Here is a 69,887-nt window from a genome sequence, read left to right as displayed (position 1 = left end):
TTCATGGAAACGGGGACGGGAAAAAAAAACCCCAAAGAGCTGACGGGAGGGAAAACCGCCCTCTCTTTATGCCGCCGGCTGCGCTCGGCCTGCCCTTCCCCCAGCCTAGCTAGGCGCGGCTTAACTCCTGCCTGGCCAGGCCGGGCTGGGCTCGTGCCGCGGGAAGCGCCCCGTGGATGTGGGAATTCCCTCTGAGCCGGGAAAAGGGTTTCTTTTGGGGTCGTGCGGGGTGGGAGGGCGGGAATGGGGTTTTGCACCTGGGGACGGCAGCTGTGGGGTGGGGGGGAAACATCTGGAGGCCCCGCAGGGCAAAATCCCACAAATGGCCTCATTTTTGTTGGGATCAGGGATCAGGATCAGGGGAAGGTTTGTTTTGTAAGGAGCCGGTTTTGTAACCCAATCCCGGCCCTAATTCCGTGGCGTTTGTCCCGGTTCCAGGAAAAGCGGCAGGAGGTGGCTGTAAGGTTTTGGGGATTGCTGCGGGATGTTGTGGGGTCATCCATCCCTCCCGGTCCCCTCTGCTTGGGAAAAATCCCGAATGATTGCCAGGAAGAACAAGCACAGGAAGAGAAAACCCCAAAAATTCCCGTTTATTCCCTGTATGAGGCGAGCCCACATCCCAATCCCGGCCATCCTTGTCCCCATTGCTTTCAGCTGCCCGACACAAATCTCACACCCCAAACCCAAAATCCCAGACTCCAAACCCCAAATCCAAACTCCAAACCCCAATCCCAAGCCCCAAATCCAAATTCCAAACCCCAAATCCAAACTCCCAACCCCACACCCCCAGCTCCTCCCCGCCCCTTCCAGGGTTTTTTGGGGAAAAAACAAGAAGGGATTTCATGGTGGACTTTGGGAAGGGGGCGGCCCCTGCTGCAGGGGGATCGGGATTTGTTCCTGGAGTTTTGATGCCCTTGATCCCAAATCCCGTTCCAGGCTCTGGGGGTTAATTATCCCGGAATTGATGAGGGGACAGGGAAAGGCCCAGGGCTTGGAATGTTAACGAGGGCCTCGTTAGGATCGGCAGGGTTAATTATGGGGTGCTTGGGGCTCATTAATTAATTATGGGGTGTTTGGGGCTCATTAATTATGGGGTGCTTGGGGACCCTTTATCTGTGCCACCTGGATCAATTAATCCCCCGTTAATTGGCTCGGTTCATTAAATAGCTCTCCCACAGTTCAATGGGGTCTCCGTTGTCTCCTTGGGGTCGCCCCGGGAGCCCCAAAACCGCTGGGGGTGCCCCAAGTCCCGTCACAATGGGGTGGGGACACCCATGGGACACAGGCTGGAATGGGAACGTTCCCTCTGGATTTAGGGTCAAGGAATGGTCTGGATTTAGGGTCCGAGGAATGGGAACGCCCTGGATTTAGGGTCCAAGGAAATGGGAATATTCGGGTTTTAGGGTCAAGGAATGGTCTGGATTTAGGGTCCGAGGAATGGGAACCCTCTGGATTTAGGGTCCAAGGAAATGGGAATATTCTGGATTTAGGTCAAGGAATGGTCTGGATTTAGGGTCCAAGGAATGGGAACGCCCTGGATTTAGGGTCAAGGAATGGTCTGGATTTAGGGTTCGAGGAATGGGAACGCCCTGGATTTAGGGCCCAAGGAATGGGAACGCTCTGGATTTAGGGTCAAGGAATGGTCTGGATTTAGGGTCCAAGGAATGGGAACGCCCTGGATTTAGGGTCAAGGAATGGTCTGGATTTAGGGTCCGAGGAATGGGAACCCTCTGGATTTAGGGTCCAAGGAAATGGGAATATTCTGGATTTAGGGCCATTCAAATGGGGATGGTCTGGATTTCAGGTCCAAGGAATGTGGACGCTCCAACTTTAGGGTCTGTAGAATGTTCTGGATTTAGGATCCGAGGAATGGGAATGTTCTGGATTTAGGGTCCAAGGAAATGGAATGTTCTGGATTTAGGGTCCAAGGAAATAGGAACGCTCTGGATTTAGGGTCCCAGGAATGGTAACATTATGGATTTAGGGTCCTAGGAATGCTCTGGATTTAGGGTCAAGGAATGGGAACGCCCTGGATTTAGGGTCCCAGGAATGGGAACCCTCTGGATTTAGGATCCATGGAATGGTAACATTGTGGATTTAGGGTCCAAGGACAGGAAATGCTCAGGTTTAGGGTCCAAGGAAATGGAATGCTCTGGATTTAGGGTCCAAAGAATGGGAATGTTCTGGATTTAGGGTCAAGGAATGGGAACCCTCTGGATTTAGGGTCCAAGGAACGTTTTGGATTTAGGGTCCAAGGAAATAGGAACGCTCTGGATTTAGGGTCCCAGGAATGGTAACATTATGGATTTAGGGTCCTAGGAATGCTCTGGATTTAGGGTCAAGAAATGGGAACGCTCTGGATTTAGGGTCTGAGGAATGGAAACGCTCTGGATTTAGGGTCTGAGGAATGGAAACGCTCTGGATTTAGGATCCAAGGAAATGGGAATGGTCTGGATTTGGGGTCCAAGGAATGGTAACATTGTGGATTTAGGGTCCAATGGAAGGAAATGCTCAGGTTTAGGGTCCAAGGAAATGGAATGCTCTGGATTTAGGGTCCAAAGAATGAGAATGTTCTGGATTTAGGGTCAAGGAATGGGAACGCTCTGGATTTGGGGTCCAAGGAACGTTTTGGATTTAGGGTTCAAGGAATGGGAACTCTGGATTTAGGGTCCCAGGAATGGTAACATTATAGATTTAGGATCCAAGGAATGTTCTGGATTTAGGGTCTAAGGAAATGGGAATGCTCTGGATTTAGGGTTCAAGGAATGGGAACTCTCTGGATTTAGGGTCTGAGGAATGGGAACGCTTTGAATTTAGGATCCAAGGAATGGTAACATTGTGGATTTAGGGTCCAATGGAAGGAAATGCTCAGGTTTAGGGTCCAAGGAATGGGAATATTCTGGATTTAGGGTCTAAAGAATGGGAATATTCTGGATTTAGGGTCAAGGAATGGGAACGCTCCAGATTTTTCCCAGGATTCTCCAGGATGGATTCTCCATCATTATCATTAAGGGCTGATAAGGGATGATAAGTGACAATAAAGGATGATAAGGGATCATAAGGGGTGACACGGGATGATGAGGGGCGGGGAGGCGTGAAAAGGTTTGATAAGGGTTGATAAGGGTTGATAAGGCTTGATAGGGATTGAAAAGGGGAGATAAGAGTTGGAAAAGGATGATAAGGAATGATAGTTGATTAAAAGGGATGATAAGGGATTATAAGAGGTGATAAGGGACAAAACGGGATGATAAGATGTGATAGTTGAGGATAAAGGATGACGGGAGGTGATAAGGGAAGATAAGCGTGATAAGGGATGATAAGGGATGATAAGAGATGATAGTTGATGATAAGGGATGATAAAGGGATGATAAGGGATTATAAAAGGTGATAAGGGACAAAAAGTGTTGATAAGGGATGATAAGGGACAAAAAGGGAGCATAAGATATGACAGTTGAGGATAAAGGATTACAGGAGGTGATAAGGGATGATAAGCGTGATAAGGAATGATAAGGGATGATAAAGGGATGATAAAGGATTATAAAAGGTGATAAGGGACAAAAAGTGTTGATAAGGGGTGACAGTGTATGATAAAGGATGACAAGAGATGATAAGGGATGATAAGAGATGATAGTTGATGATAAGGGATTATAAAGGGATGATAAGGGTTGATAAGGGTGATAAGAGATAAAAGATAAGGATTTATCCCATCCCGAGTTATTATCCCTGCAGGCTGATCCATTTCCCAGGCCCTTATCCCACTTTTCCCAGCGCTCCTGATATTCCTGCCCTGTGCTGCTCCATCCTCATCCCAGCGGGAAGCTGAGGGAGGGGGCACAGCTCGGGGGCATTGGGGAGCCCTGAGTTGTATTTTATATTTTATTTTATTTTTATTTTATTTTTTATTTTATTTTTATTTTATTTTTATTTTATTTTTATTTTATTTTTTTATATTTTATTTTATTTTTATTTTATTTTATTTTTATTTTTTATTTATTTCATTTTATTTATTTCATTTTGTTGTATTCTATTGCATTTTATATTTTATATTACTTCATTTTATTTTTACTTGATCTTTAATGTTTTATATTTTATATTTTATTTCAGTTTACTATGTTTTCAGTTTTCTGTTTTTCGATGTTCTATTTTATATTCTAGATTTCATTCTATTCTATTCTTCCGCAGCTCGGGGACAGAGGGACAGGGGGCAGCCATGGGGACAGGGGGACAGGGCAGCCATGGGGACAGGGCAGGTGGGGACAGGGCAGGTGGGAGCCATGGGGGCAGGGGGAAAAGGGCAGCCATGGGGACAGGGCAGGTGGGGACAGGGGGACATGGCAGCCATGGGGACAAGGGATGGGGCAGGTGGGGACAGGGGGACGGGGCAGGTGGGGACAGGGCAGCCATGGGGACAGGGTGACGGGGCAGCCAGGGGGACAAGGGACAGAGGGACAGGGCAGCCATGGGGACAGGGAACCCCACAGTTGGGGACAGGGCCAGGGCAGCCCCGCCCCCCGGAGCAGCTGCGGTGCCGCGGCCTTGAGGAGCTTTGTGGGCACTGAAAGGAGCGGGGGAGGGCCCGAGCCTCTAATTGCGCTAATTACCTTAATTGGGGCCTCGGTCCCCGCTCCAAGGTCATCGCTGAGTGCTTGGGAGAGGGGGAGGGAGAGGCTCCAAACCCCCTGGAAACGGGAAACAGGGTGACGGGGCAGCCAGGGGGACAAGGGACAGAGGGACAGGGCAGCCATGGGGACAGGGAACCCCACAGTTGGGGACAGGGCCAGGGCAGCCCCGCCCCCCGGAGCAGCTGCGGTGCCGCGGCCTTGAGGAGCTTTGTGGGCACTGAAAGGAGCGGGGGAGGGCCCGAGCCTCTAATTGCGCTAATTACCTTAATTGGGGCCTCGGTCCCCGCTCCAAGGTCATCGCTGAGTGCTTGGGAGAGGGGGAGGGAGAGGCTCCAAACCCCCTGGAAACGGGAATGGGGGATTTGGGAATGGGGGATTTGGGGATGGGGGATTGGCTATGGGGGATTTGGGAACATCCAGGAACCCATGGAAAAAGGAATGGAGGATTTGGGAATGGGGGATTTGGGAAAGTCCAAGAACCCCCAGAAATGGGAATGGGAGACTTGGGAATTTCCTGGAACCCCTGGAAATGGGGGATTTGGGAACATCCAGGAACCCATGGAAATGGGAATGGGGGATTTGGGAATGTCCAGGGACCCCTAGAAATGGGAATGGGGGATATGAGAATGTCCTGGAACCCCTGGGGGCAGGAACGGGGTTAGTTTGGGACATCCAGAGGAGAGGAGCAGGGCCGAGGCGCTTCCAGGACCCTGGAGTATCCCAAAAGGAAGATCCCAATCCATGCCCATCCTCTCAGGGAACTCCCACCGCTGATCCAGGCTCCCTTTCCCTCCCCAAATCCCTGGAATTCCCTGGGATGCCGGGATCGCAGCCTTTTAGGACGGGGATGTTTTAAGGGGGATCTGTGGCTGCCACTTCCATGGAATCCCATTTTTCCTGGTGTTCCTGCCTCCCTCGCTATGGTGATGGACAGGGGCCTCTCCTGTCCTGCATCCTGAAAAACACCCGGCTGCCATGGCAACGTGGTGATGGAGCAGCAGCGATCCCGTGGCTCGGGATATCAGCACGGGAAAGGCTGAGAGACCCGGCAGGGTCGGGGAATGGGGACGGTGCCAGGGCTGGAGAACGGCCCCGGCACGAGGGGGCACTGAGGGCACGGAGTGATGGAGTCTGGGCAAAATCCTGAGCGGCTGGAACTCCTCCAGGAATGCCACAGCCATCCACGGATCCATCCATCATCCATCCATGGATCAATGCATCCATCATCCATCCATCCTCCATCATCCATCCATCCATCAACCCCTCATCCATCCATCATCCATCATCTATCCATCATCCATCCATCCTCCATCATCCATCCATCCATCAACCCCTCATCCATCCATCATCCATCATCTATCCATCATCCATCCATCCTCCATCATCCATCCATCCATCAACCCCTCATCCATCCATCATCCATCATCTATCCATCATCCATCCATCCTCCATCATCCATCCATCCATCAACCCCTCATCCATCCATCATCCATCATCTATCCATCATCCATCCATCCTCCATCATCCATCCATCCATCAACCCCTCATCCATCCATCATCCATCATCTATCCATCATCCATCCATCCTCCATCATCCATCCATCCATCAACCCCTCATCCATCCATCATCCATCATCTATCCATCATCCATCCATCCTCCATCATCCATCCATCCATCAACCCCTCATCCATCCATCATCCATCATCTATCCATCATCCATCCATCCTCCATCATCCATCCATCCATCAACCCCTCATCCATCCATCATCCATCATCTATCCATCATCCATCCATCCTCCATCATCCATCCATCCATCAACCCCTCATCCATCCATCATCCATCATCTATCCATCATCCATCCATCCTCCATCATCCATCCATCCATCAACCCCTCATCCATCCATCATCCATCATCTATCCATCATCCATCCATCCTCCATCATCCATCCATCCATCAACCCCTCATCCATCCATCATCCATCATCTATCCATCATCCATCCATCCTCCATCATCCATCCATCCATCAACCCCTCATCCATCCATCATCCATCATCTATCCATCATCCATCCATCCTCCATCATCCATCCATCCATCAACCCCTCATCCATCCATCATCCATCATCTATCCATCATCCATCCATCCTCCATCATCCATCCATCCATCAACCCCTCATCCATCCATCATCCATCATCTATCCATCATCCATCCATCCTCCATCATCCATCCATCCATCAACCCCTCATCCATCCATCATCCATCATCTATCCATCATCCATCCATCCTCCATCATCCATCCATCCATCCTTCCATCCATCCATCCATCCATGACATTCCCACCTTTTCCCAACCCCGTGTCCCTGTCCCTGGAGCTTTTCCGGAATCTTCCCTGGCAAAGTGGGGGGGAAGCAGCAGAGGGAGCTCCTTTTTCCTGGAAAAAGGAAAATCCTGGCTGGAGACATGACCCGGAAAACACCATCCTGAGGCTAGGCTGACCCTGGAGCTGCTTTCTCAACTTTTCCATGGGAAAGGATCTTCTTCCCCATTTTTCCATGGAAAAGGAGCTGTTTTGCCCCATTTTTCCATGGAAAAGGAGCTGCTTTCTTCAGCTTTTCGAGCTGCTTCCCCATTTTTTCATGGAAAAGGATCTTCTTCCCCATTTTTCCATGGAAAAGGAGCTTCTTCACCATTTTTCCATGGAAAAGGAGCTGCCTCCCCATTTTTCCATGGAAAAGGAGCTGCTTTCTCCAACTTCTCAGTGGAACAGGATCTGGATTTCCACTTTTCTATGGGAAAGGATCTGGATTTCCCATTTTTCTATGGAAAAGGATGCCCTGACCTCACTTTTCCAGGGAAAAGGAGCCCCCAAGAGCTGCTTCCTCCCGCTTTTTCCATGGAAAAGGAGCTGCTTTCCCCACTTTTCCATGGAAAAGGAGCTGCTTTCCCATTTTTTCCATGGCGAAGGAGCTGTTTTGCAGTGGTTTTCCATGGAAAGGGAGCAGCTCTTCTCATTTTTCCATGGAAAAGGAGTTGCTTTCTTCAGCTTTTCCATGGAGCAGGAGCTGCTTTCCCATTTTTTCATGGAACAGGAGCTGCTTTTCCCATTTTTTCATGGAGAAGACGGCTCTGACCTTGCTTTTCCATGGAGCAGGAGCTGCTTTCCCATTTTTCCATGGAAAAGGAGCTGCTCTTCCTGTTTTTCCATGGAAAAGGAGTTGGATTTCCCACTTTTCCATGGAACAGGAGCTGCTTTTCCCATTTTTTCATGGAGAAGACGGCTCTGACCTTGCTTTTCCATGGAGCAGGAGCTGCTTTCCCATTTTTCAATACAAAAGGAGCTGTTTTGCCCTGCTTTTCCATGGAAAGGGAGCAGCTTTTCCCATTTTTCCATGGAAAGGGAGCAGCTTTTCCCATTTTTCCATGGAAAGGGAGCAGCTTTTCCCATTTTTCCATGGAAAGGGAGCAGCTTTTCCCATTTTTCCATGGAAAGGGAGCAGCTTTTCCCATTTTTCCATGGAAAGGGAGCAGCTTTTCCCATTTTTCCATGGAAAGGGAGCAGCTTTTCCCATTTTTCCATGGAAAGGGAGCAGCTTTTCCCATTTTTCCATGGAAAGGGAGCAGCTTTTCCCATTTTTCCATGGAAAGGGAGCAGCTTTTCCCATTTTTCCATGGAAAGGGAGCAGCTTTTCCCATTTTTCCATGGAAAGGGAGCAGCTTTTCCCATTTTTCCATGGAAAGGGAGCAGCTTTTCCCATTTTTCCATGGAAAGGGAGCAGCTTTTCCCATTTTTCCATGGAAAGGGAGCAGCTTTTCCCATTTTTCCATGGAAAGGGAGCAGCTTTTCCCATTTTTCCATGGAAAGGGAGCAGCTTTTCCCATTTTTCCATGGAAAGGGAGCAGCTTTTCCCATTTTTCCATGGAAAGGGAGCAGCTTTTCCCATAGGAGCTGTTTTCCCCATTTTTCCATGGAACAGGAGCTGTATTTCCATTTTTCCATGGAAAGGAGCTGCTTTCCCCATTTTTCCATGGAAAAGGAGCCGTTTTTCCCCATTTTTCCATGGAACAGGAGCCGTTTTTCCGGCTCTCCATGGAAAGCCGCCCCAGGCCGGTGCTGGGACCCGAGATCGAAGCCCTCACCGTTAATTGCCTCCCCCGGCTCCTGCATAATGCACGAGCTGCTCCGCTGCACCCTGCCCACTCAGCAGCCCTCTTTCATTTGTTTTATTTTATTTTATTTTATTTTATTTTATTTTATTTTATTTTATTTTAATTTATTTTATTTTATTTTATTTTTATTTTATTTCCCATCCCCTCCCATTCTTTATATATTTTATTTTATTCTTTATATATTTTATTTTATTTTATTTTATTTTATTTTTTATATTTTATTTCACATTTTATTTTATTTCCCATCCCCTCCCACCTCTCGACCCCGCGGATCCTCGGGCGCCATTTTGCGGAATTCCAACGTTGGGAATTCCGGAATTCCTCCCTGTCCCTCGTGTGCCCTGGTCAGCGGTGACAGCCGGCAGGGAGGGGACAGAGTGGGGACAATGTGTCTGGAATGCCCAAGATGTCCCTAAGAGTGTCCCCAAGGGCACGACCAGGCCAGGGACAGTGTCCCCAGCATGTCCCCATGTCCCAAACTTGTCCCCTGGTTAACGGTGACACCCTGGAGGGAGGGGACAGACTGGGGACAATGTGTCTGGGATGCCCAAGATGTCCCTAAGGGTGTCCCCAAGAGCACAACCAAGCCAGGGACAGTGTCCCCAACACGTCCCCATGTCCCAAACTTGTCCCCTGGTTAGCGGTGACACCCTGGAGGGAGGGGACAAAGTGGGGACAATGTCTCCGTGACACCTCCATGGTCCCCAGGAGCGTGGCTTGGGGACCAGGCCAGGGACAGTGTCCCCAACACGTCCCCATGTCCCAAACTTGTCCCCTGGTTAGCGGTGACACCCTGGAGGGAGGGGACAAAGTGGGGACAATGTCTCTGTGACACCCAAGATGTCCCTAAGAGTGTCCCCAAGAGCACGACCAGGCCAGGGACAGTGTCCCCAACACGTCCCATGTCCCAAACTTGTCCCCTGGTTAATGGTGACAGCAGTCAGGGAGGGGACAGAGTGGGGACAATGCATCTGTGACACCTCCATGGCCCCCAGGAGCGTGGCTTGGGGACCAGGCCAGGGACAGTGTCCCCAACATGTCCCCACATCCCAAACTTGTCCCCTGGTTAACGGTGACACCCTGGAGGGAGGGGACAGAGTGGGGACAATGCATCTGTGACACCTCCATGGCCCCCAGGAGCGTGGCTTGGGGACCAGGCCGGGGACAGTGTCCCCAAGGTGTCCTGGTCACCACGGCCTCTCCCTGAGCCCCGTGACCCCGATGGATGTGACATGTCACCGCAGTGCCACCCTCTCTGGGAGGCCGCGACAGCGTCCCCAGCCCAGCCCAGCATGCCACCCTGTGTCCCTCTGAGCTGCCACCGCCCCCGGGCCACCTCCTGTCCTCTTCCCGCCACCTTGGGGACAGGGATTGGGATCAGAGCCCTTCAGGGGGATCTGGTGACTGCCACCGCCCCTGGGCCACCTCTGAGCTGCCACCACTCCTGGGCCACCTCCTGTCCCTTCCCTGCCACCCTTGGGGACAGGGATTGGGATCAGAGCCCACCCAGGGGGATCTGGGGACTGCCATCACCCCTGGGCCACCCCGTGTCCCCTCCTGCCACCCTTGGGGACAGGGATTGGGATCAGAGCCCTTCAGGGGGACCTGGGGACTGCCACCACCCCCGGGTCACCTCATGTCCCCTCCCTGCCATCCTCTCATCCTTGGGGACAAGGGATCAGAGCCCTTCAGGGGGATCTAGTGACTGCCACCACCCCTGGGCCACCTGGGCCACCCCGTGTCCCCTCCCTGCCACCCTTGGGGACAGGGATTGGGATCAGAGCCCTTCAGGGGGACCTGGGGACTGCCACCACCCCCGGGCCACCTCTGAGCTGCCACCACCCCCGGGCCACCTGGTGTCCCCTCCCCGCCATCCGTGGGGAAGGGGCTGGGAGCGGAGCCGCCGGGATTAATTAACGACCTCGTTAATTGCCGGCAGCTGCCGCCCCCCCGCTCCGCTCGCAGCCCGGCGGGTGCGAGACGGCGCGTCTGGCACGGCTCGGCACGGGTTAAAAACGGGACCCGCGCCGGCAAAAGCTGGAATTCCTGGGTAAAAAAACGGGACTGGGGATAAAAAACTGGGATTGGGGATAAAAAACCTGGAATTCCTGGGTAAAAAAACGGGATTGGGGATAAAAAACTGGGATTGGGGATAAAAAACCTGGAATTCCTGGGTAAAAAAACGGGATTGGGGATAAAAAACTGGGATTGGGGATAAAAAACCTGGAATTCCTTGATAAAAAACGGGATTGGGGGATAAAAAACTGGGATTCAGGGATGAAAAGCTGGAATTCCTGGATAAGAAAAAACGGGATTTGGGATAAAAAACTGGAATTGGGAATAAAAAAACAGGAATTCCTGGATAAAAAACTGGGATTCAGGGATGAAAAGCTGGAATTCCTGGATAAGAAAAAAAGGGATTGGGATAAAAAACTGGAATTGTGGATAAAAAACCAGGAATTCCTGGATAAAAAACTGGGATTGAGAAAAAACTGGGATTGGCGAATAAAAAACTGGGATTCAGGGATGAAAAAAACAGGACTGGGGGATAAAAACTGGAATTGGGGATAAAAAAACAGGAATTCCTGGATTAAAAAAAAACAAAACGGGATTGGGGATAAAAAACTGGGATTCAGGGATGAAAAGCTGGAATTCCTGGATAAGAAAAAACGGGATTTGGGATAAAAAACTGGAATTGGGAATAAAAAAACAGGAATTCCTGGATAAAAAACTGGGATTGAGAAAAAACTGGGATTGGAGAATAAAAAACTGGGATTCAGGGATGAAAAGCTGGAATTCCTGGATAAAAAAACGGGATCGGGGGACAAAAAACTGGAATGGGGGGATAAAAAACCCAGGAATTCCTGGATTAAAAAAAAAAAAAAAAAACGGGATTGGGGAGAAAAAACTGGAATTGGGGGATGAAAAGCTGGAATTCCTGGATAAAAAAACGGGATCGGGGGACAAAAAACTGGAATGGGGGGATAAAAAACCCAGGAATTCCTGGATTAAAAAAAAAAAAAAAAAACGGGATTGGGGATAAAAAACTGGAATTGGGGGATGAAAAGCTGGAATTCCTGGATAAAAATCAGGACTGGGGGATAAAAAGCTGGAATTTGGGTATAAAAAGCTGGGATTGGGGGGTAAAAAAACTGGGATTGGGGGGTAAAAGCTGGAATTCAGGGATGAAAAGCTGGAATTCAGGGATAAAAAACTGGAATTTAGGGATGAAAAGCTGGAATTGGGGGATAAAAAGCTGGAATTCAGGGTTAAAAGCTGGAATTCCCAGATAAAAATCTGGGATGGGGGGTTAAAAGCTGGAATTCAGGGATGAAAAACTGAAAACCAGGGATTAAAAACTGGAATTCAGGGACAAAAAACTGGAATTTGGGGGATTAAAAACTGGAATTCAGGGATGTAAACCTGGAACTGGGGGATCAAACCCTGGAATTCCCGGATAAAAGTCTGGAATTGGGGGATAAAAGGCGGGATCGCCGCTCGGTGCGTGCGGCCCCGGCCTGAGCCCGGCTGGCCCTCGCTGTCCCCTGTGCCACTCGCTGTCACCTCCTGGCCCTCGCTGTCACCTGTGCCACTCGCTGTCACCTCCTGGCAGTCCCTGTCACCTGTGCCACTCGCTGTCACCTCCTGGCCCTCGCTGTCACCCGGTGCCACTCCCGGCACCGCAGGGGTGGCTTCGTCCTGAACCCGGCCCCGTGTCACTCCCGTGTCGCTCCTGTGACCCTCCCGTGTCACTCTGGTGTCCCTTCAAGGGTGGCTTTGTCCCGAGCTGGGGCCCGGGCTGCTCCTGTGTCACACTCGTGTCCCTTCCGTGTCCCTCCTGTGTCACTCCCGGGGTGGCTCTGTCCTGAGCCCCAGGTCTGTGTAATTCCCGTGTCACTCTCGTGTCCCTCTTGTGTCACTCCCGTGTCGCTCCTGTGTCACTTTGGTGTCACTCCCAGGGTGGCTCTGTCCTGAGCCCCAGGTCTGTGTAATTCCCGTGTCACTCTCGTGTCCCTCTTGTGTCACTCCCGTGTCGCTCCTGTGTCACTTTGGTGTCACTCCCAGGGTGGCTCTGTCCTGAGCCCCAGGTCTGTGTAATTCCCGTGTCACTCTCGTGTCCCTCTTGTGTCACTCCCGTTCGCTGCCGTGTCCCTCCTGTGTCACTCCCAGGGGTGGCTTTGTCCTGCTCCCCCTCCTGTGTCACTCCCGGGGTGGCTCTGTCCTGAGCCCCAGGTCTGTGTAATTCCCGTGTCACTCTCGTGTCCCTCTTGTGTCACTCCCGGGGTGGCTTTGTCCTGCTCGCCCTCCCGTGTCACTCCCGTGTCACTCCTGTGTCACTCCCGTGTCACTCCCGTGTCACTCTCGTGTCCTTCCCCGCACCGCAGGGGTGGCTCTGTCCTGAACCCGCCCCACGTCACTCCCGTGTCCCTCGGTGTCCCTCAGTGTCACTCCCGTGTCCCTCAGTGTCACTCCCGTGTCCCTCAGTGTCACTCCCGTGTCCCTCGGTGTCCCTCGGTGTCCCTCGGTGTCCCCCGGCCCCGCAGGGTGCTCTGCCCTTGCGTGCCCTGCCAGCCTCTGGAATCGCGAGCTCGGGAGCCCCGGGTAAATCCGGGAATCTGCCCGGCAGCAGCCCGGGAGAGGCGGGACCAGCGCTTTCCCGGGATGCTCTCCCGGGATTTCCTCCCGGGGACAGGCGGTGACACCGAGGGACAGGAGCGCTCCCCGAGCGGGATGGTCCCAGCCCACCCCGAGGGGCTCCGGGCGCAGGGAGCCGGAATTCCGGCCGGGAATGGGGCCAGGGCTGCTCGGCCTGGGTCCCCGCTGTCCCTGCGCGCTCTGATCCCAAAAATCCTGGAATGGTTTCGGTGGGAAGGGAATTCAGAGCTGATCCCATATCCATGGGCACTTCCTGTTACCCCAGACTGCTCCCATCCCATATCCATGGGCGCTTCCCAAACATCCCAGACTGCTCCAATCCCATATCTGTGGGTGCTTCCCAAATATCCCAGTCTGTTCTCATCCCATATCCATGGGCGCTTCCCAAACATCCCAGACTGCTCCTGTCCCATTCCATGGGCACTTCCCAAATATCCCAAACTGCTCTGGTCCCATTCCATGGGCACTTCCCAAATATCCCAAACTGCTCCAATCCCATATCCATGGGCGCTTCCCAAACATCCCAGACTGCTCCCATCCCATATCCACGGGCACTTCCTGTTACCCCAGACTGCTCTGATCCCATTCCATGGGCACTTCCCACTATCCCCTTCATGCTCTTATCCCAAAAATCCTGGAATGATTTCAGTGGGAAGGGAATTCAGAGCTGATCCCACATCCATGGACACTTCCCAAATATCCCAAACTGCTCCTGTTCCATATCCATGAGTGCTTCCCAAATATCCCAAACTGCTCCCATCCCATTCCATGGGCACTTCCCAAATATCCCAAACTGCTCCTGTTCCATATCCATGAGTGCTTCCCAAATATCCCAAACTGCTCCCATCCCATTCCATGGGCACTTCCCAAATATCCCGGACTGCTCCAATCCCATTCCATGGGCACTTCCCAAATATCCCGGACTGCTCCAATCCCATTCCATGGGCACTTCCCAAATATCCCAGACTGCTCCCATCCCATATCCATGGGTGATTCCCAAATACCCCAAACTGCTCTGGTCCCAATGTCCCAAACTGCTCTGATCCCATTCCATGGGCACTTCCCAAATATCCCAGACTGCTCCGGTCCCATTCCATGGGCACTTCCCAAATATCCCAGACTGCTCCCATCCCATATCCATGGGTGATTCCCAAATACCCCAAACTGCTCTGGTCCCGTTCCATGGGCACTTCCCAAATATCCCAGACTGCTCCAATCCCAAAAATCCCAGCATGATTTCAGTGGGATGGGAATCTAGAGCTGATCCCATATCCATGGACACTTCCTGTTACCCCAAACTGTTCCCATCCCATTCCATGGGCACTTCCCAAATATCCCGGACTGCTCCAATCCCATTCCATGGGCACTTCCCAAATATCCCAAACTGCTCCTGTTCCATATCCATGAGTGCTTCCCAAATATCCCAGACTGCTCTGATCCCATTCCATGGGCAAAAAATCCCAAACTGCTCCAATTCCATTCCATGGGCGCTTCCCAAAAATCCCAAACTGCTCCCATCCCATATCCATGGGCACTTCCCAAATATCCCAGACTGCTCCGGGCCCAGCCAAGCTCAGCTCGGCTGAGCCAGGCTTAGCCAAAGGCTCCCTGCAAGCCGAGCTGGATGAATTCCAGCTGGGAATTCCAGCCCTGCTCTCATTGTTCCCACAGCTCGGAACATTCCCAGCTCCAGACCCAACGTTGGGACATTTGGTCGTGGATTTTTCCCGATTTTTCTTTCACATTCCTGGTTTTCCAACTCTCACCCTCATCCCTGCCGTGGTTGTTTCCATCTTCCCAAAAACCCGAGCTGGTTTTCCCGACAGCTGCTCTCCTCGGGAAAACAAAGCATCCCAAAAACCTCCAACGATCCCTAAAAAAACCCCAAATCCAACAGGAGTCCCGGAATTCCCTCCTGGGATTTGTTTCCCCACTTTTTTTCCAGGGAGGAACACTCCCAAACCGGGAATTTGCAGCTCGCTCCTGGGGGGGGTGGAGGGAAAAGCCATTCCCGGTGTCCCCAAAATCCGGGACGTTGGGAGCATCCCTGGATCCCGCCGAGCATTCCCAGAGCCTTCATTCCCGGCCGCCCTGAGCACCTCATTAACGAGGGCCATTAATTATTCACGGCGCGGGTTGATTAGCGGCGCCTGCAGCCGGAATAATTTGTTTTTCCATCAACACTTCCCGGTCCCCAGCGGAGCTGCGGGGAGGAATCGCTGCCGGCCGGGAGCGGCCGCGGCTGGAGCGGGAATGGAGCCGGGAATTGCTGGGATGTCCGGGAATGGCTCTGGGATATCCGGGAATGGCAGCTCCACATCCCTGGGATATCCGGGAATGGCAGCCGGAATTGCTGGGATGTCCGGGAATGGCAGCCAGGAATTCCTGGGAATGGCAGCTTGGAAATCCTGGGATATCCGGGAATGGCAGCTCCACATCCCTGGGATATCCAGGAATGGCAGCCTGGAATTCCTGGGATTGCTGGGAATGGCAGCCTGGAATTGCTGGGATATCCGGGAATGGCAGCTTGGAAATCCTGGGATATTTGGGAATGGGAGCCCAGAATTGCTGGGATATCTGGGAATGGCTCTGGGATATCCAGGAATGGCAGCCTGGAATTCCTGGGATATCCGGGAATGGCAGCCTGAAATTACTGGGATATTGGGGAATGGCAGCCCGGAATTCCTGGGATATCCGGGAATGGCAGCCTGGATTTGCTGGGATACCCAGGAATGGCAGCCCGGAATTGCTGGGATAGCTGGGAATGGCATCCTGGAATTGCAGATATATCCGGGAATGGCAGCCTGGAATTGCTGGGATAGCTGGGAATGGCAGCCTGGAATTCCTGGGATATCCGGGAATGGCAGCTGGGAACTGCTGGGATATCCGGGAATGGCTCTGGCATATCTGGGAATGGCAGCCTGGAATTCCTGGGATATCTGGGAATGGCAGCCTGGAATTGCTGGGATATCCAGGAATGGCAGCCTGGAATTCCTGGGATATCCAGGAATGGCAGCCCGGAATTGCTGGGATGTCCGGGAATGGCTGTGGCATATCTGGGAATAGCAGCCGGAATTGCTGGGATAGCTGGGAATGGCTCTGGGATATCCGGGAATGGCAGCCTGGAATTCCTTGGATATCCAGGAATGGCAGCCCCACATCTCTGGGATATCCGGGAATGGCCCTGCGATATCTGGGAATGGCAGCCTGGAATTGCTGAGACATCTGGGAATAGCAGCCTGAAATTCCTGGGATATCTGGGAATGGCAGCTTGGAAATCCTGGGATATTTGGGAATGGCAGCCCGGAATTCCTTGGATATCCAGGAATGGCAGCCCCACATCTCTGGGATATCCGGGAATGGCAGCCTGGAATTGCTGAGACATCTGGGAATAGCAGCCTGAAATTCCTGGGATATCTGGGAATGGCAGCCCCACATCTCTGGGATATCCGGGAATGGCCCTGCGATATCTGGGAATGGCAGCCTGGAATTGCTGGGATATCCGGGAATGGCTTTGGAATATCCAGGAATGGCAGCCCCATTTCCCTGGGATATCCAGGAATGGCAGCCCCATATCCCTGGGATATCCGGGAATGGCTCCCTGCCCGCTCCTGGCCGTGTTTTCCCCACTGCTTTTCGGGTTCTCCTGGAATTTTTGGGATCAGTGTTCCCCCCGTGGCTCCAATTCCAGCTGGGATGCTCCAGGGCGAGCTGCCGGACCCTGAACCACCCCAGGACCCTTCGGAAGGAACCCCCAGACCTGGATAAACCCGGGAGTGATCCGGGATAAATCCAGGATCAATCAGGGATAAATCTGGGAACTGTCAGGGATAAATGTGGGATAAATCCAGGAGTGATCTGGGATAAATCTGGGAGAGATTCCAGATAAATTCAGGAGCAATCCTGGATAAATTCAGGAGTGATTTGGGATAAATCCAGGAACAATTCAGGATAAATCCTGGAGCAATCCAGGATAAATCTGTGAGGATTTCAGATAAATTCAGGAGCAATCCTGGATACATCCTGGAGTGATTTGGGATAAACCCAGGAGCGATCCCAGATAATTACAGGAGCAATTTGGGATAAATTTGGGAGTGATTTGGGATAAATTTGGGAGTGATTTGGGATAAATCCAGGAGCAATCCCGGATAAATCCAGGAGCAGCCGCTGCTCCGCGCCCTCCCTGCTGCCGGTGATTTACGAGCGGCTGTTGGGAACGTGGCAGCTTTATCCCACTCCCGAGACTCCATAAATTCCGGAGGAAGATGGAGAGGCTGGGAATGCTTTTCCTGCCTGATGGCTCCCCAGGCTCCGTTCAGGGCGCTAAACGCCCGGGGCGGAATAACGGGAATAACGGATTTAACCAGGCGGCGTCGGACACCGATGGGAGGGGGGAGGGCCGGAGCGTCCTGGAACATGGCCAGGGCATCCCAAAAAAGGGTCAGGGCATCCCGGGATTTGTCCAAGATACCCTGGAAAACAGCCAGGGCACCCCAAAGGATGGTCAGGATACCCTGGAATAAAGTCAGGGCATCCCAAAGAACAGTCAGGATATCCCAGGATTTGTCCAGGATACCCTGGAAAATGGCCAGGCCATCCCAAAAAAGGGTCAGGGCACCCTGGAATACAGCCAGGGCATCCCAAAAAAGGGTCAGGATATCCCGGGATTTGTCCAGGATACCCTGGAAAACAGCCTGGGCATCCCAAAGAACAGTCAGGATATCCCGGGACTTGTCCAGGATATCCTGAAACATGGCCAGGGAATCCCAGAAAAGGGTCAGGATACCCTGGAATTCAGCCAGGGCATCCCAAAGAGCAGTCAGGATATCCCGGGATTTGTCCAGGATATCCTGGAATCTGGTCAGGGCATCCCAAAAAACGGTCAGGATATCCTGGAATAAAGCCAGGGCACCCCAAAAAATAGTCAGGATATCCGAGGATTTGTCCAGGATACCCTGGAAAACGGCCAGGGCACCCCAAAAAAGGGTCAGGATATCCCAGGATTGGGCCAGGATACCCTGGAATCCAGCCAGGGCATCCCAAAGAGCAGTCAGGATACCCCGGGATTTGTCCAGAATATCCTGGAATCTGGTCAGGACATCCCAAAAAAAGGTCAGGATACCCCGGAATAAAGCCAGGGCATCCCGAAGAATGGTCAGGGTATCCCAGGGCCTGGGATGCCGAATTCCAACGGATCCTTGGGACATCCCAGCAAATCCTGTGACAGCCCCATCTCTGTGGATCTGTTCCCATCCCTATGGATCTGCCCCATCCCATCCCTATGGATCTGTTCTATCCCATCCCTATGGATCTGTTCTATCCCATCCCATCCCATCCCATCCCATCCCATCGGATCCCATCCCATCCCATCCCATCCCATCCCATCCCATCCCATCCCATCCCATCCCATCCCATCCCATCCCTCTGGATCTGCCCCATTCCCGATCCCATCTCCATTCCCCATTGGAATTGGATCAGATCCTGGAATTGTCAGTTTTGCCCCATTAATTCCAGGAATTAATCCCAGCCTAGCACCACAGGTGGAAAACCAGGAAAAACTTCCAGATGGGAAAAACGCTGCTCCTGCTTCCAGGGAAAAGGGAAAATCCAACCGCATCCATCCCTTTTCCATGGATGCTTTTCCCATCGTCTCCGAGGTTTCCCGTCTCAGATTCCTCACAGCTGTCGGGCGTGGGATGGGAGGAGGACGCTGGAATATTCTGGATCTGCTGGAAAATCCCAAAAATCCTTGGAAAACGCCCTCAGCACGGCCAGGACCAGGCCCAAACCACAAACATCCAGGGATGGAAATTCTGGATTTTTCATTCCATCCAGCTGGGATTTTCACTTGGATCAAGGCTGGGTTTTCCCTTGGATCCAGCCAGGATTTTCCTCGGATCCAGCTGAGATTTTTTCTTGGCTCTAGCTTGGATTTTTCCTTGGATTTGTCCTCAGATCCAGTCTGGATTTTTCCTTGGATTGAGGATGGATTTTCCCTTGGATCCAGACAGGATTTTTCCTCAGATCCAGCTGGGATTTTTCCTTGGATCCAGCCAGGATTTTTCCTTGGATCCAGCCAGGATTTTTCCTTGGATCCAAGATGGATTTTCCTTGGATCCAGCCGGGATTTTCCTTGGATCCAGCCAGGATTTTTCCTTGGATCCAAGATGGATTTTCCTTGGATCCAGCCGGGATTTTCCTTGGATCCAGCTGGGATTTTTTCTTGGCTCTAGCTTGGTTTTTTCCTTGGATTTTTCCTCAGATCCAGTCTGGATTTTTCCTTGGATCCAGCCAGGATTTTCCTCAGATCCAGATGGGATTTTTCGTTGGATTTTTTTGTTGGATTTTTCCTTAGATCCAGCCAGGATTTTTCCTTGGATCCAAGATGGATTTTCCTTGGATCCAGCTGGGATTTTTCCTTGGATTTTTCCTTGGATCCAGCCTGGATTTTCCTCAGATCCAGCCAGGATTTTTCCTTGGATCCAGCCAGGATTTATTCTTGGATCCAGGCTGAGCTGAATAAATTCCACTTATTCTCCCCATCCTTATAATTTTTAGGGAATTTCCCCCCGGAGCTGAGCTCATTAACAATCCCAGCATTTTCCCAGCAGCTCCCTCCTCCTTCCATCCCAGCCCAACTCCCAGAATTTCCCCGGAGATCCATCCAGGAATGGCCTCAGGATTCCAAATCTCCAAATTCATTTTCCTTCTCGATTCCGGGGCCGATTCCCAATCCACCTGTTCCATAATGGAATTTGTCACCGTTCCCGCCCAGAATTCCCTTCCCAGACTTCTCCCATTCCCTCCCCCTCCTGTCCCACTTTTCCTTCACTCCCAGGACACTTCCAGAGCCGCAATGCCGGAAAATTGCGGGAATTAAATCCTGGAATTTGCACTTTTCCAGGCGGTCTGATGGAAAACCTGGAGATTTTCCAGCTTTTCCATCCAAGAACTTTTTCCCCTCATTTTTAGGGGAAAAAAAAAGGATTCCTGTTTTGTGCCAACCCATTCCCATCCTGCTCCTGGGGAATTTTTTTCCCTCTTCTTCCCTGGGATTTCTGTCCCAGGAAGGTCCCGTTTTCCAAACCCCCGGAATCTCCAGCAGTCAGAATTTTCCATGGAAAATCCAGAGGGGCAAACCCCGACATCAACAGAGTTGGGAGCGGCTTTGATTCCATTTTCCAACCCCTGAAAACTCCACAAATCCCAAATCCACATATTTTCCCCCCATTTTCCCATATTTTTTCCCTTCTTTCCCCCCTCTTTTTTCCTGTTTTCCCTCTTTTATCCTTCCTTTTCCCAAGTTTTCCCCACTTTTCCCCCACCATTTCCCTCTTTTTCCCATGTTTTTTCTCCTTTCCCCTACTTTTCATTTTTTTTCATTTCCCACATTTTCGTTATTTTTCCCTTTCCCCCCTCCTTTCCCCTCTTTTTTCCCAATTTTCCCCACTTTTCTCACTCATTTTCCCCACTTTTCCCCCTCTTTTCTCCATCTTTTTATTCCCTTTTTTTCCTTTTTTTTTCTCCCACTTTCCCCCACCATTTCCCCTCCATTTTCCGCTCCGTTTTCCCCTTCCCCCTCTCTTTCCCCTCCCTTTTCCCTCTATCTTCCCTTTTTTCCCTTCCTTTTCCCTCCTTTTCCCCCTCCCCTTCCCCCACATTTTCCCCCTTTTTCCCTCTTTATTCCCCCCTCATTCCCCCTCCTTTTCCCCTTTTTATTCCCTCTTTTTCCCCTCCTTCTTTTCCCTCTTTCCCCCCTTTTTTCCCTCTTTTCCCCTCCCTGCTGCTGGGAATGATCCATGGGATAATCCCGGATTTGTGGCAGCAGCTGCTCCATGCCCGGGAATTCGTTATCCAAGGGCTGCAATTCCTGGGAATTCGTTATCCAAGGGCTCCAATTCCTGGGAATTCGTTATCCAAAGGCTCCAATTCCTGGGAATTTGTTATCCAAAGGCTCCAATTCCCGGGAATTCGTTATCCAAAGGCTCCAATTCCCGGGAATTCATCACCCAAAGGCTCCAATTCCCAGGAATTCATCACCCAAAGGCTCCAATTCCCGGGAATTCGTTATCCAAAGGCTCCAATTCCCAGGAATTCATCACCCAAAGGCTCCAATTCCCAGGAATTCGTTATCCAAAGGCTCCAATTCCTGGGAATTCAGCACCCAAAGGCTCCAATTCCTGGGAATTCGTTATCCAACGGCTCTGGACAAATCGTTATCCCAGTGCCGAGGCCTTTCCCATCCATCAGCCGGAGCGGAATTCCCGCCGGGAGCGCGGAACCAACGGATGTGGCACTGGAATGCAGAATTCCCGGGATTTTGGGGCTCTGGGACCTCGGAGACACCAAAATTCCTGAGGCTGCAATTGAGAATTCCCAAATTCTGGATCCCCCAAGCCCTGCCTGGATCTGGGGAGAGATTCCCAAATTCTGGATCATCCAAATCCCGGGAATTTAGGGGAAAACTCTGGAAATTCTGGATTAGCCATGCCTGTGTTTATGGAGAGATTCCCAAATTCTGGATCATCCAAATCCCGGGAATTTAGGGGAAAACTCTGGAAATTCTGGATTAGCCATGCCTGTGTTTATGGAGAGATTCCCAAATTCTGGATCCTCCAAATCCTGGGAATTCAGGGAGAGATTCCCAAATTCTGGATCCAGCAAGTCCTGCTGGAATTCAGGGAGAGATTCCCAAATTCTGGATCCACCAAATCCTGGGAATTCAAGGAGATATTCCCAAATTCTGGATCCAGCAAGTCCTGCTGGAATTCAGGGAGAGATTCCCAAATTCTGGATCAGCCACATTTGGATTCAGGATCCATCCCTGATCCATCCCATCCAATTCCCGGGAATTCCGGAGTTTCTCAGGAATGCTGGAGCCTCCTCCAGGGCCCGTTCCCACATTTTTTTGGGATGAAGTTCCCACATTTTCCGGGATGAAAGGCGAGCCGGGCCCGCAGGTGGCTCCTGTCCCAGACAGCTCCACATTCCATGAAAATCCCACATTCCAGGCCTGAAACAACAGGATTATCCCGGGGGAAAGGGTTGGGATCAAATGGCGCAGGTGGCCCCGGGGAGGGGAAGTTTTGGGATTTTTTTTTTTGGGATTCCCAGACACCTGCAGGGCATGGAGCCAGAATTCCAGCCCCAAAATCCTGACTCAAAAATTCCAGCCCCATAATCCCTCGGCTGGAATTCCCAAAGAAATCCCGCACCTCCCTGGGATGTCCTGGTCCTTCGGGATGAGGTGGGAATTGGGATAAGGTGGAATTTGGGATGAGGATCCCATGGAAATCGGGACAAGGATGAGGTGGAGCTCGGGATGAGGATGGCACGGAAATAGGGATGAGGATTCCATGGAATTGGGATGAGGACGAGGCAAAAACTGGGATGAAGATTCCATGGAAATTGGGGTGAGGTGGGAATTGGGATGAGGAGTCCATGGAATTTGGGATGAGCTGAAAATTAAGATGAGTTGGAAATTGGGATAAAACAGAATTTGGGATGAGGTGGAATTTGGGATGAGGATCCCACAGAAATCGAGATGAGGACTCCATGGAATTTGGGATGACTCCAAAATCCGGATGAGGTGGGAAACAGGATAAGGCGGAATTTGGGATGAGGATTCCACAGAAATGGGGACAAGGATGAGGATGCCACGGAAATAGGAATGAGGATTCCATGGAATTTGGGATGAGGAAGGAATTGGGACAAGGATGAGGCAAAAACTGGGATAAGGATTTCACGGAAATTGGGATGAGGTGGGAATCGGGATGAGGATTCCATGGAATTTGGGATGAGAAGGGAATTGGGATGAGTTGAAAATTGAGACGAGTTGGAAATTGGGGTAAAACAGAATTTGGGACGAGGATCACACAGAAATCTGGATGAGGATTCCCTGGAATTTGGGATGAGGATGAGGCAAAAATGAGGATGAAGATTCCATGGAATCCCACAGAAATGGGATGAGGATTCCATAGAATTCAGGATGAGGATCCCATGGAATTCAGGATGAAGATTCCATGGAATTCAGGATGAGGATCCCATGGAATTCAGGATGAAGATTCCATGGAATTCAGGATGAGGATCCCATGGAATTCAGGATGAAGATTCCATGGAATTCAGGATGAGGATCCCATGGAATTCAGGATGAAGATTCCATGGAATTCAGGATGAGGATCCCATGGAATTCAGGATGAAGATTCCATGGAATTCAGGATGAGGATCCCATGGAATTGGGATGAGGATTCCATGGAATTGGAGCCCCAAGCCCCAAGCCCCAAATCCCAGCCCCTTTCCCAGGAAAAACCCCAAACTCCTGCAATTCCTGGAATTCCAACTTTCCCGGGATATCTGGAGGGGTTTGGTGACCCCGCTGGGAACTGGGATGGATTTCCCCGGGAATATTTTCATTTAGGATTAAGGAAAACCCCCGAGGACTCGGAATTCCGCCCATTTCCCAGGAATCTCTTTCGGGATCCTCCAGCGGCATTTCCCCTTTAAAACAACCCTGGGAAAAGTGGGGAAAGCAAAACAAATCCCAAAGATCCTTCGGGGTCACGAGGCTCGGGCTAAAATCCAACGGGATTTTCCGCCCGGATGGGTTTTGCCGGTATTTGGTGTCACGTGGGGATTTGTCCGCATTCCCGAGGTTTTTCCCCGAGCTCCGGGATTTGTGGGATGGAGGATGGGCTTGGGGCTGCTCCTGCCCTCCCGGCACCCCAAAATCTTTTCCGTCCCTTTCCCGTGTTTTCTGTGGGATCCCTGGGGATGATCCCGAGGTTTGGTGTCCCTGAATTCCCAAGAAATCCCAAGAATATGGTGGGATTTGGGGTTTGGGAAAAGGATCGGGCTTGGCTTTGTGCATCCTGATCCTTGTGGGGTCATCCCAATCCCTGTGGGATCATTCTAATCCTTATGGGATCATCCCGATCCTTGTGGGATCATTCCAATCCTTGTGGGCTCATCCTGATCCCTATGGGATTATCCCAACCCATGTAGGATCATTCCAATCCTTGCGGGATCATCCCAATCCTTATGGGATCATCCCAATCCTTGTAGGATCATCCCAGTCCTTGCGGGATCATCCCAATCCCTATGGGATTATCCCAACCCATGTAGGATCATTCCAATCCTTGCGGGATTTCCATGGAATCCCACAGAAATGGGATGAGGATTCCATAGAATTCAGGATGAGGATCCCATGGAATTGGGATGAGGATTCCATGGAATTGGAGCCCCAAGCCCCAAGCCCCAAATCCCAGCCCCTTTCCCAGGAAAAACCCCAAACTCCTGCAATTCCTGGAATTCCAACTTTCCCGGGATATCTGGAGGGGTTTGGTGACCCCGCTGGGAACTGGGATGGATTTCCCCGGGAATATTTTCATTTAGGATTAAGGAAAACCCCCGAGGACTCGGAATTCCGCCCATTTCCCAGGAATCTCTTTCGGGATCCTCCAGCGGCATTTCCCCTTTAAAACAACCCTGGGAAAAGTGGGGAAAGCAAAACAAATCCCAAAGATCCTTCGGGGTCACGAGGCTCGGGCTAAAATCCAACGGGATTTTCCGCCCGGATGGGTTTTGCCGGTATTTGGTGTCACGTGGGGATTTGTCCGCATTCCCGAGGTTTTTCCCCGAGCTCCGGGATTTGTGGGATGGAGGATGGGCTTGGGGCTGCTCCTGCCCTCCCGGCACCCCAAAATCTTTTCCGTCCCTTTCCCGTGTTTTCTGTGGGATCCCTGGGGATGATCCCGAGGTTTGGTGTCCCTGAATTCCCAAGAAATCCCAAGAATATGGTGGGATTTGGGGTTTGGGAAAAGGATCGGGCTTGGCTTTGTGCATCCTGATCCTTGTGGGGTCATCCCAATCCCTATGGGATCATTCTAATCCTTGTGGGATCATCCCAATCCTTGTAGGAATATCCCAATCCCTATGGGGTCATCCCGATCCTTGTGGGCTCATCCCAATCCCTATGCATGGAATTCAGGATGAAGATTCCATGGAATTCAGGAATGGGATCATCCCAATCCTTGTGGGATCATTGCAATCCCTGCAGGATCATCCCAATCCTTGTAGGATCATCCCGATCCTTGTGGGCTCATCCTGATCCCTATGGGATTATCCTGACCCGTGTGGGATCATCCCAACCCTTGTAGGATCATCCCAATCCCTATGGGATCATCCCAATCCTTGTGGGATCATTGCAATCCCTGCAGGATCATCCCAATCCTTGTAGGATCATCCCAGTCCTTGTGGGATCATCCCAATCTCTGCATTCCCCCTTCCATCCCGGAGATATTTTCCCCCAAATTCCCTTCCCAGATGTGCCAGGACAGGAAAAATCCCAAAAAAAACCTGTAGGGTTTGGGGAATTTGGGGAAAGGATCCCTGAATTCCCAAGAAATCCTAAGAAAACCGTGGGATTTGGGGATCTGAGGACAGGGTTGGGCTCAGCTTTCCCTGGATTTCATCCCACCAACAATGAGGGATGTCCCCATCCCAAACCCTGTGGGATCATCCCAGTCCCTGTGGGATCACCCCAAACCCTGTGGGATCATCCCAGCCTCTGTGGGATCACCCCAAACCCTGTGGGATCATCCCAATCCCTGTGGGATCACCCCAAACCCTGCCCTCCCCCTCCATCCCGAGGAGGTTTGGCCCTAAATTCCCAGAAAACCCCAATAAATTTGTGGGATTTAGGGGAAAGGATCGGGCTCAGCTTTGCCCACCCCAATCCCTGTGGGATCCTCCCAATCCCTGTGGGATCACCCCAATCCTTGTGGGATCACCCCAATGCCTGTGGGATCACCCCAATCCCGGTGGGATCACCCCAATCCCTGTGGGATCACCCCAATCCCTATGGGATCACCCCAATCCATGTGGAATCACCCCAATCCATGTGGGATCACCCCAATCCATGTGGGATCGCCCCAATCCCTGTGGAATCACCCCAGTCCCTGTGGGATCACCCCAATCCATGTGGGATCACCCCGATCCCGGTGGGATCGCCCCAATCCCTGTGGGATCGCCCCAATCCCTGTGGGATCACCCCAATCCCTGTGGGATCACCCCAATCCCTGTGGGATCGCCCCAATCCTTGCGGGATCACCCCAATCCTTGCGGGATCACCCCGATCCCTGTGGGATCACCCCAATCCCTGTGGGATCACCCCAATCCCTGTGGGATCACCCCAATCCCTGCCTTCCCCCTCCATCCCAGGAGGGTTTAGCCCCAAATCCCCCAAAAACCCCAAGAACTTTGCGGGATTCGGGGCAGGGACCGCGCTCCGCTCCCGCCGCTGCTCATCCCGGAGCTCCCATCCCATTCCCGACCCTCGCCGTCCATCCCAGCAAATCCCAAATCCCGGGAAAAGCCGGGAGCCGCCCCCCGCCCGAGCCCGGCCCCGAGCCCCGCTGGGCCGGGTTTAAATCCCCAAAGCCCCGCGCGCGGCCCCCGGCCAAGGCTCCATGGAGGCCATAAAGATCCCAAAGTTTTCCCGAAATCCCAAAGCTCGCGGAGCCTCCCGCGCTGCCCGGCCGGGCCGGGCCGGCCTTTAGACCGAGCTTAGCCAAGCCCGGCTCGCCGCGGGAGCCGCGGGCGCGGCCGGAAGGAGGGCAGGAGGAAAGGAGGAGAAGGTAAACCTGGATTTGGGGTTTTTCCCTCTTTTCCCCCCCCTTTCTGTGGGGTTGGGGTTGTTTCGTCCTCCCGGCTCGGCTGAGGATTCCAGGGTGGGAATTCGGGATCGAATCCTGCCCTGGGGGGTGCGGGAATTCCCAAAAATCCCCCAAAAATCCCCAAAATCCCAAATTCCACCCCCCCCAGCAGGGATTTAACCCCAGAAGACCCAAATGCTGCCCTAGGAGTGTGGGAATTCCCAAAAATCCCAAATTCCACCCCCCCAGCAGGGATTTAACCCCCAGAAGTCCCAAATCCTGCCCGGGGTGTGTGGGAATTCCCAAAAATCCCCCAAAAATCCCAAATTCCACCCCCCAGCAGGGATTTAACCCCCAGAGGACCCAAATCCTGCCCGGGGTGTGTGGGAATTCCCAAAAATCCCTCAAAAATCCCAAATTCCACCCCCAGCATGGGTTTAACCCCCAGGAGGGATTTAACCCCCAGAGTTCCCAAATCCTGCCCGGGGAGTGTTGGAATTCCCAAAAATACCAAAAAAATCCCAAATTCCACCCCTCAGCAGGGGTTTAACCCCCGGGTTCCCTTTCCTTGGGGGCTGCGTCATTCCAGGATCAGAGAAATCCCAAAAAAAAAATCCCAAATTCCGCCCCCAGCAGGGGTTTCATTCCCGGTTTCATTTTTCTTGGGAGATACAGAATCCCAGGATCAGGAAAATCCCAAAACTCCCAAATTCTGCCCCCCAGCAGCGCTTTCATCCCGGTTTTCTCTTCCCTGGAGGTTCTGGCATTCCAGGGTCAGGGAAATCCCCCAAAAAAATCCCAAATTCTGTCCCCCAGCAGGAATTTCACCCCCAGTTTCCCTTTCCCTGGGGGCTGCAGAAATCCCAGGATCAGGATTTGGGATTCTGGGAAGGGGGGAACTGGGGGAATTTTGGGGGAATTTTGGGGTGGGATCAAGGAGAACCAGGAATGGGGTTGGGAATGGGAATAAGGTTGGGAATAGGATTGGGAATGGGATTGGGAAGAGCTGGAGCAGCTTTCTGGGATTCCCGGGGTTCTGGGAATGGGGGAACTGCAGGGATTTTGGGGGGAGTTTTTGGGGTGGGATCAAGGAGAACGAAAATGGGGTTGGGATTGGGAATGGGGTCGGGAATGGGGGTGGGAATGGGGTCGGGAATGGGGTTAGGAAGAGCTGGAGCAGCTTTCTGGGATTTTGGGAATGGGGGAATTTCAGGGATTTTGGGGGAATTTTGGGGTGGGATCAAGGAGAACCAGGAATGGGGTTGGGAATGGGAATAAGGTGAAATCCCAGGATCAGGATTTGGGATTCTGGGAATGGGGGAACTGGGGGAATTTTGGGGGAATTTTGGGATGGGAACAAGGAGAACCAGGAATGGGATTGGGAATGGAATTGGGATCGGGAATGGGGTTGGGAATAGGATCGGGAATGGGGTTGGGAATGGAGTTGGGAATAGGAATGGGAAGAGCTGGAGCAGCTCCCGGGATTCTGGGAAGAGCTGGAGCAGCTTTCTGGGATTTTGGGAATGGGGGAATTTCAGGGATTTTGGGGGAATTTTGGGGTGGGATCAAGGAGAACGAGAATGGGGTTGGGAATGGGGGTGGGAATAAGGACGGAAATGGGGTCGGGAATGGGATTGGGAAAAGCTGGAGCAGCTCCCGGGGTTCTGGGAATGGGGGAACTGCAGGGATTTTGGGGTGGGATCAAGGAGAACCAGGAATGGGGTTGGGAATAGGGTTGGGAATAGGATTGGGAAGAGCTGGAGCAGCTTTCTGGGATTCCCGGAGTTCTGGGAATGGGGGAACGGGGCAATTTTGGGGTGGGATCAAGGAGAACCAGGAATAGGATTGGGAATGGATTCAGAATGGGACTGGGAAGAGCTGGAGGAGATCCCAGGGTTCTGGGAATGGGGGAACTGCAGGGATTTTGGGGGGAGTTTTTGGGGTGGGATCAAGGAGAACGAAAATGGGGTTGGGATTGGGAATGGGGTCGGGAATGGGGGTGGGAATGGGGTCGGGAATGGGGTTAGGAAGAGCTGGAGCAGCTTTCTGGGATTTTGGGAATGGGGGAATTTCAGGGATTTTGGGGGAATTTTGGGGTGGGATCAAGGAGAACGAGAATGGGGTTGGGAATGGGGGTGGGAATAAGGACGGAAATGGGGTCGGGAATGGGATTGGGAAAAGCTGGAGCAGCTCCCGGGGTTCTGGGAATGGGGGCACTGCAGGGATTTTGGGGTGGGATCAAGGAGAACCAGGAATGGGGTTGGGAATAGGGTTGGGAATAGGATTGGGAAGAGCTGGAGCAGATTTCTGGGATTCCCGGAGTTCTGGGAATGGGGGAACGGGGCAATTTTGGGGTGGGATCAAGGAGAACCAGGCACAGGATTGGGAATGGGGTCCGGAATGGGATTGGGAAGAGCTGGAGGAGATCCCAACTCTCCCGGGATTTTGGGAATGGGGGAACCGTGGGGATTTTGGGGTGGGCTCAGGAATGGGGTTGGGAAAAAGCTCCTCAATCCCTTGGGATTGTCCCGGAATCCCTTGGGAATCTCTGGGATGTTTGCGGGGTTTGGAGAGCTCCGGGGCTGCTTTTCCAGAGGCTTTTCCCAAAAAAATCCTGGGAGAGGCTTTGGGCGTTCAGGAGCTTCGTCCCTTCGTTCCCACAGCTTTTTTGGGATCGTTTTGGGGCCGGATCACCAAGTTTGGGGTCTCTTGGGGGAGTGCTGGAGTGGGATCCACTCCTAAATCCATGTTTAGGATTTGCAGGGATCGGGATTGGGAATTAAGGGCAATCCTGATGATCCCAACCCCTCAGCCCAAGAATTCCCTGGAAAACCCTGGAATGAAATTCGGATCATTTGGACTAAAAACAGGGTTGGGATTTGGGAATTCCCTCCTGGATCCCTATTTCCTTCCCAGCTTTATTCCAGGACCTGGGAATTCCCTCCTGGATCCGTTTTCCATTCCCCCTTTTATTCTGGGAATTCCCTCCTGGATCCCATTCCCGGTTTTATTTTGGGATCTGGGAATTCCCTCCAGATCCTCGCTCCATTCTTACTTTCATTTGGGAATTCTCTGCTGGATCCCTTTTCCCTTCCCAGTTTTATTCTGGATCCTCTTTTCCCCTTCTGGTTTAATTCCAGGACTTGGGAATTCCCTCCTGGATCTCTTTCCCATTCCCGGTTTTATTCTGGGAATTCCCTCCTGGATCCCATTCCCGGTTTTATTTTGGGAATTCCCTCTTGGATCCCATTCCCGGTTTTATTCTGGGAATTCCCTCCTGGATCCCATTCCCGGTTTTATTCTGGGAATTCTCTCCTGGATCCCATTCCCGGTTTTATCCCGGATCCCGGAATTCCCGGGAGCAGGGGGTGGGGGAGGGGCGGCAGTTTCCCGGAGCGCTCCAAGGCCGCGGGAGGAGCGGCGGGATCGGATTCCAAGGAAAACGCGGGAGCTGGGAAGGGCCGGGCCGGGAATGCGGATCCCGCTGGGATTGGGCGTTCCCGCCTCGCTTTTTTGGGATTTCGGGAGTCAGGAAGGAGCTGAGGGATCCAATTCCATGGGGGGACAATTCCTGGGCGCTCCAGAGGTGGAAAATCGGGAAGGAGCCGGGAATGAGCGTTCCCAGATAATGGGGAATGGACTGTTCACTGAAAATCGGGAATGAGCCTTCCTGGAAAATCGGGAATGAGCCTTCCCTGTCCTGGAAATCGGGAATGGACTGTTCCCTGAGTCCTGGGAGGCTGAAAAATCGGGAACTCCCAAACCCCATTCCCAAAATCCCAAATCCCAAACTCCATTCCCAAAATCCCAAATCCCAAAGCCCATTCCCAAATTCCCAATCTCAAATCCCAAACTCCATTCCCAAAATCCCAAATCCCAAAGCCCATTCGCAAAATCCCAAACCCAAACTCCATTCCCAAATCCCAAACCCCACTCCCAAATTCCCAAATTCCCAATCCCAAATCCCAAACCCCACTCCCAAAATCTCGAATCCCAAAGCCCATTCCCAAAATCCCAAATCCCAAAGCCCATTCCCAAATTCCCAATCTCAAATCCCAAACTCCATTCCCAAAATCCCAAATCCCAAAGCCCATTCCCAAAATCCCAAATCCCAAACCCCGTTCCCAAATTCCCAAATTCCCAATCCCAAATCCCAAACCCCACTCCCAAAATGTCGAATCCCAAAGCCCATTCCCAAAATCCCAAACCCAAACTCCTTCCCAAATCCCAAACCCCATTCCCAAATTCCCAAATCCCAGACCCCATTCCCAAAATCCCAAACCCCATTCCCAAATCCCAAACCCCATTCCCAAATCCCAAACCCCATTCCCAAACCCAAATGCCATTCCCAATTCCCATACTCCATTCCCAAAATCCCAAAGCCCATTCCCAGCTCCCAAACCCGGGCTGGATTTTGGGTGGGATTTGAGATCAGTGGGATCCCAAACTGGGATTTGGGATGGGTTTTGGGATGGAATTTGAGATGGGGGTTTGGGATGGGATTTGGGGTTTGGGATGGGATCTGGGATTGGGTTTTGGGATTTGGGATCACCCTGACAAGGACCGCAGAGGGAGCGGGCTCTGATTCCCGGTGGATTTTTGGGAATGGAGGCACAAATCCCACATTTTCCATGGGGGCATGGGGGGAATCCCAGGAAAAGCTGCCGGGGCCGCCGTGCCAGGGGTGCCAGGGGGGACAGTCGGTGACAGTCGGTGACAGTCGGTGACAGTCGGTGCCAGTGCCACTGCTGGGGGCAGCTGCGGGGGTCTCTTGGATCTGTAACGATCCCAATCCCAATCCCAGCCCCAGTCCTGATCCCGATCCCAATCCCGAGGGAATTCCAGCGCTGGAGCAGAGCCAGCCCTGGGGACACTGGGGACGTCCTTGACCTGTCCGCGGGGTGTCCCCAAGCCCCGGGGTGTCCCCAGGGGTGACCATGGAGCTGCTCCTGCTGTCCCTGGGGACACTCGGAGCCATCCCAGACCTGCTCCGGGGTGTCCCCAAGCCCCGGGGTGTCCCTGAGGCCGCTCGCCCTCGGGGACATCGGGGACATCCCGAGCCGTGCCCTCAAACCTGGGATGTCCCCGGGGCTGCTCCCGCTGTCCCCTCCCGGCCCTGGGGACACTGCGACATTCCCGGGATGTCCCCAAACCCCTCAGGTGGCATTCAGGGACGCTGGGCTTGTCCCGGCCCCAGAGTGCTCCCGGAATTCCCGGGATGCCGCTGGGGACAGTTTGGGGACAGCGCCGCTGCCCCTCCCCCCCCCTGCCCCGCGACCTTCGCGCCGCTTTTCCAGCGCCGAGAATTCCCAGGAAAACCCAAACAAAGGCGGGATCGGCCCTGGGAGCGGCCCCGCCCCCGCTCCGGGAATCCCGCTGGGAACTGGGACCAGAGCCGCTTCTCCCGGTGTTTTCCCCACTTTTCCCGGCGATTTTCCCCATCCCTTTCCCACTTTTCCAGCCCTCATCCCACTTTTCCTGGCGTTTTTCCTCCTTTTCCCAGCTTCTTTCCCACCTTTCCAGCCCCCATCCCTCTTTTCCCGGTATTTTTCCCTCTTTTCCCTGTATTTTTCCCTCTTTTCCTAGCATTTTCCCCATTTTTCCCGGAGTTTTTCCCACTTTCCCCGTCCCCTCCCACTTTTCCAGCCCCCATCCCTCTTTTCCCGGCACTTTTCCTGGCATTTTTTCCACTTTCCCCCACATTTTTCCCCCACTTTCCACCGTGTTTTCCCCACTTTTCCAGCCCACATCCCTCTTTTCCTGGAGTCTTTCCTGCTTTCCCCAGCCTTTTTCCCACTTTTCCCATCATTTCCCCCACATTTCCCAGTTTTTTCCCATTTTCCAGCCCCCTCCCACTTTTCCAATCCCCATCCCACTTCTCCCTGCATTTTTTCCCACTTTTCCCAGTGTTTTTCCCATTTTCTCATCATTTTCCCACAATTTTTCCCACTTTCCCATCATTTTTCCCTCTTTGCCATAATTTTTCCCACTTTTCCCAGTGTTTTTCCCACTTTCTCATTGTTTTTCCCACAATTTTTCCCACTTTCCCATCATTTTTCCCACTTTCCTGGGATTTTTCCCGCTTTTCCAGCCGCGGGGGAGGGGCGGCCATGGCCCCCAACGGCTCCGCGGGATTTCGGGATTCCCCCCTGGAGCCGGGAATTTTCCTGGATGAGGATTTGGGATCCGACTGGTACATCTACGAATCCACGGAGCCCGCGCCCCACGATGAGTGAGTGGCCCTAAAATGTCCCCACAATGGCCCCAAAAGTGGCCCCAAAATGTCCCAAAACATCCCAAAATGTGCCGCCAAAATGGCCCCAAAATGTCCGAAAAAGTGGCCCAAAAGTGGCCCCAAAATGTGCCATCAAAATGTCCTCAAAAGGTCCCCAAAATGTCCCTAAAATGTCCCCAAAAGGTCCCCAAAAGTGGTCCCAAAATGTCCCTAAAAATGTCCCCAAAAGGTACCCAAAAGCTCCCCAAAGTGGCCCCAAAATGCCCTAAAATGTCCCCAAAAGTGGCCCTAATATGTCCCCAAAATGTCCTAATAGGGGCCCAAAATTGTCCCCAAAATTGTCCCCAAAAGGTCCTCAAACGTGTCCTGAAAATGTCCCCAAAACGTCCCCAAAATGTTCCCCAAATGTCCCCAAAAGTGTCACCACAAAATCCCCAAAACCGTCCCCAAAAGTGCCCCCAAAATATTCCCAAAAGTGGCCCCAAAATGTCCTCAAGTGTCCCTTCCCAGAGTTTTGGACCCTCTAAAAATCCTGGAATTTTTTGGTCATTCCCAGATTTATTCCTGGCTTTTTAGCCCTGGAATTTTTGGGGCCAGCCCTGTCATTCCCAGATTTATTCCCATCAAACCCTGGGGTTTTCCCCATTTCCCATCATTTTTCCTGGCCCTTTTAGGGTCAGACCCACCAAACTCTGGGATTTTTTCCCATTTTTCCAGCCTTCTTCCGGACGCCATCCCGGAATGCCACCCCACGATCTCCCCCCAGCTGTACCACACCGTCATGGCTCCCGTTTCCGTGAGTATCCGCCCCAAAATTCCTGGAAAAAACCCCCAATCCCACATCCCCGTATTCCATTCCCTTTCATCTTGGATGGCTTTTCCCGCCTAAACCACCCCAGAATTCCCGGATTCCCAGGATTTCGCTTGGGATACAAACTCCAAAATTCCTCCCAAATCATTCCCGGCTCTATTCCATGGATTCATGGGGTCTCCGTGGGGTTCCCATCAGTCCCATCATTCCCAGGACCCCTTTTCCATGGATTTACGGGACTTCCATGAATATTCCATCATTCCCAGATCTCTTTTCCATGGGTTTATGGGGTTTCCATGGGGTTCACATCATTCCCATCATTCCCACCATTCCCAGGTCTCTTTTCTATGGATTGGGTTCACCTCCATGGGGTTCCCATCATTCCCACCATTCCCAGGTCTCTTTTCCATGGATTTATGGGGTCTCCGTGGGGTTCCACCACTCCCAGAACCCCTTTTCTATGGATTTAAAGAGTTTCCATGGGATCCCCACCATTCCCAGAACCCTTTCCCAAGGATTTATGGGACCTCCATGAGGATTCCCATCATTCCCAGGTCTCTTTTCCATGGGTTTATGGGACCTCCCTGAGGATCCCATCATTCCCGCCATTCCCAGAACCCTTTTCCATGGATTTATGGGACCTTCATGAGGATCCCATCACTCCCATCATTCCCACCATTCCCAGAACCCTTTCCCATGGATTTATGGGGTCTCCCGGGGGTTCCCAGCACTCCAGGACCCTTTTCCATGGATTTCCATCCCGTTCCAGCTGGCCGTGATCCTGGCCTTGTCCTTCCTGGTCAAGCGCCGCCGGCTCCACCTGAGCTGCTGGAACGGCGTCCCGGGATTGCTCAGGTATGGAATTCCCGAAATTCCACTGATCCCTCCCTGGGAAGGGCTCAGAATTCCCAAAATCCCATCCTTGGAGAGGACTCGGAATTCCCAAATCCCCTCTCCAGGAAGGGCTCTGAATTCCCAAAATCCTGCTAATCCCTCTCTGCTCAAAATTCCCAAACCCCACTGGTGCATCCATGGAAAGAGCTCTTGGGAAGGGCTCAGAATTCCCAAAATCTCCTCCTTGTAAAGGACTCAGAATTCCCAAATCCCCACCCTGGAAAGTCCTCGGAAATCTGAAAATCCCATCCTTGGGGAGGACCTGGAATTCCCAAAATCTCCTTCCTGGAAATGACTTGGAATTCCCAAATCCCATCCTTTTAAAGGGTTCAGAATTCCCCAAATCACCTCCATGGAAAGGGCTCGGAATTCCCAAACCCTGCTGATCCCATCCCTGGGAAGGAGTGGGCATTCCTGACATCCCTGGGAAGGAGTGGGAATTCCCAACATCCCTGGGAAGGAGTGGGAATTCCCAAAATTGCCTCCCTGGGAAGGAGCAGGAATTCCCGACATCCCAAAGTCCCTGGGAAGGAGCGGGAATTCCCAAGCTCCCAGGGACGGAGTGGGAAATCCCAAAATCCCTGGGAAGGAGCGGGAAATCCCAAAATCCCAAAGTCCCTGGGAAGGAGTGGGAATTCCTGACATGCCTGGGAAGGAGTGGGAAATCCCAAAATCCCAAAATCCCTGGGAAGGAGCGGGCATTCCCAAAACCCCTGGGAAGGAGCGGGAAATTCCAAAATCCCAAAATCCCTGGGAAGGAGCGGGAAATCCCAAAACCCAAGGGAAGGAGCGGGAAATCCCAAAATCCCAAGGTCCCAGGGAAGGAGCGGGAAATCCCAAACTCCCTGGGAAGGAGCGGGAAATCCCAAAATCCCTGGGAAGGAGCGGGAAATCCCAAAATCCCAAAGTCCCTGGGAAGGAGCGGGCATTCCCGAGCTCCCTGGGAAGGAGCGGGCATTCCCGACATGGCTGGGCAGGGGCAGGAATTCCCAAAATCCCAAGGTCCCAGGGAAGGAGCGGGCATTCCCAAACTCCCTGGGAAGGAGCGGGCATTCCCAAACTCCCAGGGAAGGAGCGGGCATTCCCAAACTCCCTGGGCAGGCGCGGGCATTCCCGAGCTCCCGGCACGGGGGGTCATTCCCGCGGGGCCGTTGCAGCCCCGGGAACCTGCTGGAGCAGGACGGGCACCGCGCGGTGGCCGCGGCCGTGCTGGCGCTGCTCTGCTCCGAGCTCTGCCGCCTGCTGCTGCTGGAGCCGCTGCCGGGGACACGCGCGGGGACACGCGCGGCACCCGCCGCCCGCGGTGAGACACCGGTCACAGCCCGGGAGGGGCTCGGCATTCCCAAATCCCACCCGGGAAGGGCTCGGCATTCCCAAATCCCACCCGGGAAGGGCTCGGCATTCCCAAATCCCACCCGGGAAGGGCTCGGCATTCCCAAATCCCCCCTGGGAAGGGCTCGGCATTCCCAAATCCCACCCGGGAAGGGCTTGGGGCTCCCAAATCACATCCCTGGGAAGGGCTCGGGGCTCCCAAATCACATCTGGGAGGGGCTCGGAATTCCCAAATCCCACCTGGGAAGGGTTCAAGGCTCCCAAATCACATCCCTGGGAAGGGCTCGGGGCTCCCAGATCCCATCTGGGAAGGGCTCGGAATTCCCAAAATCCCCACTCTCAGAAGGGCCCAGAATTCCCAAATCCCCACCTGGGAAGGGCTCGGGGTTCCCACATCACATTCCTGGGAAGGGCTCAGAGTTCCCAAATCCCCACCCTGGGAAGGGCCCAGAATTCCCAAATCCCCACCTGGGAAGGGCCCAGGGTTCCCAAATCCCCCGGGGACACGCGCGGCACCCGCCGCCCGCGGTGAGACACCGGTCACAGCCCGGGAGGGGCTCGGCATTCCCAAATCCCACCCGGGAAGGGCTCGGCATTCCCAAATCCCACCCGGGAAGGGCTCGGCATTCCCAAATCCCACCCGGGAAGGGCTCGGCATTCCCAAATCCCACCCGGGAAGGGCTTGGGGCTCCCAAATCACATCCCTGGGAAGGGCTCGGGGCTCCCAAATCACATCTGGGAGGGGCTCGGAATTCCCAAATCCCACCTGGGAAGGGTTCAAGGCTCCCAAATCACATCCCTGGGAAGGGCTCGGGGCTCCCAGATCCCATCCATGGAAAGGGCTCGGAATTCCCAAAATCCTCACTCTCAGAAGGGCCCAGAATTCCCAAATCTCCACTCTCAGAAGGGCCCAGAATTCCCAAATCCTCACCTGGGAAGGGCTCAGAGTTCCCAAATCCCATCCATGGAAAGGGCTCAGAAATCCCAAATTCCCCTCCCTGGGAAGGGCTCGGAGTTCCCAAATCCCACCTGGGAAGGGCTCGGAGCTCCCAGATCCCATCTGGGAAGGGCTCGGAATTCCCAAAATCCCCACTCTCAGAAGGGCCCAGAATTCCCAAATCCCCACCTGGGAAGGGCTTGGAATTCCCAAAATCCCAGCCTGGGAAGGACTCAGAATTCCCAAATCCCATCCATGGGAAGGGCTCAGAGTTCCCAAATCCCCACTCTCGGAAGGGCCCAGAAGTCCCAAATCCCCACCTGGGAAGGGCTTGATCACCACCTAGAAAACGTTCAGAATTCCCAAAACCCCCTCCATGGAAATGGCTCAGAATTTCCAAATCCCATCCCTGGGTAGGGCTCAGAATTCCCAAATCCCATCCCTGGGAAGGACTTGAAACACCCAAAATCCCATCCCTGGGTAGGGCTAAGAATTCCCAAAATCCCATCCCTGGGTAGGGCTCAGAATTCCCAAAATCCCCACCCCACAAAAGGCTCGGAATTCCCAAATCCCATCCCTGGGAAGGGCTCAGAATTCCCAAAATCCCCACCCCACAAAAGGCTCGGAATTCCCAAATCCCATCCATGGGAAGGGCTCAGAATTCCCAAAATCCTCACTCCTGAAAGGGTTCAGAATCCCCAATCCCATCCCTGGGAAGGGCTGGCTGGGCTGGTGGCAGTGACCCTGTGTCCCCGGGGTGGTGGCAGTGTCCCAGGGCAGTGTCCCAGGGCAGTGTCCCCAGGGCAGTGTCCCAGGGCAGCGTCCCAGGGTGGTGGCAGTGTCCCAGGGTGGTGTCCCAGGGCGGTGGCAGTGTCCCAGGGTGGTGGCAGTGTCCCAGGGCAGTGTCCGTGTCCCGGAGGGGACTGGACTGTCACCCCCCCGGTGACCCGGTGTCCCGCTGCGGTGGCGCTGTGCCGAGCAGAGTTCTGGAAGGTTCTGGCGCTGCTCTACGTCCCCGCGCTGTACTCGCCCCTGCTGGCCTGCGCCGGCCCCCGCCACCGCCTGGGCTACGCCGCGGGGACCCTGCTGGCCTGGGGACACTGCGGGGCGCACGCCTGGCACCGCGCCCAGTGTCCCCTGGCGCCCAAGGTGGGTGGCACCGACGTGGCACGGCCTGCTGCGCTGGCACTGAGGGGTGGGGCTCCCTTGTCACCTCCTGGAGTGGCCCTGGGGTGGCCCTGGGGTGGCCCTGAGGTGGCACAGCTTGCACAGCTCCTTTGTCACCTCCAGGGGTGTCCCTGAAGGGTTGTGGCTTCCTTGTCACCTCCTGGGGTGGCCCTGAGGTGTCACAGCTTCCTGGGGTGGCACTGAGGGGGTGGGGCTCCCTTGTCACCTCCTGGGGTGGCCCTGAGGTGTCACAGCTTCCTGGGGTGGCACTGAGGGGGTGGCTGAGGTGGCCGTGAGGTGGCACGGCTTGCTGGGGTGGCACTGAGGGGGTGGGGGTCCCTTGTCACCTCCTGGGGTGGCCCTGAGGTGGCACAGCTTTCTGGGGTGGCACTGAGGGGTCATGGCTCCCTTGTCACCTCCTGGGGTGGCCCCAAGGAGCTGTGGCTCCCTTGTCACCCCCTTGAGTAACTCTGAGGTGTCACAGCTTGCTGCGGTGGCACTGAGGAGTTGTGGCTCCCTTGTCACCTCCTGGGGTGGCCCCGAGGCCAGGAAAAGGACAGCAGAGGTGGCCCAAAGTGGAGGTGGCTTCCTGGGGTGGCCCTGAGGTGTTGTCACCTCCCAGAGTGGCCCTGAGGGTTCCCTGGCCAGCTCCCAGTGTGTCCCTGCAGTGCCCCTCGCTGGGCTGCTGGCAGTGACCCTGTGTGCCCAGGGTGGTGGCAGTGACCCTGTGTCCCTGAGGGTGGTGTCCCCAGGATGGTAGCGGTGACGTGGTGTCCCCAGTGGGGTGGCAGTGGCCCCAGGGCAGTGGTGGTGTCCCCAGGGTGGTGGCGGTGACCCCAGGGTGCTGGCGGTGTCCCCAGGATGGTGGCGGTGTCCCCTGGGCAGTGGCAGTGTCCCCGTGTTCCCAGAGGCAGTGACCCCGTGTCCCCAGGGTGGTGGCAGTGTCCCCGTGTTGGGATTGGGACTGGGATCGGGGTTGAGATCAGGATCAGGACTGGGATGAGGATTGGGATCAGAATTGGGATTGCACAGCCTCCGCAACAGGGACATTCCTGAGCCGTGGGTACAGACATGGGAATTTGGGAATTCGGGAACTCGAGAACTCTGGATTTGGATTGGGATCAGGATCAGGATTGGGATGAGGATTGGGATCAGAATTGGGATTGCGCAGCCTCCGCAACAGGGACATCCCTGAGCCGTGGGAATTTGGGAATTCGGGAACTCGAGAACTCTGGATTTGGATTGGGATCAGGTTCAGGATTGGGATTGGGTTGGGATTGGTACCTGGTGCTGCTCCTGTGCAGCCTCCAGAACAGGGACAGCCCTGAGCTGGGAGTATGGACATGGGAAATTGGGAGTTTGGGAATTTGGGACCTCAGGATTGGCCCACGGGAGTGGGATTGGAATTGGGATCAGGATTGGGATCAGGATCAGGATTGAGAGCCTGATTGGGATCAGGATTGGGATTAGGACCAGGACTGGGATTGGGATCTCTGTGCATTCCCCTCCCAGCTCTGCTGCTGGGGGTTCTCTGTTACTATCCCGGGACTTGGTTTGGGATTGGGATCGGGATTGGGATCTCCATGCGTTCCCCTCCTGGCATTGCCGCTGGGGCTCTCCGTTGCTATCCCGGGACTGGGTTTGGGATTGGGATCAGGATCTCCGCGTGTTCCCCTCCCCCTGCTGTGGGTTCTCCGTTGCTGTCCCTGCACCGGCAGCGGGGTCGGGAAATTCCTCCGGGATAAATCCCTTACACAAGAGGCTCCGGCATCAATGGCTCCGTTCAGGCCGGCTCCGGGCTCTCCTCGTTTTCCCGGATAATCCCCGGAGCTCGGGGCTTTGTTGGGCAGGGAGGAGGGAAAAGCGGGAAAGGCCTGAGGTGACCCTGGCAGGGGGGAATGAGGGATCCCAGAGGGGTTTGGGAACAAAATCCCACTTTATTCCCACTTTTCCATACCAACACCGCACATTCCGTACGCTGGCTCGGGGTTGGGAATTCCCATCGGGATATGCCCGGGATGAGGGGGTGGCCAAGACAGCTCTGCCACCCTAAATCCACCCGTTATTCCCAGATTTCCGGGAAAAGCTATTGCAGGAAGTACCTCAAGGCCGTGCTGTCCAAGCGGGGCCGGAAGGGGAGGTAAGGATGGAAATTCCCATTCCCGACAAATCCCATTCCCGGCAAACCTCATTCCCAAAGGTCGGGAATGTCACCCTCTCCCACTTCCCGCAGCTCCGTCAAGATCGAGGAGAGCCTCAGCTCCCGGATCCGCTCCTACCTGCTCTCCTACATCTACATTCCCGAGGAAGGTGGGCACCTGGAAAATCCCATGGGATCAGGGATTGGGATTTATGGATCAGCCAGGCCATTCCCAAAATCCTGGGTCGCTCCAAGCCCTGTCCAGCCTGGCCTGGGTTGGAGCCCAAATCCAGCCGTGCTTGGGGCAGGAATCCACAAATCCATGGAAAAGGGGTCCTGGGAGTGATGGGAATGGTGGGAATCCCATGGAGGCCCCATGAATCCATGGAATTATGGGAAACACATGGAGGTCCCGTAAATCCATGGAAAAGGGTTCTGGGAATGATGAGATCCTCCTGGAGACCCCATAAATCCATGGAAAAGGGGTCCTGAGAGTTATGTGAACACCATGGAGGTCCCATAAATCCATGGAGAAGGGGTCCTGGCAGTGGTGGGATCCTCATGGAGACCCCAAAAATCCATGGGAAAGAGTCCTGGGAATGATGGGAACCCCATGGAGGCACGTTTCCATGGAAAAGGGGTCCTGGGAATGATGGGATCCTCATGGAGAACCTATAAGCCCTTGGAAAAGGGGTCCTGGTAGTGATGGGAACCCCATGGTGGCCCCATAAATCCATGGAAAAGGGGTCCTGGGAATGATGGGATCCTCATGGAAGCCCCATAAAGCCATGCAAGGGAATTGTCCTGCACCGAGGAGGGGAAATCCTGGGAATGCGGAGCCACCCTGGCTCTTTCCATCCATGGAGGGGGCAGGGAATATCCCAAATTTCCATGGAAAAGCAGGATGGAGCCCCATCCATTCCCGACTGTTCATCCCAGCAGGAATTCCCTGTGGAAATCCCATTCCAAAGGGTGTTCCCTTTGCTGGGTGCACCCTGATCCTGCTCACACCCCAAATTCCCAATTTTCCCTCCAGGATTCCGGATCCCGCTGAAGCTGGTGGTGTCTGTCACCGTGGCCGTCGTCGCCGTCTACCAGGTGACACCAGGGACATTCCCAGAGGATCCCGGGGGTCATTTGGGAATGGTGTTAAAATTCCTTCCAGAATTCCATGCTCCCGTAAATCCCTAAATCCCATGGGATCCAAGCTGTAAATCCCTGAATCCCACAGGATCCATGCTGTAAATCCCTAAATCTCATGGGATCTGAGCCTTAAATCCCATGGGATCCGGGCCATAAATCCCTAAATCCCATGGGATCTGAGCCATAAATCCCAAAATCCTCTGGGATCCGAGCCATAAATGCTGCAGGATCCACACCATAAACCCTGAAATCCTGTGGGATCCCACAATAAATCACGAAATCCTGTGAGCTGTGAATCCTGCAGGATCCAAGCTGTAAATCCCAAAATCCTGTGGGATCCATGCCGTAAATCCCTAAATCCTGCGTGATCCAAACTGTGAAAGCTGTAAATCCTGAAATCCCACGGGATCTGAGCTGTAAATCCCAAAATCCTGCGGGATCTGAGCTATAAATCCCACGGGATTCAAGCCATAAATCCTGAAATCCTGCAAGATCCAACCATAAATCATGAAATCCCGTGGGATTTGAGCTGTGAATCCTGTAGGATCCAAGCTGTAAATCCCAAAATCCGTCGGGATCCAAGCCACAAATCCCGAAACCCTGCGAGATCCAGCCATAAATCATGAAATCCCGTGGGATTTGAGCTGTGAATCCTGGAGGATCCAAGCTGTAAATCCTGAAATCCCACGGGATCTGAGCCATAAATCCCAAAATCCTGTGGGATCTGAGCTATAAATCCTGCAGGATCCAAGCTGTAAATCCCCAAATCCTGCGGGATCCAAGCCGTACATCCCTAAATCCTGCAGGATCCAGGCCATAAATCCCTAAATCCCATGGGATCCAAGCCACAAATCCCGAAACCCTGCGAGATCCAGCCATAAATCATGAAATCCCGTGGGATTTGAGCTGTGAATCCTGTAGGATCCAAGCTGTAAATCCCAAAATCCGTCGGGATCCAAGCCACAAATCCCGAAACCCTGCGAGATCCAGCCATAAATCATGAAATCCCGTGGGATTTGAGCTGTGAATCCTGCAGGATCTCAGCCGCAAATCCATAAATCCCGCAATCCGTCGGGATGCGTGCCGGAGCTGAGGTGGCCCCGTGTCCCCGCAGGTGGCCGTGCTGCTGCTGGTGGCCGTGGTGCCCCCGCTGCGGATTGTCCGGGCGGGAATGACCAAGGACGTGGTGGTGCTGCTGGTGCAGTTCGGGCTGGTGCCCTCGCAGGGCGCGGCCGCGCCCGGGGACCTGGAGCAGGAGCTGCGCACGGCGCGCCACTTCCTGTGGGCGCTGGAAGGTGCAGCCCGGCCCCAGCCCCAGCCCCATCCCGATCCTGATCCCAGCCCCATCCTGATCCAGATCCTGATCTCGATCCCGATCCCAATCCCAGTCCCGATCCTGATCCCAGTCCTGATCCCGATTCCAATCCCAGTCCTGATTCCAATCCTGATCCTAATCCCGATCCCAGTTCTGATCCCGATCTCAATCCTGATCCCAATACTGATCCCAGTCCTGATCCCAATCCTGATCCCAATCCCAGTCCTGATCTCAATCCCAATCCTGATTCTAATCCCAGTCCCCATCCCAATCCCAGTCCCGATCCTGATCCTAATCCCGATCCCAATCCTGATCCCGATACTGATCCTGATCCCGATACTGATCCCAGTCCCGATTCCAATCCCAGTCCCAATCCCAATCCTGATCCCAATCCCAGTCCTGATCCTGATACCGATCCTGATCCCAATCCCAGTCCCGATCTCGATTCCAATCCCAGTCCCGAAACCAATCCCGATCCCAATCCCAATCCCAATACTGATCCCAATCCCGATTCCAATCCCAGTCCTGATCCCAATCCTGATCCCAATCCCAGTCCTGATCCCGATCCTTATCCCAATCCCAGTCTTGATCCCGATCCCAATCCTGATCCCAGTACTGATCCCAGTCCCGATCCCAATCCTGATCCCAATCCCAGTCCTGATCCCAATCCCAATCCCGATTCCAATCCCAGTCCCGAACCCAATCCTGATCCCAATACTGATCCTGATCCCAATCCCAGTCCTGATCCCAATCCCAATTCCAATCCCAGTCTCGATCCCAATCCTGATCCCAATCCCACTCCCGATTCCGATCCCGATCCCGATCCTCATCCCGATTCCGATCCCGATCCCAATCCTGATCCCGACCCCGACTGGAGCAATGCTCCAGAGGGGATTCCAGAGGGATTTCCCAATGATTCCTGCCTTGGAGGATTGGATGGGGCAAATTCCAGGGGGATTTTGGGAGGATGGGACAAATTCCAGGGGGATTTTGGGAGGATTCCTCGCCTGGAGGATGGGATGGAGCAGATTCCAAGGGGATTTTAGGACAATGGGATGGGGCAAATTCCAGGGGGATTTTGGTAGGATTCCTCCCCAGAGGATGGGATGAGGGGGATTTTGGGATAATGGGATGGGGTGGATTCCAGGGGGATTTTGGGAGGATTCCTTACCTGGAGGATGGGATGGAGCAGGTTCCAAGGGGATTTCCAGAAGATTCCCTGCCTGGAGGATGGGATTGGGAGGATTCCAGAGGGATTTTGGGAGGATTCCTGGTCCAGAGAACAGGATGGGGCAGATTCCAGAGGGATTTCCAGAAGATTCCCTGCCTGGAGGATGTCTCGATCCCAATCCTGATCCCAATCCCACTCCCGATTCCGATCCCGATCCCGATCCTCATCCCGATTCCGATCCCGATCCCAATCCTGATCCCAATCCCAGTCCTGATCCCGATCCCAATCCCGATACCGATACCGATCCTCATCCCGATTCCGATCCTGATCCCAATCCTGATCCCGACCCCGACTGGAGCAATGCTCCAGAGGGGATTCCAGAGGGATTTCCCAATGATTCCTGCCTTGGAGGATTGGATGGGGCAAATTCCAGGGGGATTTTGGGAGGATGGGACAAATTCCAGGGGGATTTTGGGAGGATTCCTCGCCTGGAGGATGGGATGGAGCAGATTCCAAGGGGATTTTAGGACAATGGGATGGGGCAAATTCCAGGGGGATTTTGGTAGGATTCCTCCCCAGAGGATGGGATGAGGGGGATTTTGGGATCCAGGGGGATTTTGGTAGGATTCCATCCCAGAGGATGGGATGAGGGGATTTTGGGAGAATGGGATGGGGTGGATTCCAGGGGGATTTTGGTAGGATTCCTCACCTGGAGGATGGGATGGAGCAGATTCCAGAGGGATTTTGGGAGGATTCCTCACCTGGAGGATGGGATTGGGAGGATTCCAAGGGGATTTTGGGAGGATTCCTGGCCCAGAGGACAGGATGGGGCAGATTCCAGAGGGATTTCCAGAAGATTCCCTGCCTGGAGGATGGGACAGGGAGGATTCCAGAGGGACTGCGGAGGATTCCCCACCTGGAGGATGGGATGGGGCAAATTCCAGGGAGATTTTGGGAGGATGGGAGGGGGCAGAATCCAGGAGGATTTTGGGAGGGTGGGATAGGGACGATTCCAGGTGGATTTTGGGAGTGGCTGGCAGGGATGGAGCAGATTCCAGGGGGATTTCCATAGGGTTCCTAGAGGGTGGGATGGGGAGGATTCCAGGTGGATTTGGGGAAGATTCCTGGCGCGGGGGATGGGATGGAGCAGAATCCAGGGGGATTTTGGGAGTGGGCGGCAGGGATTGGGTGGATTCCAGCGGGATTTCGGGAGCAGCTGGCAGGGATGGGGCTGTGCCAGGCTGGCGCGTGCCAAGGCGGGAAGAGACTCCGGGAAAAGCCGTTGGGAAGAGCCGGAGGGAAGAGCTGGAGGGAAGAGCCGGCAGATGCCGCAGGCTTGGAAACGTGCTGGAAGCGAACAGATGGGCCTGGATCCCTGGAGAGTGGAAATCCTTGGATGGGGGATGCGGGAAGAGCAGGGAAGAAGGAATAGCAGGGATGAGGGAGTTCCAGGAATCAGGGAATTTCAGGGATCAGGGAATTCCAGGGATCAAGGAATAGCAGGGGTCAGGGAATTTCAGGGATGAGGGAATAAGGATGAAGGGATAATAGGGATGAGGGTATTCCAGGGATCAGGGAATAGCAGGGCTGAGGGAATTTCAAGGATGAGGGAATTCCAGGGATAAAGGAATTTCAGGGATGAGGGATTTTCAATAAAGGAATTTCAGGGATCAGGGAATAGCAGGGATGTTCCCCTCCTTCCTTGGGATCCCACCAGCTCCAGGGAGGATTTCTGGGGCTTTTCCTGGATCCCCAAACCTCTTTCATCCCATTTTTTCCCTCCTCCCTCTTTCCCAAGACCCCCAGCCCAGCCCTGCCCATCCCAGGTCTCTCCAGGGATTTTCCTGGGTTTCCCTTCCCCTTTTCCCTCGCTCTCTCCCCTCCATCCCCCCTTGGGAGCTGAAGGAGTGAGTGACAAAAGAGGAAACTGAGGCACGCTGACAATCCCAAGGTTTCCATCCCCGAGGTGCAATTCCCGGCAGAACCCCGCTCCAGCGTTATTCCCGACCCCAAATCCAGGAATTTTCCCCGTTTTTCCGCAGTGTGCTACATCTGCTCGCTGGTGCTGTGCTGCCTGCTCACCTGCGCCATGCTGCTCCGGAGCCTGGGCATGCACAGGTGGGGCCGGCCCCGCTCCCGGCATTCCCAGTCCTGAGATTCCCATTCCCGAGGTTCCCATTCCCAATATCCCCAGCCCCATTCCTGATATTCCTGGCCCCATTCACAGTTTTCCCATTCCTGATGTCCCTGTCCCCATTCCCAATGTTCATATTCCTGATGTCCCCAGCCCTATTCCCAATGTCCCCATTCCCAGTGTTCCCATCTCCATTCCCAGTATCCCCGGCCCCATTCCCAATGTCTCTGGCCCCATTCCCAATATTTCCATCCCCATTCCCGATGTCCCTTCCCCCATTCCTGATATCCCCATCTCCATTCCCAATGTCCCCCCCCACCATTCCCGATATCCCTGTCCCCATTCCCAATATCCCCGACCCCATTCCCAATGTCTCCCCACCCATTCCCGATGTCCCCGCCCCCATTCCCAATGTCTCCGCCCCCATTCCCGATGTCCCCACCCCATTCCCGATGTCCCCACCCCATTCCCGATGTCCCCACCCCATTCCCGATGTCCCCACCCCATTCCCGCTGTCCCGTCCTGGGCCGGGATCAATCCGCGCCGTTTCCCACCCAGGTCCAACCTGCGGGCGCTGTACCAGGGCGCCGTGCTGGACGTGTTTTCCAAGGCCCACATCCTGCGGCCTTCCCGGGAATCCCTGGTCTGCTGGATGGCCTTCTCCAGCTTCCAGGCGGCCTTCGCCTGCCTGGGTAACGGGATTTTGGGATCACGACGTGGGGATCCCAATTTTCCTAAGGATTCAGCAGCGATTCCCCATTTTCACCCCATTTTCAGGGGGGTTTTTAGCCCTCTTTCCTCAAATGGAATCTGGCGGATTTTGGGAACACCGATGGTTGGGAATCGGGAAAAACTGGAAAAATAATTGGAATAATTGGGTTGGGAATTCAAAGAGGAAAAAGGGGTGAGATGATGGCTGGGTGATGGAATTTTGGGATCACAGGATGGGGGATCCTGATTTTCTTTAGGATTAAGTGCCAATTCCCTATTTTCGCCCTTTTTCCAAGAGGGTTTTTAGCCCCCTTTTCTCAAATGGGATCTTGTGGGTTTTGGGGAACACTGAATGGTTGGGAATCGGGAAAAACTGGAAAAATAATTAGAAAAATGGGAAAAATTGTAAAAATTGGATTGGGAATTCAAAGAGGAGGAAGGGGTGGAATGATGCCTGGATAAAGGAATTTTGGAATCACAGGGTGGGGATCCAAGTTTCCTTAAGGATTAAGCAGCAATTCCCTGGTTTTGCCCCAATTCCAGGAGGGTTTTTAGCCCCCTTTCCTCAAATGGAATCTGGCAGATTTTGGGAACACCGATGGTTGGGAATCGGGAAAAACTGGAAAAATAATGGGAATAATTGGGTTGGGAATTCAAAGAGGAAGAAAGGGTGAGATGATGCCTGGGTGATGGAATTTTGGGATCACGGGATGGGGGATCCTGATTTTCTTAAGGATTAAGTGCCAATTCCCTATTTTCGCCCTTTTTCCAAGAGGGTTTTTAGCCCCCTTTTCTCAAATGGGATCTTGTGGGTTTTGGGGAACACTGAATGGTTGGGAATCAGGAAAAACTGGAAAAATAATTGGAAAAATGGGAAAAATTGGAAAAAAATTGGGTTGGGAATTCAAAGAGGAGGAATGATGCCTGAGTAACGGAATTTTGGGATCATGGGGTGGGGATCCAAATTTTCTTATGGATTAAGCAGCAATTCCCTGGTTTTGCCCCAGTTCCAGGAGGGTTTTTAGCCCCCTTTTCTCAAATGGGATCTTGTGGGTTTTGGGGAACACTGAATGGTTGGGAATCAGGAAAAACTGGAAAAATAATTGGAAAAATGGGAAAAATTGGAAAAATTGGGTTGGGAATTCAAAGAGGAGGAAGGGGTGGAATGATGCCTGGATAAAGGAATTTTGGGTGGGGATCCAAGTTTTCTTAAGGATTAAGCAGCAATTCCCTGGTTTTGCCCCAATTCCAGGAGGGTTTTTAGCCCCCTTTCTTCAAATGGAATCTGGCGGATTTGGGGAGCACCGGATGGTTGTGAATCGGGAAAAAATGGAAAAATAATTGGAAAAATTGGGTTGGGAATTCAAAGAGGAAGAAGTGGGTTTGGCTCAATCCCAAATATTTGGGTGGGAAAAGCTCTGGAAGCCTCTGGTCCTCAGCACATTCTGGGGGTTCCTCATCCCCATCTCAGCCTGGATCATCCTGGGAATGGGGTGGGGAACCCCAAAAAGAGGGAAAATCTTCATTCCACCCCCAGGAATTGTGGGGACAATCCCTTGGGAATGCAGACCTGGTTTTGGGGACTAGTTTGGGGTTTTTATGGGATGTCGGGAAAGCCCCACGCAAGGATTTGGGGAATGAGAGCCGTTTTTCCATCCCGGATTCCCGCTCCGTGTTCCCATTCCAGGTCTCCTGATCCAGCAGGTGATTTTCTTCCTCTGCTTCGTGGCCTTCACCTTCCTGGTGGTGATCCCACTCCAGCTCGGCACCAGCTCCCCGCTCTTCGGGATCATCCAGAACATGTGGTGAGCTGGGAAGGGCTGGAAACCCCAAGGAATGGCCCTGGATGGGTTTGGGATGTTCCATCTGGGGTTTTTCCAACACCGCTGGAAGCTTCTGCCCGTGGTGGTATTTTGGGACATTCATGGTGTTTTGGGACATTCCTGGTGCCTTGGGACATTCACAGTCTTTTGGGACATTCCCAATGTCCATCCCAGTCTTTGGGATCATCTGGAACATGTGATGAGCCCTTGGGAAGGGCTGGAAACCCCAAGGAATGGCCCTGGATGGGTTTGGGATGTTCCATCTGGGGTTTTTCCAACACTGCTGGAGGTTTTCTGCTGCCTGGGTGGTGCCTTGGGACATTCACGGTCTTTTGGGACATTTCCAATGTCCATCCCAGTCTTTGGGATGATCTGGAACATGTGATGAGCCCTTGGGAAGGGCTGGAAACCCCAAGGAATGGCCCTGGATGGGTTTGGGATGTTCCATTTGGCATTTTTCCAACACTGCTGGAGGTTTCTGCTGCCTGGGTGGTGTCTTGGGACAATCACGGTCTTTTGGGACATTCCTGTTGATTTGGGACATTCTCAGTGTTTTGGGGCATTCCCAGTGTCCATCCTGCTCTTTGGGATCATCTGGAATATGTGGTGAGCAGGGAAGGGCTGGAAACCCCAAGGAATGGCCCTGGATGGGTTTGGGATGCTCCATTTGGGATTTTTCCAACACCACTGGAGGTTCCTACCCAAGGCAGTGTTTTGGGACATTCCCGGAGTTTTGGGACATTCCCCTTGTCCTTCCAGGCCCTTCTGGCTGACCCTGGTGGTGGCCGTGCTCCTGCAGCATCTCCTGGCCCATTTCCAGTTCCTGGAGCAGCATTCCCTGCAGAAGGAGATCACCAACAGGTACAGGGACACCGCCATCGTCCCCCATTGTGCCCAGGTGTCCCCCATTGTCCCCAGAGGGGTTTGGCAGGAATTCCAGGCTCCCAGGAGGTTTCTCCAGATGTTCTGGCCTGGGTTTTGGTGGGGTGGCACCAAGTGAGGCTGGCCCTGCTCCACTGACCCCGTTTCCAAGGCTGGGCAAGCCCAGATCCCTCGGGATTGGCCAGGTGGGGTCGGTCACCGCTGGCAGATGTCCCTCACTCAGGGATGGTGTCACCACCTGTGACCAAGGTGACAGAGGGACCCAGGTGTCCTCCTGGTGTGGCAGTGATGCTCTCCTGGAGCCGGTGTCCATCCCAAACCGCCAGCAGCTGTCCCTCACTCAGGGATGGTGCCACCACCAGACCGGGGTGACAGAGGGAGCTGAGCATCCTCCTGGCGTGACAGCGACATTCTCCTGGAGCTGGTTTCCATCCCAGGCCACCAGCACATGTCCCTCACTCAGAGGTGGTGACACCACCTGAGACCACGGTGACAGAAGGACCCAAGTGTCCTGTGCCACCCCCTGGCAGGGCACAGAGGCTCTCCCGGTGTCCATCCCAAACCACGGCAGCTGTCCCTCACTCAGGGATGGTGCCACCACCAGAGAACCGGGGTGACAGAGGGACCCAGGTGTCCTCCTGGCAGGCCAGCGAGGCTCTCCTGGAGCTGGTGGCCTCCATCCCAAAATCCCAACCCCACATTTTGGATGGTTCCTCACTCTCCGAGGAGACAAGGAGCTCCTGATGGTTCTCCAGGAGCCTGGGGTGGCGTTGGCTCGTCCCAGTGGGATGGAGCCACCTGGCCGGATGCAGGCAGGGCCGGGCGGTGTGGGGTGGCCGGAGTTTTCCCAGGAAGGGCCATCCCGTGGCTCTGTGTGCCCTGCAGGCGCGCGCTGTACATCGTCACCTTCCTGCTCTTCCCCATCAACGTCCTGGTGGGCGTCATGGCCGCAGTGTGGCGCGTGGTCATCTCCGGCCTCTACAACGCCGTCCACTTCTGCCGGATGGACATCAGCCTGCTGCACCGCGGCGTGGAGACCTTCGACCCAGGTGGGACAGCAAAAGGTCACCGTGCCACCAGCGGGGTCCTTGTCCCACCATTGGGGGTTGGGATGGGGGCCCGGAGCTGCTGGGATTGAGGGTGGCCCCAAACGTTGGGAGTGGGACACCTGGAGCAGGTGGCTTCTCCTGATTCCTGCTTTTTATCCCAAAAAAAAGAGTGGTGACCTTGGAGCTTCACCAGTGGTCATCTCATGGTATGGGATAAAGAAGAAAGGACCTCAGGCCTTCCCCTGTTTTTCCTGTGGGATTGAGGGTGGCTTGGAAATGGGACGATGGCAGCAGGTGGCTTCTCCCAGTTCTGGCTTGGTCCTGCTCTTTGATCCCAAAAAACAGGGGATGACCTTTGGGGTTCCACCAGCAGTTACCTCATGTCTCGGGATAAAGGAGAGGGGACCTCAGGGGAGCTTGGGGGACCTCGGGCCTTCCTCTGTTTTCCTGCTGGGATTGAGGATGGCTTCAGACCGATGGGAATGGAACACCTGGAGCAGGTGGTGCCAGCTGGGTCCTATATATTTATCCCAAAAAAAGTGGGATGAGCTTTGGGGCTTCACTTCATCTCCTAGGATATAGGGGAGGGGACCTCAGGCTGGTCCCTGCTTTTCCTGCCGGGACTGTGGGAGCGTGGAGACCAGAGCTGGATCTGTCCCTGGGCTCCGGGGTGGGAACAGGGAATGCGGTCCCCAACGAGGGCACGGTGTCCCCGCAGGGTACCGCACCTACTGCCACTACCTGAAGGTGGAGGTCAGCCAGTGCCACCCGCTGCTGAAGGCCTTCTGCTTCCTGCTGCTCCAGCCCGGCCGGCCGGAGCCGCCGGCACCGCCCCGGGACACCCAGCTGGAGGAAGGTGAGACCTGGGGACACAGGGGACTGGGGGGAAGGGACACGGTGGTGACCTCTGGGTGGCACCTGTGGCTGGTGTGGGGACACATCCGTCATCCATCCATGAATCCCTCCATCCATGGATCCATCCATCCATCCATCATCCATCCATGGATCCATCCATCCATCCATCATCCATCCATGGATCCATCCATCCATCCATCATCCATCCATGGATCCATCCATCCATCCATCATCCATCCATGGATCCATCCATCCATCCATCATCCATCCATGGATCCATCCATCCATCCATCATCCATCCATGAATACCTCCATCCATGGATCCATCCTTCCATCAATCCATCATCCATCCATCATCCATCCATCCATCCATCATCCATCCATGGATCCATCCATCCATGGATCCATCCATCCATGGATCCATCCATCCATGGATCCATCCATCCATGGATCCATCCATCCATGGATCCATCCATCCATGGATCCATCCATCCATGGATCCATCCATCCATGGATCCATCCATCCATGGATCCATCCATCCATGGATCCATCCATCCATGGATCCATCCATCCATGGATCCATCCATCCATGGATCCATCCATCCATGGATCCATCCATCCATGGATCCATCCATCCATGGATCCATCCATCCATGGATCCATCCATCCATGGATCCATCCATCCATGGATCCATCCATCCATGGATCCATCCATCCATGGATCCATCCATCCATGGATCCATCCATCCATGGATCCATCCATCCATGGATCCATCCATCCATGGATCCATCCATCCATGGATCCATCCATCCATGGATCCATCCATCCATGGATCCATCCATCCATGGATCCATCCATCCATGGATCCATCCATCCATGGATCCATCCATCCATGGATCCATCCATCCATGGATCCATCCATCCATGGATCCATCCATCCATGGATCCATCCATCCATGGATCCATCCATCCATGGATCCATCCATCCATGGATCCATCCATCCATGGATCCATCCATCCATGGATCCATCCATCCATGGATCCATCCATCCATGGATCCATCCATCCATGGATCCATCCATCCATGGATCCATCCATCCATGGATCCATCCATCCATCCATCATCCATCCAATGGCTGATCCCACCCCAGGGTAGGGATGGGGCTCTCTGGGGTGTGGTGGGATCTTGGTGCCTCCTGGGAAATGGGGCTGGAATCTGGGAATCCTGGAACGCTTTGGGTTGAAAAGCCTTTAAAGCCCGTCCAGGGACACCTCCCACTATCCCAGCCTTCTCCAAACCCTGCCCAACCTTTCCTTGGGCACTTTGGCCATCCAGGGGCAGCCACATCTCCTCTGGGAATTCCATCCCAGGCAGGAATTCCCTCCCAACCTCCCCTTTCCCAGCAGGAATCCATCCCTCTGCACCTCATCCCAACCCTCTCCCGCTCTCCTGGTGCTTTTCCAGGCCCTGAATCCTCTCCCTGCTGCTCCCGTCTCCTTCCAGGCCTCCAGCTGATGCATCCCAAGCAGCCGGCTCCGGGGAGAGCGCGGATCCGGCGGATCCGGGCGCGCTGGTGGGTGGCCTACACGCTCCTGCACAACCCCTCGCTGACCGCTTCCCGAAAAACCGCGCTGGCCGATCCCGCCGCCAACGGCGCCCAGCTCGGCGTTCCCAGGCCCTGAATTCCCGGGAATCCCATCCCGTCTTCCATCTTCCATCCCCAAATTCTGGATGTTTCCCTCGCCCTTTCCCAGCCTTTGGACTCACTCTGAGGGTTTATCCCTAAATCCACATTGAGCCACTCCCAAAATCCGGAGGTGACACCTCCAGCCTGGATGGAGCCGAGCCAAGGAAAATGTTCCCAGATCCCAAAAATATTTTGGGATTCGCTCCTGCAACCAGCCCGGTTCTCAGCAGCTTTTCCAGCACGGGACAATTCCCAGGGAATGGGGAGAGGAGCTGGGAGGGATCCTCAGCCGGCCAAAGGAATTCTCAACCACCAGGAATTACCCTGGGAGCTCCACGTGGGAGAAAATTCCCATTCCCGGCTTCTCCCTTCCCGATCCCAGCTGCATTTGGGCTCCGCATCCGCTCCTGGGACATTTTTTCCCTGATTTTTGAAGGATCAAATCCCGCGCTGCTCCCCGTCCTCTTCCATTCCCAGTTTTGTGGTGATCCCGGGGTTTTCCAGGGCTGGGATCCGTGGAAAGCCTCCCTGGGAAGCGCGGGGGAAGAAGAATAAACAGATACCTCGTTCCTACTCCCATTCCCAGTTTTGTGGTGATCCCGGGGTTTTCCAGGGCTGGGATCCGTGGAAAGCCTCCCTGGGAAGGAGAATAAACAGATACCTCGTTCCTACTCCAGGGATGTGCAGTTTTCCTTGGATGTTCCCACTTCCAGCGGGATTTGGGACCATCCCGGCCCCGAATCCAGGGAATGGTTGGGATGACCTCGTCCAGCAGAGATTTTGGGGTTCTGCTCCAGCTGGGAACGTCAGGATCCGATCCGTGATCCCACTTTAGGGTGGTTTTATGGGAAAACCACTCCCACAGCTTTGGGAAGGGTGGGAATGGGAATGGGGAATTCTGGGGATAAAACACCAGCGGGATGGGAATGAGGTGGTGCTGGATCACCTCTTCCTGCTCTTAAATCCCGGAATTCCTGCCTTTTTGGGCTGGAATGAGCAGGATCCTGGTGGATCCCAAACACCCCAAGATTCCCTTGGGAATTCTCAGCCCACGGAGCTGCCAGATCATCCTGGATTTCCCTTGGAGTTGGCCAGAGCTGCTCTCTGTAGGATCCCAGGGACCCCATTCCCTCCTTCTGGAATGTTCCCAGCACCCTCAGGACGGTTTGGGGACACCGGGGGTGATTCCCGTGCTTTGGGGTTTCCTTGGGAACACCCCTCCCTTTTCCCAGGATTCCCTCCCAGCCCATCCCGACCCCTGCAGCTAAAAAGGCAGCCTGAAACCCCTTAAAAAACCCCTTAAAAAAATCCCTTTAAAAATCCCAAAAATCTCTAAAATCTCATTTAAAAATCCCAAAAATCTCTAAAATCCCTTTAAAAATCCCTACAATCTGTGGCAGCTCCATGCTACGGGCGGGGCTGAATTTTGGGATCTGTTTTCACAGCCCCACCCAAGGTTCCCTGGAGATCCATGGAATTTCTGTGGTTTTCGGGATAGCAGCAACGTCCTGGGCGGGATTTGGGATTTTCTTCCCCTTCCTGGTGCTTCCCAACTCGCCTGGAAACCCCAAATCCGCATCCTCAACCCTGCTTCCCAGCTGGAATTTCAGGAATAATCCTGGATCCTGCAATTCCCAGGGATAAAATGGAGTTTAAAAGTCAGATCCTGTGAAATGCACCCAAAACTTCAGTTGGGGCCACGGTTTTTATCCCACAGTGGGAAAAATTTATGGGAATCCAGGAGCTCCCCACAGAGACCTCGGCTGCCCTTTCCCTAAAATACCTCTGGACCAGGAATTTCGGTGCTGGAGAGCTCCAGGCTCTGATTTTGGGGTCGCTTCCATTCCCAGGGAGCTGCAGGGGGGGAATTTGAGGTATCCCAGGATTTTGGGGGTTCCTTCCAGGTTTGGGGTGGGGGGGGAGCAGGGAAATTTGGGGGATCCTCCAGAATTAGGAAGAATTTGGGGATTCTTCAGCACTGGGGAGGATTTGGGATAGCTGGGAATGACAGAAGTGTCCCCTGTTCCAGGAGGGTTGGGGACATTCTGGGGGGGCCCAGGAGCTGCTGGCTCGAGGGGATTTTGGGATTTTGGGATTTTGGGATGCACAGACCAAGCGAAGGCCAGCTGGCTTAGATAAAAAAAGGAGTTTATTCAAGTTGTTTATAAAAAAGTAATTATTAATTCAAGGTATTTATTAATTCAAGGTATTTATTGAGATTGTTTCTTTATTACAGGTGTTTATGATGGGTATTTTGTAATTAAAGGCATTAATTACAGGCATTAATTAAAGGCATTTATTGCTGTCCCTACAGGGCGTTACAAGGCCACGGGGCTGCAGGGCGCGCCCAGATTCCCATTGGGAATTCTGGTGCTGTATCCCAGTCTGGGGGCCGGGGACATTCCCAAAATCCCCCGAGGGTTTCCCGGTACATGTTGAGAAGGAATATTTGTCCTGCTAGGAATTCTGGAGCACTCGGGGAATGTTTATGGCTTCAAGGCAGCTGAGTTTCTCTGCTGTTCCTAATATTTCCCCCATTCCCACTGGGAACAGTTTGGGAATCTTTGGCTCAAGCCTGGTGGGTCCAGCCCAGACTGGGATTTTTGGGATGGCGGTCAGGGGTTTTTTGGGACTCCTGCAGCATTCCAGGGACTTGGAGGTGCTCAGAATGCTCCTACAGGGATAAAACCCAGGAATTATTCCCCATCCAAGGCTGTGGCTCCATCCCAATCCTCTGTCCCATCCGTGTCCCCCATTCCCAGGGATTTTATCCTTGGATCCCTCCCTGGTGGCAGCCGTGGTGGCTCTGGGGCAGGATTGTCACCGCTGTCACCTCCTGTGGCCACCCTCGGATCCGGGCAGGGAAAAAAGCAGGAAGTGGCACTTTGGAACGGCCATGAATTGGTGGCAGATCCCGGCTGGATCCCGGCTGGATCATTCCCACATTCCCTGAGCTCCTCCAGGAGCGGGAACGGCAAGGGCTGGACCACCCGCCCCGGGCCTGTGGTGGCCCCGTCGGGCTCCGGAGCGCTCCCGGATGCCAGAAGCTCAGCAAAGGCACTACGAGAGGAAAAAACTACGGAAAAACGGGAATCCCGAGGCGCCGCTCGCCCTTCACCACAGCAGCAGCCCCAGAGCCAGCGGCAGAATTCCCAGGCGGAATTCCCGGGCTCCCGCGCCGCTGCGGGCCTGGCCGGACACGCGGTAGACGATGACCAACTTGTCGCCCATCCCGGACGGGTCCAGCTCGTCGCCCTTGGCGCAGCTGTGCCCGCCGGGGTGCCCGGCCTGGGGGTCGTCGCGGGGCAGCTCCTCGGCCGGGTTGGCCGAGCCGGCCAGCGCCACGTTGACGGACACGTCCCTCGTCCCCACGTCGTTGACCGCCAGGCAGGTGTAGGTGCCCTCGTCCTCCTTGCCGAAGTCGGGGATGGCCATGGTGCCGTTCTTGAAGGCCAGGAAGCGCTGCCGGCCCGCCTTGGCGCCGCCGTCCCGCGCCACCGTGGGCCCGTGGATGTCCACGCGGCGGCCGGCCGTGCGGATCTGCCAGCGGATCTCCGGCGGGGGGCTGCCGGCCACGCTGCAGTGCAGGGTCAGCGTCAGCCCGTCCCGGGGTCCGGCAGCGGCCGGGCCGGACAGGTAGGTGAGCTGGGCCGAGGGCGGCACGCAGAGCGCGCCGGGGATGTCGGTGACCGGCCGGCCCCGCAGCCGCGCGGGCGCGGCGCACAGCGTGGAGCCGGCCCTGGAGAGCACCACCGAGGTGCCGTGCGCCCACTCCTTGAGCCAGAAGAGCTTGCAGGAGCAGTTGAAGGGGTTGTGGAAGAGCTGCAGCTGGGCCAGCGCCGGCAGCCCCTCGAAGGTGCCGCGGGCCAGCGTGGCCAGCTCGTTGTCGTTGAGCCAGAGCGAGCGCAGCTCCCGCAGGCCGGCCAGCGCGCCGCGCGGCACCGCGGCCAGCCGGTTGTTGCTGAGCTTGAGGATCTGCAGCGCGCTCAGGTTGCGCAGGTCCTGCCAGGGGAAATCCGCCAGCCGGTTGTGGCTCAGGTCCAGGTTCTTGAGGTGCGGCAGGGCGGCGAAGGCGCCGGGCTCCACCGAGGAGATGTGGTTGTAGCCCAGCCACAGCGACTGCAGCTCGGGCACCTCGGCCAGCGAGGCGCGGCCCAGGTGGCCCAGGCGGTTGGCGGAGAGCGTGAGGATGGTGACGTTGGGGGACAGGCCCCGCGGGATGTCCCGCAGCTCGCGGTAGGCGCACTCGGCCAGCAGCCGCCCGTTCTTCTTGGTGGAGCAGGAGCAGGGCGCGGGACAGGCCAGGCCTGGGGACAGCAGTGTCACCAGCGCCAGGGCGCCGAGCAGCGGCCTCATCCTCGCGTCCTGCTGGGAGCAGAGATGGGAATGAGCCCGGCCAAACAGCCGCGATGGGAAACGATTCCAGCTGCCAAAAGCGGTTTGGGAGATCCCCTAAATCCCGGCCCGAGCAGGGGAGTTCTCCCTCTCCCCCTCGAGCTTGTCCTTCCCCCTCTGGAAAACCTTTTCCGGGTTTGGGATGGAATGTTTGGGATGAGGAGCGGGAGCCGGGGGGTTCCGGGTTCCTGAGGAGGAACAGAGCCGCCGCAGCTCTTTCCTAACCAGCCTTCCCATAAATCACGGAATTTTTGGGATTTCCAGCGGGCTCGCAGAGCGTGTCATGGAAAAAACCCAGCACCTCTCTCAGCCAGGGGCTGCGGGGTCCCCGCGGCCGCTGGAATTCTTGGGAAGGGAATTTTTCCCAACTTAACTCCTCATTCCCCTCTCCGTGACTTTTCCAGGGCACTCCAGAGGTTCGTTCCTGCTCGGAATTCCCAGCAGCTGGCAGCCAGACCCCTTTGTCTGAGCCTGGCAAGCGAATTCCCCTGCCCTCCATTCCCAGCCCTGCCATTCCCAGCGGGAATGCTCGGGAATAAACCCCATCGGGACCTGAGGGGTGGCAAAGGCACCCCGCTGGCTCTGGGGGAGCTCCAGGTGACATTTTGGGGTGCTCAGGGAGGGACAGACCCCATCTCCCGGGGACTGGGGAGGGGAATCTTGGAATTTTTTCCCCCCTGGAGCTCCGGGTGGCATCCCACCCCTTTTCCAGAGCCCCCCCGGGGCTCCCCCACCGCCTCCCGGCGCATTCCAGAGCCGTGAATAACCGCCCTGCCTCCTTCCTTCCCTCCTTTCCCGGAGTTTTTTCCCGATTTTTTCCCGTTTTTCCCCGCTCCAGCCCCGCTCCCCGGGCCCGCTGCCCCCGCCCCGTCACCGCCGGTGGAGCCCCGGTGTCCCCGCTCCGCTGGACTCGGCCCCGCCGCTCCCGGGCCCTCCTCGGCTTCTCCTGCTTCTCCTCCTCCTCCTCCTCCTCCTCCTCCTCCTCCTCCTCCTCCTCCCGGCCCGTCCCCTCCCCGTCCCCCGGGCCCGGATTGTTTTCCATGGCACCGACCCGCGCCCGCCCGCGGGGCCCGTCCTCGGCTCCTCCAAAATCCCCTAAAACCCCTTAGCACACACCCCTGAGCCCGAAATCCCCTGAAAAACCGTTATCCCAAATCCCTGACCCCCAAAATCCCCTAAAACCCCTTAGCACACGCCCCTGAGCCCGATATCCCCTGAGAAACCGTTATCCTAAATCCCTGCCCCCCAAAATCCCCTAAAACCCGTTATCCCACACCCGTGAGCCCCAAAATCCTCTAAAAAACCATTATCCCAAATCCCTGCCCCCCAAATCCCCTGAAAAACCGTCACCCCAAATCCCTGCCCCCAAAAATCCCCTAAAACCCGTTAGCACACACCCCTGAGCCCGAAATCCCCTAAAAAACTGTTATCCCAAATCCCTGCCCCCCAAATCCCCTGAAAAACCGTCACCCCAAATCCCCGCCCCCAAAAATCCCCTAAAACCCGTTAACACACACCCCTGAGCCCGAAATCCCCTAAAAAACTGTTATCCCAAATCCCTGCCCCCCAAAATCCCCTAAAACCTGTTAGCACACACCCCTGAGAGCAAAATACCCTGAAAAATTGTCACCCCAAATCCCTTCCCCCCAAAATCCCTTAAAAAACCGTCACCCCAAATCCCTGACCCCAAAATCCCCTAAAAAACCGTCACCCCACATCCCCACCCCCCAAAATCCCCTAAAACCTGTTAGCACACACCCCTGAGCCCGAAACCCCCTAAAAACTGTCACCCCAAATACCTGACCCCAAAATTCCCTAAAAAACCGTCACCCCAAATCCCTGCCCCCCAAAATCCCCTAAAACCTGTTAGCACACACCCCTGAGCCCAAAATCCCCTGAAAAACCATTATCCCAAATCCCTGCCCCCCAAAGTCTCTAAAACCCGTTATCCCACTCCTGTGAGCCCCAAAATCCTCTAAAAAACCATTATCCCAAATCCCAACCCCATCCCCCCACACTCCTGCCCCCAAAAATCCCCCAAAACCTCTCCCCCCACACCCCTACCCCACAAAATCCCATAAAACCCCATCCACCCACAGCTCTGCACCCCAAAATCCCCTAAAACCCCATCACCCCAATTCCCTGTCCCCCAAAATCCCCCCAAACCTCTCTCCCCACACCCCTGACCCGGAAATCCCCTAAATTCTTGTCCCCCCTCCAAACCCTTGATCCCCAAAATCCCCCAAAGCCCCGCTTGGGGACACGGGGTGGGGACAGCGTTTGGGGTCAGGGTTTGGGGTCAGGGTTTGGGGTCAGGGACTGGGGGCAGCGTTTGGGGTCAGGGACTGGGGGCAGTGTTTGGGGACAAGGACTGGGGACAGGATTTGAGGACAGCCTTTGGGGACAGGGGGTGGGCACAGGGTCCGGGGACAGGGTTTGGGGTCAAGCTTTGGCTTCGGGCTTTGGGAACGGGGTTCGGGGACAGTATTTGGGGACAGCGGGTGGAGACTGGCTTTGGGGGCAGGAGATGGGGACAGGGTTTGGGGTCAGGCTTTGGGGACAGGGAGTGGGGACAGGCTTTGGGGACATCATTTGGGGACAGGCTTTGGGGACACAGGGTGGCAGGGTGACCCCACAGAGGGGTTGTGGGACCGGGGCTGGATCGGGAGGGAGGAGGAAATTCCCGAATCCAGGAATGGCACCGGGGATGGCACCGGGGATGGCCCCAAGCGCCACCTCCTCATGTCCCTACGGAGAATTCCTGAGAAAAGGGTGGAAAATCGGGATTGTGGGGATTTCATCCTGCAGATCCCACACGGGAATGGGAACGGGAATGGTCCCTGTCCTCCCCAAACTGGTCAAACTGGGACATTCCCAATTGGGTCGTACTGGGCTAATCCCAACTGGTCAAACTGGGAATTCCCAACTGGTCAAACTGGGATGTTCTCAACTGATCAAATTGGGAAATTCCCAGTTGGGTCGTACTGGGCCAATCCCAAGAGGTCAAACTGGGACATTTCTGACTGGTCAAACTGGGAAATTCCCAAATGTCCCAAACTAGGACATTCCCAACTGGGCCATCCCAACTGGGCCATTCCAACTGGTCAAACTGGGAAATTCCCAGCTCTTCAAACTGGAACATTCATGACTGGTCAAACTGGAACATTCCCAACTGGCCAAACTCGGACATTCCCAATTGGGTCATACTGGGCCTGCCCATCCCAACTGGTCAAACTGGGACATTCCCAACTGGTCAAACTGGGATATTCCTGACGGGTCAAACTGGGACATTCCCAGTTGGGTCATACTGGGCCCGCCCATCCCGACTGGTCAAACTGGGACATTCCCAACTGCTTGGACTGGGAATTCCTGACTGGTCAAACTGGGACATTCCCAGTTGGGTCATACTGGGCCCACCCATCCCGACTGGTCAAACTGGGATGTTCCTGACTGGTCAAACTGGGATATTCCTGACTGGTCAAACTGGGATATTCCCGACTGGTCAAACTGGGACATTCCCAGACGGTCAAACTGGAACATTCCAACTGGTCAAACTGGGACATTCCCAGATGGTCAAACTGGGACATCCCAACTGGTCAAACTGGGACATTCCAGCTGGTCAAACTGGGACATTCCCAACTGGTCAAACTGGGACATTCCCAGACGGTCAAACTGGAACATTCCAGCTGGTCAAACTGGGACATTCCCACTGCAGGGCTGGAATTCCCTCCAGACCTCTCTGCTCATTCCAGCCATGGGGACAAAACCAGAGGATTTTTGGGAGTTCCGAGCACCCCATGGATGCTTTAACCATTCTCAGCAGGAATTTTTTCCAGGAAAAATGCAAATCCCCGCCCCCCTTTATTTGTGGCCTCCTGGAGAGCAGCAAATCCCCGCCTCAATCCCGGATTCCCGGGAATCCGCGGATCCCTAATTAAAGGCAGCTGCAATGATTGTTCTTTTTCCATTCCCGCCGTGACTCCCGAGCGCCGCGCTCAATTATGGGAACATCCACAATTATGGGAATATCAACAATTATGGGAATGTCAGCAATTATGGGAATATCCATAATTAATTATGGGAATATCAACAATCATGGGAACGGCAACAATTGTCAGAATATCCACAATTAATTATGGAAATAGCAACAATTATGGGAATGTAAACAATGATGGGAATATCCAGGCTCTGCCAGGCAGATCCGAACACCTGGAGCAGCCTCAGACTCCCGGGATTTGGGGGGATTTTGGGGGGATTTTGGAGGGATTTGGGCAATTTTTCCCCTGGAGAAAGGAATGTTGGATGGCCGGGGGGGATTTCATCGGTAGGATGGGATTGGGAGCAGAAATCCAGCGGGAATTTTGGGATCAGTGCTGGGAGTGCTTGGGAACCGAGGTGGCACTGGCAGGGAGAGGAGTTTGGGGAGAAAAAAGGAAAAAAGCGTGAAGTTTGGGGTGGTTTTTTTACAAAAACAGAGAGGTGGGGATTGTAGAAATTCCACCAAAAATTAAATACACTACAGGAAAAATGATAAATAAAAGATATCTGAAATGACAGAAATCATATCTAAAATGATAAAAACATCTCTAAAATGATAGAAAGCATATCTAAAATTACATAAAAATGATAGAAATTACAATTAAAATTATAGAGAATAATCTGGAAAACGACAGAAAATGATCCATGAAACGATGGAAAACACACATCCGTGGGATGTTTCCTTGCTCCAGCGGATTGCGATGCTCACCGGGGGAAAATGGAATTCCTTTTTTTTTCCCCTCCGGAGTGAATTTATAGGGAAGATTTAATAGATTTGGGCGATTCCGCTGGCACGCAAACGCGATTTCCGCGCCTGCTTTATGGCCGGAAAAAATGAACTGATGTTTTTACGATATTAAAGAATGCGGTAAAACACATAAAAGGAGGCGGCTGCGGCGGTGCCACCTCCCGCCTGTCCCCTCCCCGCCCTGGGGACACAATCCCGCTTTTCCCCCCAAGCACGGAGGCGGCTCCACTTTCAATCCCTTTTATTGACTCGTCACGGACAGAAGCGCGCAGAGAAAGCGCCCGCGGCTCTGCGCGGCACCGGGGCGAGCGGCCAGCGGGCTGGCGGCCACCGCGGCCACCGCGGCCACCTCGGCCGGCTCCGGGCGCGTCTGCGGCACACACACTTGGCTACAAGGCTACTCTACCCAAAACACACCGAGGGGAGGGGACGGGGACCGGGAATCGGGGAGCGGGGACCGGGACTGGGGAGCGGGGAGCCCTCGGCGCCTCGGGGGCGCGGAGCTGTCCCGGGGAGGCCGGTGCTGAACGGGGAGAGCGGGACCCACCGGGAACGGGAGCGGCGGGGAGAGGGGAGCGCCGGGACCCACCGGGAACGGGAGCGGCGGGGAGCGGGGAGCACCAAATCCATCGGGGGCTGGAAAGAACCGCCCGGGAGCGGCGGGGACCGGGAATGTCGGCACCCGCCGGGGCGCGGGGAGCATCGCCCGGGAGTGCCGGGGGGCGAGGAGCCCCGGGAGCATCGGGGAGCGGGGAAAACCGCCCGGGAGTGGCGGGCACCGGGATGGTCGGCACTCGCCGGGGAAAATGGGGATGCGCCGGAGCGCGGTGGGCACCGGGGAGCGGCGGGGACAGCTGCGGGCTCGACAGGAGAGAACCGGGGAGCAGAGGGGACTCACCGGGCGCCGAGGAGCGGCGGGGACTGAACCGATTCCTCAAAGAGAATTTGGGGCTATGGGGCTTGTTGCTTTTAGCCGTTTTCTCGGGTTTTTTTCGTTTTTTTCCTTGGGGGGGAAGGAAAACCCGGGGGTGGCGGGCGGCGGAGGGAGGCGGGGGAGAGGGAATCGTTGTTGCCGCCGAGCCGGCAGCGAGCACCGCCGGTGCCCGAAATGGAAACGAAATCGTGGGAGGCTCATCCCGGCAGCACCGGGCGAGAAGGGGAAGGGGAGGGAGGAGGAGGAGGGAGAGGAGAGGAGAGGCGGGGGTGGCTCCGCTCCTTCCCGGAGGTTTCTCCCCGGGCGAAGCGGGGGTGGGCAGCGGGGCCGGGGCTCGGGGCTCAGCGGGGCCGCTGCCGGTAGTTGCCGTTGATCTCCGGGGAGATGGTGACGGCCTCGGCGCCCAGCGGCAGCTTGTCGCTGTACTCGGAGCGCACCTCGAACTCCTCGGCGCCGCCCTTGGACTGCGACTCCGCCATGGAGCTGGCGGCCACGCTCTCCTCCCGCTCCAGCTCCGCCGCTCCTTCCCCCTCCCTCCCGCGCCGCCACCGCGCTCCTTCTTCATCCCCCGCCTCCTCCTCCTCCTCCTCTTCCTCCTCCTCGGCCTCGGCCTCGCCGGGACCGAAGTTCTTCTCGGACTCCAGGTAGGAGGCGCGGGGGTCGAAGTCGGCGGCCATGCGCTTCTCCATCTGGTCGGGGTTCTGCGCCTTCATGATCAGCTTGTAGGGCTTGGCCTGCAGCTTGGCGAGCAGGTGGCACCACGTGGCGCCCAGCAGCGGCAGCGTGGCCAGCAGCAGCAGGAAGATGCTGACCACCACGATGATGATGAGCGACGGGATCTCCTTCTTGGTGGTGAACACCACCTGCACCCGGCACTCCTCGCCCGGCGAGCTCAGGCACACCGAGTAGTTGGTGCCGGGGCTCAGGCCCTGGAACCAGTACGAGTTCACGCCGGCCTCGATCTGCGACCACTGCAGCAGGGCGTGGCCCTGGCGGCCCTGCTGGCACAGGTAGAGCACGCCCAGGTGGCCCCCGCCGGGCTGGGTGGGCGTCAGCTGCACGCGGGCGTCGCGCTCGGCCACGTCCAGGGCGATGACGCCCAGCTCGAAGCTGTGCCGCTTGAAGTCGCCGCTCTGGTTGAAGGCGTGGTTGGAGATGTACTTGGAGCCGCCCGCCGAGGCCCCGCACTTCTTCTCCAGGCCCGGCGGCTCCAACGGGACCCGGCCCCGGCCCTCAGGCTCCGGCCCCGCCGCCGAGCCGGGCCGGCTCTGCCGGGTGGGGCCCAGCGCTTTGCCCCTCTCCTCCGAGGTCAGCACGCTGTTCTTGGCCGCCTCGGCGTCGGGTTTCTTGTCGCCCGGCTGCCCCTTGCCGCCCAGCGGGTCTCCCCCGGGCGCCGGCGGGTACTTCTGCGCGCCCGCCACGGCCACGCTGACCGAGGAGTGGTTGCTGCCCACCTCGTTGGTGGCCACGCAGGTGTAGGTGCCCTCCTCGCGCTTGCTCAGCTGCGGGATCACCAAGGTGCCGTTCTTGAACGCCACGAAGCGCTCGGGCTCGGGGCGCGGCTCCTCCTTGGCCGCGCTCTCGGGGCCGCTGCCGCCGAGCTCCAGGCTCTGGCCGGCCGTGCGGATCTTCCAGCGCAGCTCGGGCGGCGGCGAGCCGCTGGCGGAGCAGTGCAGGCTCAGCGCGGAGCCGTCGGGCAGCTCGGCCGCGTCCAGCTCGGGCGAGAGGGCGATGCTGACGGCGGGCGCGGCGCAGCGCAGCTCGGGCAGCTTGGCCAGCGGCACGCCGCGCAGGCGCTCGGGCAGCGCGCAGGCGATGGACTCCTTCTCGGGGATGGAGATGAGCGTGCTCTCCATCCAGCGCTTCAGCCAGCGCAGCGCGCAGGAGCACTCGAAGGGGTTGTTGTAGATCTGCAGGTGCGACAGCGAGCCCAGCGAGTCGAAGATGCCCTCGGCCAGCGTGGCGAAGCGGTTGTTGTTGATGCGCAGCGAGCGCAGGTCCTTGAGCGTGCGGAAGGCGTCGGGCGGCACCAGCGCCATGCGGTTGTTGTTCATCTTGAGCAGCTGCAGCGCGCTCAGGTTGCGCAGGTCCCGCCAGGGGAACTCCACGATCTGGTTGTGGCTGATGTCCAGGTTCTTGAGCTGCGCCAGCACGGCCAGCGCGCCGGGCTCGATGGTGGCGATCTCGTTGTGCGCCAGCCACAGCGAGCTCACCTGGGTCACCTCGGCGAAGGCGCCGCGGGGCAGCGAGCTGATCTTGTTGGCCGACAGGCTCAGCGTGGTCACGTTGGAGGGCAGCCCCGCGGGCACGGCCTGCAGCTCCTTGTAGGCGCAGTCGGCGAACTGGTGCGCGTACTTGTCCACGCAAGCGCACGGCTCCGGGCACGCCCGGCCCGAGCCCAGCAGGGCCGCCAGCAGCAGCGCCAGCAGCGGGGCCATGTCCCCCTGGCAGGGGACAGCGCGGGGCTCAGCGCCAGCGCGCCCCGGCCCCGCCCGGCGGTGGGAGGTGGAGGCGGCGGGGCCGCGCCCCATTGTCTGTGCCCGGCTCCCCCCGGCTGCCGCCCGCTGCCTCCCGCGCATCCCCTGCTCGCCCTCTCCGCCGCTTTCCTCCCCTTCCCGGCGGCTCTTCCCACCCTTCTCGCTCTCTTTTTCTCGGCTCCGTCAGGTTTTTCCTTCTCTCCTTCCCTGGCCGGCTCTTCCCACCCTTCTCACCCTCTGTTTCTCGTCTCAATCAGATTGTTCCTTCTCCCTTTCCCACCTTTCTCACTCTCTATTTCCCGATTCAATCAGGTTTTCTTTCTCCTCTTCCCACCCTTCTCACTCCCTTTTTCCTGGCTGGATCAGGTTTTTCCTTCTCCCTTTCCCACCCTTCTCACTCTCTATTTCCCGATTCAGTCAGGTTTTCCTTCCCTCTCCCCTGGCCGGCTCTTCCCACCCTTCTCACTCTCTATTTCTCGGCTCGATCAGGTTTTTCCTTCCCCCTTTGCCAGCCGGCTCTTCCCACCCTTCTCACTTTCTTTTCCCCGGCTCTATCAGGCTTTTCCTCCGCCACTCCCCCCGCGAAATAACCAACTAATTAACCTCCATTTTCTTTATCCTCTGCTTTCATCCCTCCTTCCCCAATTATTTCTTTCGCTTCCCTCTGCTCTCCCTTCCCTCCAGCTCTCCCCTCCCTCTCTCCCCCGTCTCTCCCTACTTCATCCCCGCCCTATTCCCCCTCTCCTGTCGCCCTGTCCCCCGCCACTCACCCTCTCCTAGGTGCCTCTCCGCCACCCTCAGCCCTTCCCGGCGCTCCTCATCCTCCTCCTGCCAGCCGGCCGAGGGGCGGGGGGACCGGGGGGACCCCGCCCGCTGCCCCCGCGCCTGCCGGGGCTGAGCTGCGAGCGGCGGCGGGGCCGTGCGGGCTCTGGGCTGCCGAGGCACAGCGAGAGGCAGCGATTTGCATTTCTGCCAGCCTCCCCCTCCGCCCGCTCGCCACCCCCTTCCTTCTCCCAGCCCACCACCCACCCAGCCGGTCGGCGCCGCCCGCGGCCGCTCCCGCACCGCCGGTACCCCCGAAAACGCAGAAATAACGCCCCCAAAAAAGCGGAGGCGCCGGTGCTGCTCGGCCCGCGGGCGTTCTCCGCCGCTCCGCCGCCGCTGCGCCGATCCCGCTTTGCCCCGGAGCGGCGGCGATGCCGTCGGGGCGCGGCTCCCCCGTCCCGCCCGCGCACCCTCGGAGGATGGAGGCAGAGCAGGTCGGACTCTGCCGTGCTGCCATTCCCGATCCATGCGGGAATCCCAGGGGCGATGCCGGCCCGTGCGGGCGCTCAGCGCGCCTTGAGCCGGCAGGGAGGACGGGGACGGGAGCGGGGGGGACGCTGCTCCCGCGGCCCGCCCCGGGAGCGCTCCCCCCGCGGGAAAGCGGGATCCGCGGAGCGCGGTGTGCCCCGGCCCCGGGCAGGAGCCATCGATCCGGGCGGGATCGATCCCGCCTCGCTCCCGCCCGCCGCTCCCGCTCCCGACCCCGATTCCTCAGTCCCCGCCCCGCGGCCGGGACCGGGGGCTCGGGGGGACTGGGGGGGAGAGCGGCTCCTGCCGGGGTCACCGACTGAGAGAGAGCCCCGCCCCGAGCTGAGCCTGCCGGGATCAGAGCCTGATCCCATTCCCAGGGACGGATGGATGGATGGATGGATGGATGGATGATGGATGGATGGATGGATGATGGATGGATGATGGATGGATGGATGATGGATGATGGATGGATGGATGGATGGATGGATGGATGGATGATGGATGGATGGATGGATGGATGGGTGGATCCATGGATCCATGGAGGGCACAGATCCCTTTCCATCCCCACCCCAGATTTATCCCATTATGTTCCCATCCCATTTCCCCCTCTCCCTCTCCCGACTCCCTTTTCCCAGTGATCCTTTGGGAATTGATTGATGGGGCTGGGAATTATTGATCCCATCCCATCGGGATCCTCAATGTCATTCCAGCAGAGCTGTTCATGGCCCTAAAACACCCAGAAAATGGGATTTTCCTGGCAGGGAAGGGAATTTTGGGACAGTGGGATTTTTGCAGTATTTTTAGACCCCATTTTTCCAGGATTTGGGGTTTTTGGGAGCTGTTCTGCCCCTCTGGAAGTGCCAGCCCCGTTTTTTGGGATGGATGAGCTTTGGGGCAGGATCAGGGCAAGGAAAAGCTGATCCTGATCCCACAGCCCGGGACTCTGGGAATAACGTCCTGATTGTTTGGGATCGCTGTGGGATCGGGAACAACGTCCTGATCCTTTGGGATCGCTGTGGGATCGGGAACGACGTCCTGATCCTTTGGGATCACTGTGGGATCGGGAACAACGTCCTGATCCTTTGGGATCACTGTGGGATCGGGAACAACATCCTGATCCTTTGGGATCGCTGTGGGATCGGGAACAACATCCTGATCCTTTGGGATCACTGTGGGATCGGGAACAACATCCTGATCCTTTGGGATCGCTGTGGGATCGGGAACGTCCTGATCCTTTGGGATCGCTGTGGGATCGGGAACAACGTCCTGATCCTTTGGGATCGCTGTGGGATCGGGAACAACGTCCTGATCCTTTGGGATCGCTGTGGGATCGGGAACAATGTCCTGATCCTTTGGGATCGCTCCCCTCCCATCTCTCCCTCTCTCCCCTCCCCACCCTGGGCCCACCCGGGGGTGACCGAGGGACCTTCGGGGGGACACGCGGGGGGTCCGGGTGGGCACGTGACCAATGGCGGTGTGACAATGGCAGCGTGACAATGGCAGTGACACGGTGTCAGTGTCACCGCGTCTGTGTCCCCAGTGTCACCAGGTGAGTGTCACAGTGTCAGTGTCACCGTGTCAGTGTCACAGGGTCAGCGTCACAGCGTCAGTGTCACCGTGTCACACGCGTCAGTGTCACAGGGTCAGTGTCACACGTGTCAGTGTCACCAGTGTGTCACCAGCATCAGTGTCACAGGGTCAGTGTCACGGTGTCACAGTGTCAATGTCCCCAGTGTCACCAATGTCAGTGTCACAGTGTCGGAGTCATCGTGTCAGTGTCACAGGGTGCCTCACAGTGTCACACTGACCCCGTGCCACAGGGTCAGCGTCACCAATGTCACACGTTTCAGTGTCCCTGTGTCGATGTCGCCGTGTCCCCAGAGCAGCGCCAGCCCGCGAGCCGCTGTGCGAAGGGGACACCTGGTGGTGGCACTGCCTTGTCACAGCCAGCCCCGCTCGGCGACGCGCGACTGCCACCCAGTGCCACCTGCATGGGACACTCAGTGCCACCTCCATGGGATGGAGGGGCGGGAGCCGGCGCAGCTCCGCAGCACCGACCTGGACGTGCTGACCGGTCAGTGTCACACGTGTCAGTGTCACCAGTGTGTCACCAGCATCAGTGTCACAGGGTCAGTGTCACGGTGTCACAGTGTCAATGTCCCCAGTGTCACCAATGTCAGTGTCACAGTGTCGGGGTCATCGTGTCAGTGTCACAGGGTGCCTCACAGTGTCACACTGACCCCGTGCCACAGGGTCAGCGTCACCAATGTCACACGTTTCAGTGTCCCTGTGTCGATGTCGCCGTGTCCCCAGAGCAGCGCCAGCCCGCGAGCCGCTGTGCGAAGGGGACACCTGGTGGTGGCACTGCCTTGTCACAGCCAGCCCCGCTCGGCGACGCGCGACTGCCACCCAGTGCCACCTGCATGGGACACCCAGTGCCACCTGCATGGGACACCCACTGCCACCTGCATGGGGACACAGTGCCACCTGCATGGGACACCCAGTGCCACCTGCATGGGACACCCACTGCCACCTGCATGGGACACTCAGTGCCACCTGCATGGGACACCCAGTGCCATCTCCATGGGACACCCAGTGCCACCTGCATGGG

The 69,887-nt window shown here is 55.4% G+C and overlaps 3 protein-coding genes across 4 annotated transcripts; 1 reads left to right on the top strand and 2 right to left on the bottom strand.

Moving 5' to 3' along the window:
- The first annotated feature begins 26,922 nt into the window (after positions 1-26,922).
- STRA6 (signaling receptor and transporter of retinol STRA6) lies at positions 26,923-53,922 on the top strand. Its single transcript, XM_039713019.1, has 18 exons — positions 26,923-27,081; positions 33,191-33,331; positions 34,052-34,130; positions 34,915-35,000; positions 36,197-36,299; positions 36,869-36,899; positions 38,291-38,457; positions 40,548-40,615; positions 40,709-40,785; positions 41,652-41,713; positions 42,873-43,053; positions 46,287-46,362; positions 46,937-47,070; positions 48,777-48,894; positions 49,672-49,773; positions 50,680-50,843; positions 51,562-51,699; positions 53,205-53,922. The coding sequence occupies exons 2-18, from the start codon at positions 33,210-33,212 to the stop codon at positions 53,381-53,383; spliced, it is 1,887 nt and encodes a 628-aa protein (XP_039568953.1). The 5' UTR covers positions 26,923-27,081; positions 33,191-33,209; the 3' UTR covers positions 53,384-53,922.
- Positions 53,923-56,357: 2,435 nt separating this feature from the next.
- LOC120503940 (immunoglobulin superfamily containing leucine-rich repeat protein-like) lies at positions 56,358-58,731 on the bottom strand. 2 transcript variants are annotated; one of them, XM_039713021.1, is made up of 2 exons: positions 58,658-58,731; positions 56,358-57,753 (listed from the first exon to the last, which is right to left on the bottom strand). In XM_039713021.1, exon 2 carries the CDS (start codon positions 57,742-57,744, stop codon positions 56,503-56,505), a length of 1,242 nt encoding a protein of 413 aa, XP_039568955.1. In that variant the 5' UTR covers positions 57,745-57,753; positions 58,658-58,731; the 3' UTR covers positions 56,358-56,502. The 2 variants fall into 2 exon arrangements, with proteins under 2 accessions (XP_039568955.1, XP_039568956.1); XM_039713022.1 differs by having other exon boundaries at positions 56,358-57,756; positions 58,658-58,712.
- A 4,976-nt stretch (positions 58,732-63,707) lies between these two features.
- ISLR2 (immunoglobulin superfamily containing leucine rich repeat 2) lies at positions 63,708-66,996 on the bottom strand. Its single transcript, XM_039713026.1, has 2 exons — positions 66,751-66,996; positions 63,708-65,947 (listed from the first exon to the last, which is right to left on the bottom strand). The coding sequence occupies exon 2, from the start codon at positions 65,939-65,941 to the stop codon at positions 63,845-63,847; it is 2,097 nt and encodes a 698-aa protein (XP_039568960.1). The 5' UTR covers positions 65,942-65,947; positions 66,751-66,996; the 3' UTR covers positions 63,708-63,844.
- Positions 66,997-69,887: the final 2,891 nt, after the last annotated feature.

The sequence above is a fragment of the Passer montanus genome, unplaced genomic scaffold (genome assembly GCF_014805655.1).
Source record: "Passer montanus isolate IOZ18808 unplaced genomic scaffold, ASM1480565v1 scaffold271, whole genome shotgun sequence".
Taxonomy (NCBI): Eukaryota; Metazoa; Chordata; class Aves; order Passeriformes; family Passeridae; genus Passer; species Passer montanus.
This window is presented reverse-complemented; position numbering and strand designations above follow the sequence as displayed.

Bases quoted from the DNA above. Each gene is read 5' to 3' on its own strand.
- STRA6 (XM_039713019.1), top strand. From the start codon at position 33,210: ATGGCCCCCAACGGCTCCGCGGGATTTCGGGATTCCCCCCTGGAGCCG. The intron at 36,300-36,868 runs CCGGGGACACGC...TTCCCAAATCCC, and splicing joins TGCTGCTGCTGGAGCCGCTG to CCGGGGACACGCGCGGCACC. The intron at 46,363-46,936 runs GTGGGGCCGGCC...TTTCCCACCCAG, and splicing joins CGGAGCCTGGGCATGCACAG to GTCCAACCTGCGGGCGCTGT.
- LOC120503940 (XM_039713021.1), bottom strand. From the start codon at position 57,744: ATGAGGCCGCTGCTCGGCGCCCTGGCGCTGGTGACACTGCTGTCCCCA.
- ISLR2 (XM_039713026.1), bottom strand. From the start codon at position 65,941: ATGGCCCCGCTGCTGGCGCTGCTGCTGGCGGCCCTGCTGGGCTCGGGC.